Source organism: Pinus tabuliformis, chromosome 7 (genome assembly GCF_031772625.1).
Source record: "Pinus tabuliformis cultivar Carrire ecotype Pingquan chromosome 7, CPIR1, whole genome shotgun sequence".
NCBI classification, from domain to species: Eukaryota; Viridiplantae; Streptophyta; class Pinopsida; order Pinales; family Pinaceae; genus Pinus; species Pinus tabuliformis.
The window spans coordinates 220,123,968-220,196,056 of NC_142293.1; the positions used below are offsets into that span (position 1 = coordinate 220,123,968).

Consider the following 72,089-nt stretch of genomic DNA (forward strand, 5'->3'; position numbering starts at 1 on the left):
TCCAATCGGAAAATCTGATTGGCACTATAATTCCTGACTTGTACAACCTGTTAAATTCCTTCTCAATCAATGGCAGCAACTTAGGATTAATTCTTCTCAACTTATGTCGGAAAGGCTTTTGATTTGGCTTTATGGGAATGGTATGCTGAATGATACTTGTGTCATAAGTTTTCAAATCTGAATAATCCCATGCAAAAACATTAGAAAATGAAGACAACAATCTGATATACTCTTTCTTTACCTTTGGCAACAATGCTTTCGATAGTTTCACCATCTTTGGATTTTCAGCTGTTCCGAGCTTCACTTCTTCGACACCTTCTTCTGTTGGTCTCAAGGTTGGTTTGCGAGCCACATCATCTTGATCGAACAGCTCTTCCAAAGGAATTAATCCTTTAGGAATGTAATTATATTTAAGCTGCAATACATCCATTTGATTTACTTCCTCAGGTTCTGTGTCTATGGAAATGTCTTCGAACTCACCTTCAACTTGCAGAAAATCCTTGATTTCTTCATCATCTTGGAAAACTTGCCAACATCTTTGATTGTCTGGGATTGTAGGACGGTGCTTCACATAAATCTCAAACTTATTGCTGGAATTCATGGGAATTTTTAGATTACTTGCTCCCTTAGCCAATGCATCCGCAACACCATTTTGGATACGGGGCACACATGTCAAAGTATGTTCAGAAAACAACTTCAAGATATCTAGGACAACATTTTGATATGCTCGCATACGAGGATGCTTGGCCTGAAACTCACCTTTCACTTTCTTTATAACCAGTTCAGAGTCGTCATATACTGCTATCTTCTTTGCCTTCAACTTCCGAAGGATTTTCAGGCCAGCAATGAGAGCCTCATATTCCGCCTCATTGTTTGAACAATCAAATGCCAATTTGAAAGAGCATAATCGTACCTTGCTTGAGACTTTGTTTTGGACAGAAAATGGGCTTCGAATCCACACACCTATACCAGCACCATCGCTGCCCACAACACCATCAAAAGCCATGGTCCAAAGACCATCCTCATCATCTTCTAAATGCTGAAATTGTGATGTCTCTGCACTTTCTGGCTGCTGCCTGTTCATTTCAGCTGTTGGCTCCATGACAACGGTTCTTTCTTCACTTTCTTTTCTCAAAATTTCTCTAAAATTTTCTGTAATATCTGGTATATCTTCTGCTTGAACCAACTGGCTATCTATCTCATTAAAATTATCAGCAAACAAAACAAACGATTCCAAATCTGTATGTACATAATTTACATGATGATTAACTGGCTTTTCCTTACTAGTGATCATGTATTTCATATTTTGCTCCCTATATAACTTCCTCATCTGACCAAAGACCAGGATTGTAGCATAAAAAAAATCAAGCTGAAGTGTACCTTTGAGCTTGGCTCCCCAAGATCTCGAAAGCAACATGCCGAACCGCGGAGGAATATCCGCCACCACCACATCCATCAAAACATTCTTTGCTGGGATTTGATCTAGGCTTACCACCAAGTCCTTGATCAAACCAATACATTTTACCCGGCTGGAATCAAATGAATACAAATCATGATATTTCCTTGTGATGTCTAGTCCCAGCTTTTCCATAATTGCTTTCGGCATCAAATTATGCGAAGCTCCCGAGTCAAACATAGCATTATGTAAAACATACTCATGCAATCGAAAACTGATATAGAATGGAGGAACATCACTTTCGGGAGACTCACCATTTAAAGCAGGCCCAAAAATCAATTCCGGCTGATCGTCTTCTACATTCACCGTGTCTAGCATTGGATCAAAATTCAACATCTTGGAGATTTGGCCTCGGTAAGTGTTGTTCTTCATGATTTCCATCAAAGGAATGGACACTTTCAACTTTGAAATTTCATTCTCCAAACTGAAAGCTGAAACCTTCTCACCTTCTTTAACCGGAACTTCTCTTCTTTCAACTTTATCTCTCGATGTGCTTGATGGCTGATCCATCCTGTTTGCTGATGATGATTGACTTGCTGAAGGATCAATTATGTCTTTTCCTTTTGTCTGTGGGGAAGCTGAATCATTCTTTGCTGAAGTATCTTTCTTTTTCTGAATGGGATTTATGGGAACAGCTTGGTTTCTTAATTGCCTCTGCTAAGCGGACAAAGCATTGAGATATCCCCTTTGGTATTCCTCCGATTCTTCCTCAAGTACTGCCTCATTTGATAAGATATAATGCTCATCTTGATGTATAACTGAATTTCTCACAAATTCTTCTTCTTCTGTAATATAGGTAGGCAGATCATCAGGAGTGAAAAAGTGATTTTCCTCCCCCACCGTATCTCCTTCATCCTCTGATTCTTGACTAACAAAATTCTGCTGAAAAGGGGGTTTAATTTGCTGCTGAACTGCTGCCTCTTGTGCTCTTGTTTCACGCTGTTTGATTCTATATTGCGGCTGCTGCGGACCTCGGAAATTAGGATTACGGATCTGCGGTTCCGGCTTGCTGAGATGAGTATGTTCAAGTGCTCTTTCAATCTTTTCAACCTTACGGAGGAGCTGATCTGATGTAGAAGCTTCTTCTTTGATTGTGACTCGCTTTTCCGCCTTCATCCTCGCTCTTTTATCATTCAGATTCGCTTCAACACTAACAACAATTTTCTGCATATCCTCCAACGTAGGCAGATATCTATCTTGCAATGAATAAGCCATCTCCGGATCAAAGCCATCCAGGAATTTAAGAAGTGCTAATTTTTGTGACGGTCTCAAATCATCGGGAATAGCATTGTACACTGTATTAAATCTGATTATGTAATCTTGAACAGACTCACCATGATTACGCTTGAGGTTGTTGTATTCGGCATTAATTTGAAGCGGATCCTTTCTGATTTCCCATCGATCTAAAAACTGCCTTTGAAGTGCTTCTAAAGTAGCGATGCTCCGGGCTGTCAAACCTCTGAACCACTTTCTTACTTCGCCATCAAATGTTTGTACAAACAAACGCATAGTTACATCCTCCTCATCTATCTCATATAGATCAAAGAAAGTCGTCATTTTGTCTATATGTTGCTGAGCAGAGATACTCTGTGGAGTGCCATCAAACATGGGAATTTTACTCTGATAATCGGCTGGCATATCATGCAAATTTTGGGGAAGAGCAAGAGGAGCAAACCGGGCAGCCATTGCTTTAGATAGATTAGGTCTAGGAGTAGCAGGTGGAGTGAGTGTAGCTGTAGTATGAGGAGTATGAGGAGGAGAAGTGGTATGGGATGTAGAGGGCGAACCAACTGTAGATTCCGGATAAGTGATTATAGGAGAAACAGAAATAAAATGAGGATTGGACTGCTCATCCACCGTGATAGTGGATCTGATATGAACAGATATAGTTTCAACGAACTCAGCAAGATTTGTAGCGTGAATATCTGACTGAAGGGATCTTAGGATGAAATTGTCAACCAATCTATTGTGTCTCTCAATTTCAAGGGCGGCTGCAAAATCAGGATTGGGAACTAGGGAATCAAGTGCACTTTCAGATTTAGTTTTGAACAAGGACAACTCGAAACTCTCGTCAAAATCAATGTCTTCAAGATATTCAAAAACAGCTGGACATGAATGAGACTTGAAAATGTGACCAGAATCTGAAGCCAGTTTGGATATCAAGAAGCAAATAGCCAATCAGCCTGTGAAAACTCTTAACCAATCATCCAAAAGTTTAGAGCTTACAAATATACTGGGGTAAAATAAAATCGAGGTGGCTGTATTCACAAGCTCACGGAGATTGACTGAAGCAGCGTTTATCTACTTCCGCTAATGCAAAACAAAGCATTTCGAAGGCTACCTGACATAACTTCAGGCTCCGTCTAAGACTTATGAAATAAACACATCAATCCACAAACAAGTTTGTTCTCCCCAGTATGGTCGCCAATATGTTAGCGCTTGAAATTTCACCTCAGGCTGAAAAAGGTAAAATCCAAGGCAACATCAAACCACTTAGCCTCGTAGCTAGCCCTATGGGCAAGAGAGGGCTCTCTCCGGTCTATCTCGGTAAAGATCTTCAATGGACGAGATAACCAATAAGGAAACATTGATTTTAGGCTAGTAAACTGATAAAAAAGTTTGAATTGAGAAGTTTCAAGATTTTGGTGGAAAATCGGGGAAAGGCAATTTTGGGTGCGGGGACTGGACACAGTTTTTGCAGGGGCTCTTTGGGGCAAGGTAGGAGACTGTATTGATGCCTTTGAATTAAGTGAATGGATAGAAATGACCGGTGAGGAGCTAAAGAGAGCAAGAAACCTTCAAGATTTCTCTTTAGACAGATGAAAACATAAATATTAAGCAAACTTAAAAGCAGAGCATGGCAATCATGAATTCTACTTTAACACTTCATTTGCCTAATTTGCAGAAGGAAAAGTAAGAATATGATTCACATAACAAACTTACAAGTACAAAGAGAAGCACACCATCAATACATGTAACCACAGGAATCCCAAAAAGGACTGTAAAACCCTGGTCTTTCTTCCTTTGCCAAAACTGCAGAGATACAATGAATAATACAATAGTAGCTTCTCCCTCAAGAGTCCAACCATGAAAATGACCAAGAAAGTACATAATATAGAAAATCCAACATCTTTCCTTGCCTCTAGGGGTTGATCTCACTATCCTAGGAGTTGTTTCAACCAATTCTAAACTGAGTACTAAAAACTAGACAGTCAAAACAACTTGCCTCTACAAACTAGGAAACCAATTCATTCATTAAATTTTTACCTATCACATGAATGAATCTTCTAGAATAGGTAAATAAGTGTCATGTCATCATGAAAATACATTAATTACATCAAAAGGGTGAAAAATCCCATCACAAGTCAAAACTGGTCAAAGCTGGGCGAATTCCTGAGCTGTAGATGAATTCTTGTGAAAACTGCCCAACGGGTCGCGCCCTCTTTCTGAAAGGGTCGTGCTACTTTGGAGCTGATTTTGAGGTACTTCTAGGTGTCCAAATGAGGAAAAAGTGGGCTTGTTGGAAAGGTCTAGATGTCTACTTTCCAACCCAAGTGGAATTTCTGAAGTTGGTGGTCATTTGCCCCTCCAAAATTGCAATCTCCCAAGACTGCTTCCTGTGTGTCAAAAAGGTGGCAGAAAGTCATTTTTTGCTTTTTTTTACTTTCTGGAGGCCCAAAACTTGGTGAAATTTCTTGGCAATGGTTGAGCAAGTGTATCTTTGCATGAAAAATCCAAAAATGTTGTGTTTTCCCAAAAAGGATTTTCCCAACGAAAAGGTTGCGCGCGGCGCGCGACCCGTTTTTGGAGAAAACTTGTTTTTTGGCAAAAAATATCACAAATGACCAAAAATGCTCAAAATTTTTAGAATTTTGTGCTGGAAGTGAGTTATTTAACACCATGATCCTTCAAAGAAGCCTCAACCAAGATGTGGAGGGGATCGGGCCTTTTCTTTTCTTTAGTGCTTTGGTTAACCGCCCTTGGATCAGCTTCATTTTCGCCTTGCATACATGCATTTGGGCCTAATAGTGGTTTTTCATGTTCCGGAGCAGGTCCTTATCTTTATTGGCCTTGGCCAGCAGCCTCTCCAAATGAGCATTGACGTGTAGAAGCATAGCCTCACGCTCAACGGGTACCAAGTCACCGGGTCTCTTGCGCGCCAAGTTGCGGTCCTCATGGATCCCCCGCAACTCATCAAGAGTGTGCTCTTCTTCAAGTTGCTTGTTGTGTTGTTCTAAGTAGGTGATTGTCCAATTTTCCATGTCCAATCTTTGCCGTAATGAGTCATTTTCAGCTCTTATGTGCTGAATGATCTCCTTTGACTCTAGGCTAGGAGAAATGATGTCAATATCAACCACCTCTATGCCTGGAACACCTGATGGCCCCTCATCAATCTTGGGCTGTTTGCCTCTCTCTAGTATCTCTGCTGCTGAAGAAGGCGAGGCCCCTTCCACCTGATGTGGAGAAAATACTCGCTGAGCTGCTGCAAATAAGGCCCCGTGGCCTCTCTGATATGTGACCAATGGAGGAGAGCTGACATGTCTGGTCTCAGGAATATCATGCTGCCGTGAAGGCCCTCCCTCCTCATGAACAACCTCAGGGGGTGATGATGCTGATGCTGTGAAAAAATCCCGAGAGATAAAATCCTCCCATGGGATACCCTGCTGAGCCAACTGATGTATGACCACAAGCTGGATCAAACCATAATGATAGATGCTCCTGTGCTGCTGTGCTGGACTCCTTCTCTGCACCAAGGGCACCATCCTCTCAATATTCCGGCATATGAAAACTGGTATGTTCATCATCCGTACCCGTGTGAAATGCATCAACAAGCGAATATGGTACAAATACAAAGATGCAAATCTGCCCTCACAGGTGAAATAGCGCATGATAAGCCTCATCAAGGGAACATACTCATCCCTCAAAATTCTGAAAGGAACTACACCAGTCATGTGTCTCATAAAGGCAGGTTTAATGTAGGGCTCATACTGAAATCTATCCAACAGTTTGCGCTTGTTCCACACTTCTCCAATATTAGGTATCCCTGTTTCTTGGGCAATCATCTCAGGTGTCAATGTAAAATCCACCCCTGCCAGGTTCACATGACCATCATGTAAATGCAAAACAAACAAGCGGGCCAATTCCCTGTGATGTTGGATTTGAGAGATCCTTTCACAAAATTCATAACATGACAGATAGCGGAAACATGTGACTGCAATTGGACAAGCCTGCAAGTCGGTCAAAGAGGTGGGCTCCTATCTCTTATCGTGACCACTCTTACCACCCCTGTGAGGCCTCCTTTGTACCTCAACATCCGGAGTTGACTCACGGTCATCACTTTGCTCATAGTCGGTCTCGATTTCTGACATGGTTCTGAGAGAAAAGTGGCTGGAATGTACTGCTGCTTCTGCTCAAACATATGCTAGCTTAATTGTTGAAATGTTGTTTCAAGGGGACAAATAGCACTAGGGAAATGTTAGGGAAGGGAGACTTTTAAGGGAAATTGGGAAAAATATATGAAATAGGGAGTTTAAGGGAAGGAATCATGATACACCCCATCACACAATTATCATTTGCAAAGTTTTTATGAGAAACAGGGTTTAGGATTAGATTCTTGATTTTTAGGAATAGGGGTAGGGTTTTAGGGCTTTTGGTATTTTTGGTAGAGAGATTGAGTAAAAATGATGAGGGAGGTGGAAATGGGATGTAGGGAAAAAGTGGGGGTGAAGAGGATGACCTTGAAAACAGCAAGACAAACCCTAGCCTTACTAACACTTTGAGTTTCTTAAGAAAATATACATTGGACTCATTATTTCAAAATGATGACTTTAAAATACATCCTCATGCTTTTCAAGCTTTGGCAAACAATGTATTTTAATGATGGGAGGCCTACCTGCAACCTTGAAGCAATCCGGAGTTGTTTTGCAGCTTGCAGGCGAAATTTGGTGGAAGAATTCCCAACAGGTCGCGCGCAAGGCTGGACGGGTCGCGCGCGCCCAACGGGTCGCGCCTGTGCTTTTTTTGAATTGCGATGGGCACCCTGACGGGTCGCGCTCACCCAACAGGTTGCACGCAAGGCTCAATGGGTCGTGCGCGGGTACTCTATGAAATTTCGCCCAATTCCTCTTCAATCACTCTTCACTATTACTTTGAGGCACAATGAAGACTAAAGGGAGGGAGAGAGGAGCTTTATAGGTTTTGATTTAAATTAATTTCCTTTCAAACCCTCTTTCAAATGTTTTTTGTCATGACACCTTTTCAAAATTTGAAAACTGCTGACTTTATGGTTTCCTTTTGTCCCGAAATTGGTTGAACTGATGTTTTTCTTGAAAATTTTTGCAGGGATAGCTTCTGAGGAATCTTGGCAAAGGGGACCAGGGCTGCATGCTGACTTTCAAAAAATTTTGAATTTTTAGAATTTTTACAAAAATTTGAGAAAATGACCTTGGGTTTTAAAAACAGGTTTTTTTAAATCCAAGGTAAAAAGTAGCTGTACAAGATCAAATATTTTTGAAGAAACACTTTGATAGTCATCCCTCTAGCCTGCTGGGCATTTATTGACTTTTAAAGACCTGACCTTAAAGACAAATTGGGCCCAAATCCTAGACCTAGGAATTTTGACCTCAAGACAAGACAAGCAACCTTAAAAGAGTTTATTGACTGAAACAACTTGATCCAGCAGTGCCAAGAGGGGAATAGAGACACCAGCTCCTCCATCAGGGTTATGGCATACCTAATGGAATGCAATGAGATGACATTGATGAGACACCTACTTATGCAAATGCAAATAGCTTTGATCGCTGATGGAGGGCTACTAGACCGACTCTAACAGAACCAAATCGAGTTAACAAAAAGTGTACACCTCAACCATTAGCTACTCAGAAACACCAAGTTGAACCACCCTATCCAGAAAGGTTGGCTATGAGTAAACCAACCCCTCAACCTGAGTTTGACTTGTTAGGGGAGCTACAGAATTTATTTGTCAAGATTCCCCTGCTGCAAGCCATGAAGGACGTACCTATATATGCGAAGACTCTTAGGGAATATTGTGCTAAGAAGCCTAAAAAGAAATCAAGAGATCTACTCACCATTCACGTAATGGGGAAACTATCAGATTTCATGATGGGAAGGTCCATGCCTGTAAAGTATGGGGATCCCGGGAACCCAATTTTGACCGTGCACATTAATGGGGTAGAAATTCCAAATGTATTGGTAGATTTGGGCGCTGCCATAAATGTCATCACTGCTGAAACCATGCATGCATTATGACTTTGTAACTTGAAACATACACCTACGGTGTTAGAACTAGCAGATCGATCTACAGTAAAACCAGTAGGGAAATTAGAAGATATCACAATTTCAGTGGATTCATGGCACTACCTTGTGGACTTCCTAGTACTCCAAACGCAATCTCCAACTGGAGGCCATCCCTTGATTCTGGGAATACTGTGGATGGCAACTGCAGACGCTTATATTGGGTGTCGGTCTGAGCATATGATCATCTCAAATGGAGAAAACGCTAAGAATAGACTAGTGTTATATCCTCCCGCAGAACATAACCCATCAGCAAAATCAGTAGGCCACAAGAAATCTATACACAAGAAAGAGTTCGAAGCAGAAAATGAGGAGTTAAGACCAGTTCTCACTATTGGGCAGGCCCTCTAGTTGAAAGATGAAACAAAAGATGACGCAATTACTACCTTTATCAGTGATCCTTGTTCTGTTTCAGATTTGAATCAGCAAATCTTGGAGTTCGTCTTGAGTTGTGAGACTCAGGAAAGTATTGGAGCAACAGATGGATTCAAGGAGCTACCTACAACTATGCCGCATGATAGTGTTTCCATGGGAATAGAACCAGGAAAAACTCTGAATATCAATCCAGAGTTGTCAGATTCCTAGAAAAAAACAACTCCTGCATGTTCTTCGGAAACACAAAGAAGCCTTCACTTGGGACTACTCAGATATGAAGGGAATTCCTGCTAATCTATGCACTCATCACATATACATTAAGGAGGACTATCGTCCTGTGAGGCAACCCCATAGAAGAATGAACCCTGCCCTAAAAAACATTGTTAAGGAAGAACTCCAAAAGTTGCTGGACGTGGGATTTATCTACCCTATTTTAGACAGCCAATGGGTTTCCCCATTGGTAATGCTCCCTAAGAAAAATAGTAAATGGTGAATATGTGTGGACTACAGAGAATTAAACAAGGCAACTTAGAAAGACCATTTGCCATTACCATTCATTGACCAAGTCTTTGATACATTAGCGAGGAAGAAGTTTTTTTTTCCTTTCTGGATGGATTTAGTGGGTACAAGCAGATCTAGATAGCTCAAGATCAAGATAAGACCACATTTACATGCCCTTGGGGAACATTTGTATACAGAGCCTTACCATTTGGTCTCTGTAATGCACTTGCAATGTTTCAGAGGGCAATTTTGGGGATTTTCTGTGATCTGATGGATGATAGTGTTGAAATCTACATGGACAATTTCACAGCATATGGATATTCATTCGAAAAAGCATTGGGGAACCTAGAAAAATTTCTTGAAAGATGCAAGCAGGCGCATGTCTCCTTAAGTATGGAAAAATGCCATATGATGATGAATGAAGGAATAGTCCTAGGAAACTTGCTTTCGACTGCAGGAATCTAGATGGATCCAACCAAGATAAAGGTAATACATCATTTTCCAATACCCAGAACACCCACTCAGGTACGTAGATTTATCGGTTGTGCTAGTTATTATAGGCGCTTTATAGAAACTTTTGCTAAAACAACACATCTTTTTTTTCAATTTCTGACAAAAGATGCAGAGTTTGTGTGGACAGATGACTGTGATGCAGCCTTTGTGAAGATCAAGGAATTTTTCTATAGTGCTTTGATCCTTAGAGGACTAGACTGGGCATTACCATTCCATATTCATGCTGATGCTTCCCAAACAGCAGTTGGGGTAATTTTGGGGTAGCAGGTGGATAAGGTACCATATGTAGTTTACTATGTTAGCAAGAACTTGGCCTCTACTGAGTTAAACTACACAGTGACTAAAAAATAGTTCCTCGTTGTCATCTACGCCATCAACAAGTTTTGACGCTATATCACTGGTTACCCACCTTTGTACACACGGATCATGCAGCCATCAGGGATCTGATGAAGAAACCCGTTACTCCTGGTCTTATTACAAGATGGCTTTTGCTACTTCAAGAATTTGATATTACCATAGTAGATAAACTAGGAAAGGTTTCTATCTAGATTAGAAAACAATATTGAAGGTACAGCTATCGAAGATAGCTTTCCAGATGAATATCTTTTTGCAATTTCTGCTAACACTTCATGGTATGCAAATATTGCTAACTATCTTGCTACAGGAAAGGTACCTCGTCATTTTTTCATACTGGGACACCAACATTCAAGGTGTACCAGTCATTATTATCATCCTTTCACCTCACGACCGCCATGCTAATAATATTGTCATCGTCAGTTGGGTTGTTGTTACTCTCCCCCTACCAGCCGATTGTACCCATCATGTTGATCCAGTTCTTGTAGCGATTTGTGGGCTAGTTGTGCACCATGAGCCGGAGGGAACGAAAATGTTCATAAACAATTGGGAGGTATGGTGGGTCTTCGAAAATGTGAGTGGAACGTTTATTTTGACAGGTTACAAGGATTTAACGAGGCCATTGTGATTGAATTCACACTCAATTTAGAAGAAGAGAGCTCTCGGGTCCGATGGATAGAAATCCCTGTCATAAAAGAAACCATTGCAAGGGTTAGTAGGCTACCCCAGCATGGGTAGAAATGGTTTTCACGAAGAACCGCCCTTTCAGAGTTCCCCAAAACATTCTTACTGGTTGGAGGAAATGTTCTTCAGAAGGGCCAAGAGTATGACCGAAACTCATTACCACACCCATGGGGTTAGGTAGCAGGTTTTGTAATGAGATACATAACTTGCGAGGGGAGGTATACCACCATGTTTAAATACCATTTCAGAATATTGGCTCACCTTCGGTTCCCACAGGCGGAATCCTTCTCATTGAATATGCCTTTCTTCCTATTAAGAAGTCTCTAGTTGATGGCACACTCTACTCGGCGTTCACGACAAGTGGCAGTAGTCATTACCAACCATGGCCTGGTCTGGCTGGTAGTCATGCATCCAATTAGTTGATTTCAAATACTGTGGGAAACATTCTGGGATTCTACAGAGGAAGAAATAACGACTGTTAGAGCTGCTAGAGAGGAAGAGCCAGAAGTGATGGAGGAAGGAACTGGAGTAGAGGATGAATACATAGATCAAGAGGAACTAGAGGAAATGAAGATGGAACTTGAAGAGCGGGAACAAAATCAGGAGCATGAACTAGGGAGGACAGTCGAGGCTGCTCCACAAGAACCAGCCTTGACCTCGGAACCAATGGAAGAAGAAGTGCCACAACAAGGGGCCAGTATAGAAAGGGCCACTAGCACCACGACCCAGGCTGTCCTTCAAGAATCAACCTCGAATATAGAGCCAGTAGAGAAAATTAATAACACTATAATAAGCGAAGAGGGACCACATTAGGCTGATATGGAAGAATTCATTAATATTGCGGCTAGGGGTGTCCCACAAGAACCACCCTCAACCGTAGAACCAATGGAGGAAGAACCAGAATGAGAAGGGCCCAAAGCTGAAATAACTATGGGGCCAATAGAAGAAGAGGATCGGGGTTTAATGGATGGAATAGATGTGATTATGTAAGAATCCATCTGGATCAATGCCGTGTTGGAAGAAACAATGCCAACATCATTTATTCAAGAAATGTTGGACATGGAAGGTAGTGTCCCACAAGAACCACCATCAACCTGTCCAACTTTGGAGACCACAGAGGAATTAAATGTCGGGATTGATGTTGTTCCACAGGAACCAGCGTCAACCTTAGAACAAGGGACTGCATAGGCAGGGGTTTTAACCTGGAGCGGAGACGTTGCAGACAGAGGGAAAGAGCCCGAGACCACAACTAGGGCCAAGATAGATTAGGTAGGAGAATTCTTTCAATTTTCCTCTTACTTCTCCATTCCGAAAGGGGCAAGGGTGTCTCGCTCTGCCCGACATACAGAAGAGGAGGTGGCCATTCCGCCAATTTTGAAATATGATGGGTCGAAGAAGGGACCAGCTGCCACAGGCTTGTTGGCCACAGATCCCCACAGAGATCTCTCTCAAGAACCGAGAATAGAGGAAGAGGCAGATTTTTTTGAAACGAGGGAACCTGGAAGGGAAAATTTTGCTAAACCACCACTGGATGTTCACTGAGTGAGCCCGCCACCTGTCGAGATAGCTTCAAAACAGGGAAAGGTAGAAGACAGTAAGGAAAATGTTGCTCCCCAGGAAGAGAAACCAAGCAAAAAAGCCCCGTCGAGTAACCCTGTGGATACTCCCTTGGGTAAATCACCACCTGTCGAACCAGCTGCAGTACTAGATGAATTGGTGGTTAAACAAGAATAGGTGGAGTTGTGTGAACAAATAAGGCCGCCTATGAAGCAGAAATATCAACTTCACTTTAAAGAAATGATACAACTCAAAACAGAGGTTAAGAGGCTGAGGAAACAGATGCATCAGTTGAAGAACCAAGTGAAGAAATATAAGCGGTGGGCTAAGAAGCCCAAAACCATGACAACCGAAGCAGGGATGCAGGTAGATGAAGTGGCAACAACTTCTGTTGCCACTCAGACAAACCCGATAGAATATTTGTTTGAAGGCCATGAGTTTTCTTTGTCGGCTGAGGTACAAACCTAGAAATCCACCATGGCGCAATATCGGAATGAAGCTAAGAAAGCCCAAGAGCGAGCATCCATGGCTATATTTGAATATGTAGAGTGCATTGATATAATGCGACTGAGGCATGCAAAGCAGCAATTCAAGGTGGAGCAGCTGGAAAGGCAAGTAGCAGAGTTAAAAACCAATAAAGAGCAGATGCTCCATTTAGCACAGGAAGCGATGGCATGTCACCCTCCTGCTTCCTGTTACTCTTTATTTTTGCATGAGCGCTTTCTTTTCTTTTGTTTGGAAAGCATCCAGAAAGAAATTAGTCATGAGATTGAGGACGGTGTACAGTTCCTCCAGATATTGAGAGCCCATGATGTGCCAACTCAGCACTTGATGTGCGAGCTTTATATGCATGGGTATCTCTTGCGTGTTGAGAGAGAATTTAATTCGGTTCCATATGTGGGGGACATTCATTTAAGGGCCCTCACCTCTTACACTTTTAATCAGATAAGTTGGCAGAAGGCTTTTGACATGTTCGAATCAAATCAAGCCACGAAGCCTTTTATGGTAAGAGGAGAACCCAAGAGATAAGTGACAATGTATAATAAGTACACTACATTTTTGGAAATTATGGGAAACAAGGAACGTATGTTGAGGACACAAAAGTGGTGCATCGATCTCTATGTCAAACAATTGGTCATGTTTTAGGCTGAGGCCCTGGATAGTTGTCAGAAGAGGTGGATGATGTCACCCACATCTGTCTAGAATAGAGAACCGTTTGGAGAACCAAATTTTGCACGGGCACTCAGTAGGGTGCCAAGATATGTGGTGTGCATCCAAACATGTGGGGTCCAATGGATGGGAATTCAATTCCAATACCCTGTTCTATGTTTTCCAGCAAAACACTACACCCCAGCTTATAATGTACCAAATGATTGGTGGAAGGAAGTTCTCCTCTCAGAAGGGTTCAAGGTTCTAGGAACAAAAATGGCCAAAGGATATGATCTCACCCAGCTTCAGGAAGCACACAGCCTATCCAACCCAGACCTGCGAAGACGACGAGCTGCACGAGGGCATGTAGAAGGCTAGTTTGGAGGAGATGTTGGGCACCAAATTGGCCTATCTTTTCCCTGCATTTCCACTCCTCTTTTCATCATTTTTCCATTCATTCACATATATTTACTATGTAACATTATGAGGTAATTCCCCTTTATCGTCTCTTGGGATATTTAATTAATGAAGTAGAGTCATGAAGGTTTCTACCTACACAAACCACTAAAACTTGTGATGACTACAGATTGTGGAGCACAGGCGTTGACCGCGCAGCATATCGAAACAGTTCCGTGATTCACATCAGCTGATCGACCACGAAGAAGTAGGATAACTAACTGCAGCTACTCAACATGTTTTTGACCATTCCCGTTCTTGCTCTCTCAGTGCTAGTGCTACAATACAACTGATGTATATCTTTGGGCATATAGTTGCCAGGTTTTGGGGAGAATTATTCTCCTTTGTATTGTATAAAAGATGGGTCATTCCTGTATCAAGGGGAGACCCCAGTATGGTATTGTAACAGCATTATTCAGATTAATAAGATATAAACCCTTTTGTTGATCTATCGCTCACTGTGAGTAACGCAGCCCTGATCAGAGAGCTGGGCCCGCTCTTCTGATCAGGTGCTATGTGTTTCCTTGTGTTGTGTATATTTTCTATTGCTGTGTTTATTTCTTGTCACTATTACAAATCTCTTAGATAACTGTGAATACCTTTTTACGTTCTGTAGTTGAGTTTTACTTCTGTTTCAGCAATGTTTTGATTTCCAATCACGAACCCTTGGTTGAGGGCAGATCGTAACCTTGCCCCTGCATATACCTTGCGTGTTGCCTTGAAAAGAATACGCACCCGGATTGATACATTAATGTAGGAAAAGGAGTGGAAATTTTTTTCATACCTGGACACCAACAGGCATCTATCAACTTGTTCTGAAACAATACTGTCTAGAAATACAACTCTTCAGAATTGTATAGGTTTAGCAAAATCTGGAATGTGAAAAGATAAATCCGGAATATCCTTGTCGTAACCCAAACCAGTTCTGTGTTTATTTTGTCTAATCTCTTCGCATGGCCTTATAAAATCTTTGGTAATGACAAGCTTCGCATCTGTATGCAAATGACTATCGCATACATTTTCCTGAACATGACTTTGCACTGTGCCCAAATTTCCTCTTGAAATCACTTCATTACTCTAATCATTCTCTGACTGATGATTGGGCTCAAACAAATTATTTTTTTGCACAAGAATGGGTTCAAAATTCTTTTTTGTGATTCATGTAATTCATCTCGCTGAAACTGAGACTTTAACTCCAAGAATTCAATTTTGCTTTTTGCATTTTTCAAACAAGAATGGATGTGAGAAAGCGTGTCCTTGCTGACTTGGATACTGTTATGAATAGTGGACGACATTAAGTTGTTCAATAACTGTAGAAAATCATCAAGTTTGGCCATTTTCTTCAACAATAAATTTAAAAAAAAAAAGTGTTGGCTACCACCGAAAATGCACTCATTACAAACAAAATGACGATGGTTTAATTAGGTGTCGGGTTCAACGTATCATTCACCCATTTACAATATAAAATCAACAATAAAACTATTACAAAAATATGTGCTATTAACAACTTCAAAAAATGTCTCACAAAGATTTGAACTTATGAGCTCACAATCCTCACTATACTAAATTAACTCTTCTAACCACCATGCCCTTTTACTTTCTTGGTTTTATATTTCGTAAATTCTATAATCAATGATCAATAAAATTCAAAAACATGATGTTAATTTTCTTCAAGCGTGGTATTTTGACCGCTGGCATTTAAACTTTCACTATTGAGGGTAACATTTGCAGGAAATGATGTGGAAGAATCCAGTCACCAATACGTTATAGTAAATTGCCACTTCGAACTCCAGCATCAACCGAATCCAAACTTCAATATGTAATTTCAGCTACCTTCCTCTCTTACACAACTTCCACTTTCAATTTAGGTTTAACTACAAACATATGTCAATCAATTAATTTCAAAGTGTTCTGGTGAAATAAAATTCATTCAACCGCTTCTATCAAAGTAGTCTTCCTATTCGACCATGTTCTAACTAATTTTTGAAGGGGAAACGAGACTTTCCACGGCCTGGACGATGCTGCTGTAGACGGTAATCCACACGAAAACAAATTTCAAGTGCACGTTAAATAGAAACTCAGTGCATAGAATTTCCACAAATTCAACTGGATGATGTTTACATTTTGGATGCAAAAATAATCAGTGATGGAAATCCATTCCTTCTTCAAGAGCTCGACAACTTGCGGAAATCATCGAAAACGCAGCTTGTGTAAACCATCGAAAACACACTGAACTTAAAAAAAATCCGTATAGACAGAATCTCCAGATAGTTTAGCTAGAACAAAACCATGCTTGTGAAGATGTGGATCAGTTGTAAAACTCCCGGATGCAAAGATAAAATCAGAGTTTAAAACAGTCACTTTGAAATCACCCCCTCATGAAAGATAAAATCAGAGTTTGAAACTATCACTTTGAAATCACCCCCTCATCGCTCTTTTTCCTTTTTTAAGAGCCACCATAAAAAAATTGAAGCATCTAATTCAAAAATTATGAGAAATATGGGGTGAAGAGGATGGAAATGAGACAATCACAGCGCAACCGACACTGTTGTGTCCTCCAACCTCTGGCACCAGACACCAGTGCTCAAATAATCTCCACACTCCAACAGTGACAGACAAGATTCTAACTTCAAAACTTTGTTCGCCAAAAGTTCAACACAATTCCGAGCAGTGCAGTCTTTGTCTTCCCATGTACCAAGCCTCTCATGTTTACTGGTAATCAAAATGAAAGCAGACAGGTCCTCCTCTGTCACATGTATCCGGGATCAACACAATTCAATCCACAATGGAAATCTTGAATTCTGCACTAATGACTCTGTTCAGATTTCCGGTGAATATAGACTCTTATCGATGGAATAAACAACCACATAAACTTCACAATGAAGCTTGAATACCACGTGGTCGAAAGACTTCAAGTTAATTCAAAGTATATGTTAAACTAAATATTGCACTTCCAAAATTACTATTCTCGTATCTGAAGTCTTTTTGTATTTTATCATTAAGTTAATGAAATGGCACTTTACCAAGATAAAAGTTGGATTAGAATTTGTTGTACAGAAAAAACAGAATGCATGTTTGATCTACTAACCACAATCTTTCCTTCATTGTACAGAGCGGTTAGGTTGACCACGGCCACATCAAAAGAGTGAAGATAAGTCATTGTCTCTCAAATAATATACGCATTTGTACCAGTTAACATTTTCAATTCACCCTACATTCACTAGTCAGAATCGCTGTAAGGTGGCCCGACAATTCCACTGTGATTCCAGAGAGCCTTGTGTGATCGATTGATTGAATTCACCCAATTGATTGATTAATTTCAGTCTCAATTAAGGTGAGAGATTTCTGCTAGATCAAATTAATGGCAAGAAGAAATGATGTTGGTTCTCAAAATCCCTTCGATTTAGACGATGAAGAGGGAAAGAAACCTTGGACTTCGACTTCGAACCCTTTCAAGGATGATGGCCATGGGGTTTCGGGTTTGAGTCCCGTCAAAATGAGTGCAAATCAAACAATTACACAAACCCTCTTGATAACACTAACTACATACCGTGTCTAATGGAGTATATGCAATGCACTTTATGGTTGGAAAAACATTAAACTGATCCGTTAAACCATACCACCTTTAAAACCACTCCAATCTTTGCCATGACAAATATCTTTCATTTTTTTTACCGAGATTAATAGGCAGAGAGATCACCTCGTTCACAAATCCGATTGCAGATGTGGAAGGCTCGTGCATCGGCCTTGGACTCGAATTGGTGATCATCATCCAACATTTCTCCTTCCTCTTGACAATAACAACAAACAACCACACCACTAACCTCTGGTATGTCAAATCGAATGATGATGGTCTCACCATGTTCGCAAGATTCCAGCACTCTCGGCGGATTTCATTTACCTCACTCTTGATGTGTACTAAACCTCATTCTTTGAATACTCTAGTTACCAACAGACACAACACTCACAGATACAAGGAATCAAAGATACACTCATGTTGGTGCAATACATCGGCCGAGAATCTCCTCCAAGATCTCCTGCCCAATGTTTTAGGAGCCACAACACTAGTGCCTTTCTTCAATCAACAGAAGAATGAATTACCGGCTCTGATATCACTGTAAAACCCACTAGAATGGAAACCAAATCAAATGTATATTAATCAATCTCAAATAATTATGCACAAAATGTATATAAAGAAACAGTTGAATTAATTCCCGTGGAGTTCTGGGACTCCAATACCTACACACTAACCTAAGATTAATCCCGAGAATTAGCTATATAACACCACATTCTTTTTTTTATGACATTGTGCAGGTATATATAGGTCCATTCAGAAGTCGTGCACCAGCCCAGAAATATCTGTCAATCATTCAACTTCAAATGATTTAATTATCTATTCAAATAAAATTTCACGTTGCCGATAAAGAAAAAACCTAAAACTAGTTTACCCCAACATGGGAGAAATAGAAGGCAATTGTCCAAATAAAATTTTGTAATATCCTTGGAAGAAAAAAGTGACGCTTCTGCTTATTTGGAGCATTTAACATGCCAGTGATCAATCCTCCAGTACTAGTTCCGACAAATACATCGAAATAATCAGCGATGCGGACTGCTGGACCATCAAGTTTCTGTTGTAAATAAATTCCCACTATTAAACTAATTACTAAAACAAAAAAATTGTGAACAGCTAACGCAACAAGAAAGAGAGAAGCATGTCAGTATAACGAGAGTTGGAGATGACTTAAACTAATTATTAAAACATTTCTTTTACAAACAGTTACACAACCATAAAGAGATAAACACATCTGTCATTGGTGGTTTCGGTTCAGTTTAGTTAGCGGAGTTCTAGATCAGTTCAGTTATTTATTGTTTCTCGTCTCCCAGCTACTACTCAATGATGAAAAGAGCAAGTTTTCACCATTTCTATTTTCAAGTTTATTGCGTGTCCATTTTCCTTCTCAATTATCGTCAAATATAATAAGAACTATCAATTAACCTATGAGGTGTAGGTATATCAATTGTTTGCGTTCTTTTTAGGTCACAGGTTCAAACTTTATGGAGAATAAGTTCAAACTTTATGGAGAGAAGTTGAGGATGGAAGTCATTTTAGGGGAATTAAACTTTCCAATGGGGATCTAGGATCAACTGAGCCATGCACAATCCTAGTGACAATCATCTCATTATGGTTAGATCTATCTTCTTCCATCCAATAAAAGGGTTAGCTTAGGGCTAAATATAATCCTAGTGACAATCATCTGATTATGGTTAGATCTATCTTTTTTCATCCAATAAAAGGGTTAGCTCAGGCCTAAATTTAGCCGAGTCAAAACAAAAAATCCAAAAAGAAAAACAAGACAAGACTAGAACGGAATCCTAGTGACAATCATCTCATTATGGTTAGCCATGCACAATCCTAGTGACAATCATCTCATTATGGTTAGCCATGCACAATCCTAGTGACAATCATCTCATTATGGTTAGATCTATCTTCTTCCATCCAATAAAAAGGTTAGCTTAGGGCTAAATACAATCCTAGTGACAATCATCTCATTATGGTTAGATCTATTTTCTTCCATCCAATAAAAGGGTTAGCTCAAGCCTAAATTTAGCCGAGTCAAAACAAAAAATCCAAAAAGAAAAACAAGACAAGACTAGCACGGAAGGGGTTGAGGATGGAAGCCACTTTAAGAAAATTAAACTTCCGATGGAAGCCACTTTGAGAAAATTAAACTTCCCAAAAAGTTTCGGAGCTCTAATGAACCTCACACCATCTTAGTGATAAAAAAGCTCAAAAATCCAAATGATAAACATCCCATGTGCATAGATCTATCTTCTTCCATTTAATTAAAAAAACAAAAACCCAAAAACATTCCAAAAACAAAAACTATCAATTAACTTATCTTATTATTTTCATTTATCTCCTTGCGCATTAGCTTTAATTATTTTATTTTTATATAAATTACAGAGAGAGTCGACGTAACTGGACTACAAACGTGACATGACATGTAGTCGTTTTTATAATTTATATAAACGAAATGAGTATATCATCTTAGAATCGAATTAATTAATTAATTAAATTATATATTGAAAGTTACTGTCCTATTTATTAGGATAATTATTATCATCGGAAAAATTAAGTTTTTAATTTAGTTTTTAAAATATTATTTTTACATGTATTAAAATTAGTTGTTTTTGTTTGTTTGTTTTTTAATTATGTTTAGAGGTGTTTTCTATCTTAGTAAAGTAGGATGTTGTAATGTAATATAATGTCTCATAAATATTTTGACCACTTCAAATTACATAAAAATAAAATATAATAAAATATTAAATATTAAATATTAAATTAATAATTAATAATTAAACCTTCCAAGGGCAACTTAATTGGTGATTAAAGTAATGTCAGTTTTCAGAATATTGAGAGATCTAATTATCAAATCCCCTAGGTTGTGACTTGGTTTAGAGACAGAAGAAGAGGTCATAGGCTTGTAACCCGTTTATATAAAAGAGGACAGACCCTGACCTAGTTTATAGAAAAGAGGACAAACCGTAGACTGAGAGGTTTATAGTAAATTTGGAATTATTATGGATCTAGGCTATAAGCTATTCTTATTATATAGTGTATTATAATGTTAAGTTACAATGTGTGATTTCAATGAATTTATGCTCGATTCTAAACAAATTAGATGGGAAAATAAGCCAGAAAACATTTAAAAAGTCTCATTTATATTTAATGGGAAAATAAGTTGGAAATATTTTAAAAAGTCTTAGTTATAGACAATGCCCCTTTACACTTATAACATAATATATATTTTAAATATTTTAATAAATATATTTGTTATTATTTTTAAATATTTAAAATAAAGGTAATTTTTTAAATTACAATATTTATGTAGATAATTATTTAATTTTATATTATTACAAAGTATGTACATAACATGTTTTAACTAATTCTTTTATTTATTTTCATGGTAATAAAATTATATTGTTTTAAGATTGTTTTAGGATTAATTACATATCATTTTATTTGGTAGATATTTTGATCCAACTATTACAGTTCATCCTCAAGATCCATAGGTTTAAATAATCAAGATGCATCATCTTCCAAAAATAAAAGCGGAAGAAAATCAAGTAAAAGTAAAAAATTTAATATGAAATTAATATATAAATGTTAGGAAATAAAGTATTAAGTATAAAATTAGAAACAAACAATTGTGAAAAAATAATAATTTAAAAAAATAAGACAAAAATAAACTAAATAATAAATAAATTTAAAAAGAAAAATGATTTGAAAATAAATATCTATAATAACCATTATTCTCCTTTATTAATAAATTGTAGAAATAAAATATAATCCAAATTAATTAAACTATCAAAATGTTATTATATATTTATATAACTAAAAAGTATATAATATATATTATAACCAAAAATTATTTTCAAATTAAAAAAAAATATATAATATTAAAAAATAATATTTATATAATAATTAAAAAAAAGAAAAGTAAGAGGGAACTTAAAATGTTTATGAAGAAAAAGTAGAAATCTAACTTTTACTTGATTTCCAACTATCGTTTTTGTTTAGTTGTCTTAACATGTTAGGCTATAATTGAGCAACGATATATATATAGTTTTTAAATTTTTGAAATAAAATTATATTTTGAAAATTACAAGTGGTTAAATAATTAAATATTTTACCATATAAATATTAATGGATGTTTCCTTGAGCTTGACCTTTAGGAAAAAATAGTATTTGAAATACACTAATATGTGTGAGGAGTGGAAAATTTATTTATATATAAATATATAACTTTTAAATTTTTGAAATAAAATTGTATTTTGAAAATTACATATGGTTAAATAATCAAATATTTTAACATATAAATATTAATAGATGTGTCCTTGAACTTATCTTTTAAGGATATATATATAATTTTTTAATTTTTGAAATAAAATTATATTTTGAAAATTACAAGTGGTTAAATAATTAAATATTTTAACATATAAATATTAATGGATGTTTCCTTGAGCTTGACCTTTAGGAAAAAATAGTATTTGAAATACACTAATATGTGTGAGGAGTGGAAAATTTATTTATATATAAATATATAACTTTTAAATTTTTGAAATAAAATTGTATTTTGAAAATTACATATGGTTAAATAATCAAATATTTTAACATATAAATATTAATAGATGTGTCCTTGAACTTATCTTTTAAGGAAAAATTAGTATTTGAAATGCATAGTATATATTTGGTTGTTTAAAATCAATTTGCAGTAATCTCACCGGTATTTTAAATAGCTAAACCTAAGTCAATGAAAACCCTAACTAGATCTATAACTCTATGACATCCAGCATAGTGAGTAGGGGTGGCTTTCTCATCACTCTCAACAACACCTACACTGCTATTGGTCAAACCTATTATCCCCCTGTTTTTAAAAGATACAATGGATTCCTATTGTGGGCTTTATCCTTTGCTTGAGAATACATTATAAGATCTCTATCTCTATGATCATGGTTTTTTTTGTTATTTGAATATCAGTAATCACGATTTGTCAATATCGTTTAATGGATACTTTGTTTTGGAAACGTAAGATAGCTTATTTTTAGTTTATCATTTTCTTTGAATACACGATGTAAAATAACTCTGATCGCGATTTCGTGGATCCATATGCAGCATTGGCAATCTTATCTTCATATCATGGCACGCAAGTCGCTAATATTTTAGTGCCTTGCAACCGCACCTTCTACGCGTTAAATTAATATATGTTAACATATATTAATGGGATAAATTTGATAGGTGTCTATTTGTATTTAATCGTTAAATATTGATCATGTTGATATATATATATATATATATATATATATATATATATATATATATATATATATATATATATATATATATATATATATATATATATATATATATATTATTTATTTATTTATTTATTTGATTTTTTAAAAATTAAATAAATAGGATAAATATCATTATTAGTTAAATAGAAATTAAAAAAATAATGATTTTTTTGTTAAGAGCCGCTCTAATATTAAAGAAAGAGATGATATAATGCTTGGTCCTATTATGAAAAGGTCACAGAGAGAGAAGCGGAGAGGAAGAGGGACCTTCACCGATGGCAAGCAACGGCTTCGAACCCTCGCCGATCACGCGCATTCACAGGGTTTTTTCGAGCTTCAGATCCACGCAATGGGGCCAGATCTGGAGGGTCTGCGGGTCGGAGCAAGTGTTGGGAGCGTGGGAAATGAAGCAGGGACAGCAAAAAACGTCCTGGATTCAGGCTGCGGAGCTTCATTTCTGGCATGCAACCTTCCCCGTGCCGTATGATCCCTCAAGACATTACAGGCTTTCTCTCGTCGGCGACCAGCAAGTTCTCAGGTCGGATCCAGGCGAAAACTTTTCCCTCGCGCTCCCTCAAAGACTCCAGGACGAAGCCTCCGTCGAAAGGTACGATTTCAGGCGGGTTAAAGAAAATGTAAAGGCCCAGAGTGTGGACGGGTTGGGATCTACGGCTTTTCCAACTGTTTCGATCGCTGCAGGGGGACTGCACGATGCAGATCTGCCCCCTCTCTCAACAAATTGGCTCAAATAGTATAGATCTGGGCCGGATCTATTGGACCTGGCCAATCCTTGAGAACAGTTAGAACCCAGGCAGCAGATAGGGGGCAAGATTCATAGATTGAGCAGAGGTTTTATAGACATCGACATGCAAATGTAAGAACGACCCACAAAGAGGTCAGATCTGGAAGATTACTCACAAACAGAGCACTGGCAGATCCACAGCGACAATGGATCAGGCGGATCAGGAACCCAACCGAAACCCAGGTCACAGGTAACAATAACACACTTTCAGATTTTCATTAAAACCCCAGAGGGGAAATCTAGATTAGTGTGGGTTCATGCAGATAGCACCATCATGCAGCTGAAACAGCAAATCTGGGCATTGACGGGATGTCCTGTCCAGCTACAACATCTGGTCAGTGGTAGGTGGTCCCTCCAGGATAATAGAACCCTGGAAAGTTATGAGATCGGTCCAGAAACAACCATTGTCCTAAACCTCAGGCTGAGAGGAGGGGCTTTGGCCCAGGGACAGCAAAGCTCCCCAGGAGGGGACAAGGGGAAAAAGACAGCTCCTCAGCAACAACCCAAGGGAGGCTCCTCCTACAAAAACATTCTTCAGGGCAACAAAGATTCAGGGTCCTCTCCAGATCAAGGCAGATATATACCTAGACCATACATAGTAGATTAGCTAGGGCAAACCCCAGCCCTTAACTTTGATTCGTTAGGACTTGATGATTTCATTAAGTCCTATGAAACGCAGGCCCTAATCTACCGTTTTAACAACTTCTGGCCAAAACCAACAGATCTATTTCATTGGATTTTCACCACTTGGACCATGGAATGTGATATACATTTATGCTCCAAGGGGTTTTTCATAGTCAGATTTGCATCCTCGGAAGTCAGAGACACAATCATTAGAGATGGGCCTTGGTTCTGGGGAACATCAGGGCTGTTCATGACCCCATGGTTCCCAGATTTCGATCCAAACAACATGACTGTATCCAAAGTGCCGGTTTGGGTCCATCTCTATAACCTTCCCCTTCACTTTTGGAGTGAGCGAGTACTGGAAGGAATTGGGAACAACATAGGGAGATATATCAAAACAGATCTGGAGAGGATTGATGAAAGGGTATACACTTTCGCACGCATTTGTGTGGAAGTAGATCTAAGCAAAGGGCTGCCAGACAACATAAGGCTGATCTACAAACAACAAAATTGGCTGCAAGCACTAGACTATGAAAATACCGCCTTCAGATGCAGGCTATGCAGGCAGACAGGGCATCTACAAAGCACATGTCCAGAAGCCAAGAAAGCAAATAGTAAAAAGAAGCAGAAAGGGAAGCAGAGGAAAGGATGGCAATTTCCTCCCCCTAACTCAGATGATGAAGAATCAGAAGCAGAAGAGGAAGACACCCCCGCAGAGAATGCAGAAGTACCCCAAGAAATGGAGACTCAGAAGGAAACTACATCAGATAACAAGACTTCACGGCTCCACCCAAATCAGGCAGAGAAGGCAATTGAGGAACAAAGCATGGGAGGGATCAAACGGCATCACCACTCAGATACTTCAGACTCAGACAAGGAAACAGCCTCACAGAAAGCAGAAACACAGTTAGTCTTAGCTTCGATCGAGCCCACTCAAGGAGAGTGGCGCAAGGTCGAAAAGAAAAAGGGGAGAAAAACTTGAAGCGTGAGTTTTTTACTCACTGTCGGAATCATTTTTTTGCCTCTTTTCTCCTTTCTCTTTTCTCCTCTCTCATTCTTTTTCTTTGTGCACGTTAGCTTGTTAACGTTGCATGAGGTGCGTAAGCACTCGAGCCCAAATGGGCAGCTCATGGAAATGCTTCAATGCATCTGCTAGTGTAACTTTTCATTTTTTAAATAAAAGGTTACCGTTTTTTCCACTGGAAAAAAAAAATGCTTGGTCCTATTATAAAAATAATAAATAATAAAATTAAAAATAATTATATATCAATTTAAAAATAATACATTGAATTATTATAATTGTGTGGAATATAGTTTAATTTAAATTCTATTATGTAAATAAAAATAAAATAAAAAATTATATATAAAAAAAATATTGAATTATTATAATTGTGTGGAATATAGTTTAATTTAAATTTAAAGAAGGAAGAGTAGTTTAGATCTATTTTAACTCTAGATCTATCAAGTATAGGGATTGGATATCCTTTCACTCTAAAAACAATTTAGGTCTTAAGAGATTTGATCTCTCTCAGTACTTGGTAGATCCATGGATTTAGGTTGATAACTAAGATTTTAAAGTAAGTATGAGACTAGCGCTCCTATACAAATTAAATGGTTGGTAAATTTCAATAGCCATTAATACATCATAACCATTGTAACTTTTATTTCATAACACATCTCACATTTCTTAAAAAAAAAAATCAATAAAACTAACTAAATTAAAGTTGCATTATTAATATTATTATTAATAATTATAAAAAGAATTAATTGCACCAAGAGACAATCTCTAAAAGAAATGTTACAACTTACAATGTCTTATCCTATTGGTAGACCCAGAGTTAAGATAAATGTAGGATGGTATATAAGTAAAAGATATATACATTTAAAATAAAACATGTAATTCTTAACAATGAAGATTTACTCTCACTTCACTATGGATATTTTTTGTTACAATACCATGCCTTATAAACACCACATGCCTAAAAAACCATAACCCAATTCATATGATACTTTTTTAATTAATTAAGTTAATTAGAAAGGTGAAAAAGACATAACTACTTTGAAGATAAATCTCAACCTTTGATTCATGAATACTACTAAGAATATTGTACAAAAATTCTTGGCCGTTAAACGTTTACCATCCACCTAATAATTATTGATAATCAAATTAAAATTATGGAAATCCTATTCCAAAATAAACAAGTCTATTGGCATAATTAATACTAACTAAACTAATCTTGTGTAACATAATTATAGAATTTTAAATAGCTATATAATTTTAGTTAATTAGTGTTGTACTAAAAGAACAATCAAGAAAAACATTGTTGGAATTATTTTTATAAACATGATTAGTTAGTTTTCATTCCATAGATTAGAAAAAGCCTTTTTTTATTTGTTCCCCACTAGAAGAAACTTTTTAGTCAGTAATCAACGAGGGAAGCTCAAACTCTAAAAATGGATATATAATGCACATATTTTTCAAAATTACTGAGGGAAGCTCAAACTCTAAAAATGGTTATATAATGCACATATTTTTCAAAATTTATACATTCTCAGATTGGTAAATAAGTAGGTCTTATTAGGTTTTATTGATGAATATAGTGTTTCATTTCATATATTATCTAATCCTAAAACCAAGGTCTTTTGAGAGTGAAAAAAAATACCATAATATAAGATATCAGTGGGAAAAAAAACTTATAATGTTTAACTGTAACCTTTATGACCACTATCTAAATTTGAGCTAAGACTATTACCATGGACACAATGCATGATACCTTTTAGAATTTAAACAATATAAAACTAAAAATCTATAGAAGAAGGGTTATGCTCCCAAAGAGATCCTGGAGTTGCCTACTCTTTGTAGTAACCAAGCTTTTAGGAGTACTAGATAGGTTGGATAAAAGAAAGAGTAGATCACATGGAATTAGAATTGGATTTTTTAAGGAAGCCTTTGATGCCCTCAATCCTTGGTGATCATATACCTTTTTATATCCCTTTGTAGCTTGTTTAACTGAAATTTGAATACCAAATATCCTCCTCACGAAAGAATCAAAATTTCCCTTGAAAATCAAGGGTTATTGTTATAGATCTACAATTGTAGATTGTTAGATTTTAGACTTTTCTAGTTTTCTTTTGTAGATAAAGAGTTTGGATTTTCCACAATAGTATTTGAAAGTTGTTGACATTTTGAATCCCAAAGAGGAACCATCATCAAGATAATTATTAAAGAAAGATGAGAAAAAATGGAGGAATAAATAAAAGTTATAAAAAGAAATCTGAAAACTATAAAAGGCGAGCTAAGAAAACCCTAGAAATGAAAAATATTTATGTATAATATTCTAATAATTAATGTATATAAATTAATAAAGTGCATATTTTGTAAATGATTATTAAATGATAATGTGTATTAATAAATCTAATACTACATTATATTTATTATAATAAATCCTACTAAATAAAAATTATATTATATAATGGAATTTCAGAGATGCAACCACCCTTCAAAATACCTTGGAGTCCCTCTTTCTGACAAGCGCTTGACTCGTTCAACTTGGGAATGTCTTATCACCAAAATGGAAAAAGTACTTGCTAATTGGACATTCAGATCTCTCAATCTGGTAGGTCGTTTTCTTCAAGTCAAGTCTATGTTGCAGGCCATACCCTAATATTTGTATTTTGCCCTTGCGGCCCCCAAATCCATCTCCAACACTCTCAGAAACCTCCAGAGAAATTTCCTGTGGAGAGGCTCATAAAAGAAGCAGAAGTGGTTGTTGGTGGCTTGGGACAAGTTGTGTAAACCCAAAAGAGCAAGCAGTCTCGATTTGAGGGACCCTGAACTCTTAGTGAAATCCCTGGGAGACAAAACATTGTGGCGATTGATTGCAAACCCAAACTCCCCCTAGGGAATTGTTTGTAAAGCAAAATATGTTCCTACCCATTTGCATGAACATCTCATCAGGCTCAATGGGACCATTAAGGGCTCTGCCATATGGAACGAGGCTTGGGACAACAGAGCATTCATACATAATCACATTTTTTGGGAGGTGGGAAATGGGGACAAAGCACTATTTTTGGAAGATGCATGGCAACAAAGGTTGGGTCTTATCCATGATCAATTCAGACAGATTCGGATAGGTATGCAAAACAAGGGCAAGAAAAGGGTCAACCAATACTGGAAATCAAGTAATGGCAATGAAAACTGGAGGGAATGGTTAGACGAAAAATATTGGGAACCCCCACCTAACCCTCTGGAGTGGCAGGAGCTCTCGAGTGAACTCCAGAAAAGACAAATTCAAGTTGAAACCATTGAGGAAAAGATCATATGGGGGAAGAATGTGGTCGGACACTTCAACTTAAAGGAAAATTACAACTACATTACGCTCCATGACCAACATCAAATGGAGTGAAAATGGAAGACTCTTTGGGAGAGGAAATACTAGCCTAAAATAACCCTTTTTTATGGCTCATCATGCAAAAAAAAATTCTAACCTGGGACAACTTAAGGAAGAAAGGGTAAATTTTCCACTCTAGATGCAATCTTTGTGAGCAAAAGGAAGAAACAACTACACATTTTCTGAACAAGTGCCCCTTCACAAACAAGTTATGGAATTGGGTCTATTTAGTTTTCAAGGTTTTGGATGTTAGGGCCTAAATCTGCCTCAGGCTGAGAAAGGCATGATCTAGGGTAACATCAAACCACACTTAACCTGGTAGCTAGCCCTACCAGGTCGGGAGAGGGCTCTCTCCTTGTCAATCTAAGAAAAATATGATCAATGAGGCTTGAGATGACTGACGTGATGACTGATTTTAGGCTAGGTATGTGTACCGATGTGTTTGATTGAATTTAAAATGGGTTTACTGGCTCAATTGTGAAAGGCAGATTTGGGTCCAGGTAATGGACACAGTCTTGCAGATACCTCTATGGGGCGAGGTAGGCAAATGGTTTAGTACTTCAAATTGAGTGAGATGGAGAGCTTTTAGACTGGTCAGGAGTTGGAGAGGGCATGAAAGTCTCAGGGATCCTCTTCAAACATATGAAAACATAAATAACTAAACGAAACCCTAGGTAGAGCACTGCAAATCAATGAATTCTACCTTTATCCTTGCTTCATTTAGTTAAGATGAACAAAGAGAGATAATGGCATACATAAAAAAAATGTAAACTTGCGATTACAGAAGGAAACACAATACCAAATCAAGTTGCCACAAGAATCTCATAAAGTGTTGTAAACCCTGGTCTCTTCCTTTGCCAAACTACTGAAAAATGAGTGTACAATAATGCTCAGAGCATTCAAAAAAGTTCAACCTTCTCCAATGACTGAAAAATTACAAGATATAGGCAACCAACATTTTATCCTAGCCTCTAGGGGTCGAGCTCATAAGTTTAGGAGCTGTTCCAAAAAATTCTAAATTGAGAACTAAAAAGTAGGTAGTGGAACAACTTGCCTCTAAAAACTAGGGAACTGATTCATTCAGTTGCAAACTACCTTTTCATGGATGAATCTACCTCTATGAGTGAAAATTTAGCATAATTACATCAAAATCCATCAAGTCACATTAAATTACATCATAAGTTTGACTACTGGAAAGTGAAAAGTCAAACTGTGAAGAAACAAGGTGAAAAACAAAGTTTTTTGGCTAAAATGAGCAAATTTCATCCCATGCATTGCACTGATTTCCCTATGCATAACGCCTTTTTGTAGCTAATTTTAGAGGCCTTCCTATGCACCAAATTTTCTCCAAGTGGTCTTGTTGGAAATTTATGTCTGTCTACTTTCCAGAACAAGTGGAATTTCTAAATTTGGCCTCCATGTACCCCTCCAAAACTGAGTTCTCCCAACAATACTCCTTGTATGTCCAAAAAGGGGCAGAAAGGTCATTTTTGAGGTGTTTTTAACCTTTTTGGAAGCTCAAAACCTGTCAAATTTTCTTGGCCACGTGAGGGCGTTCATATTTTTCCATGAAAAATCCAAAAATGTTGAGTTTTCCTCAAAATGAGGTGTCTAACAAAAGCGTGCGCCAAGTGGTATGGCGCATCAGGCAGAAAAACCTGTTTTTTAGGCCAAAAATTTCAAAATTGCAAAAAGTTTCCAAAATTTCTTGAAATTTGGGCTGAGTGTTCCTCATCAAGTGTTGTGTTGGGCTAAGGAAGCCTCAGCCAAGATCTGGAGTCTATCTTGCTCTTTTCGCTTCCTCGATGCTTTCTTCAACTTGGCCTTCAAAATCCTAATTCTTGCTTTGCACACCTTGTTTCTCGCCAAGTAGTGGTAGGCCATGTGCCTCAACATCTTTTTCTCCCTGTTGGCCTTCTCTAGCATCTTTTCCAAGTGCATATTTTCCCTCTCAAGCCAAGATTCATGATCAGCATCAATTTCTTGTTCAAGTGGTGTCAACTTGATTTTCCTCCTCTTGGCAGCTTGCCAGTTTTCTCGTATGTTTTGTAGCTCCATGATGGTTTGTTGATCCTCTAGCTGTTTGTTTCTTTGCTCCAGATATTTGATTATCCATTTGGCTCTTTCTAGGTTGAGAGACAAATCATGAATGTCAACTTGTTGTTCCTGAATGATCTCCTTGAGCTTTGAGCTTTGGGAGCCCAAATCGGTGTCATCATCCTGAATAAGAATGAAATCTGTCTCTTGACCTCCTGAAGGTCCCTCATCATGTAAGGGCTACTTGCCCTTGTCCTGTACCTACTCTGTTGATGGAGGAAATGAGACCCCTTCCACCCCGGGTGGAGATAGTACTCGTTTTGCTGCTGCAAACAACCTTCTAGTGCCCTTTTGGTATGTGACAAACACTGGCACACTAGTGGTTTGTGTCTCATGAATCTCCTGTTGATGTGAAGGCCCTCATGCCTCATGAAAAACTGCCAGGGGTACTTGAGGACCTGTAAAGACCTCATGTGCAATGAAATTCTCCCATGAAATTTTCAATAAACCAAGATGATGCAAGACCACAATTTTGATTAGTGCAAAATGATATATACTGTTATACTATTGTTGAGGAGGTTTCCTTTACACTAAGGTGGTCATCTTCTCAATGTTATGGAAAATGAAATAAGGGAGGTTCATCATCCTCACCCTAGTAAAGTGCATCAACAATCTGATATGATAGGCGTACAGACGAGAAAATTTTCCCTCATAGCTGAAATATCTAATTATGAGTTTCATCAAGGGAGCATAAGTGTCCTGCAAATACTGGAAATGAAAAACTCTACTGATATGTCTCTGAAAGCCAGCCTTGATGTAAGGCTCATAATTCTCTCTGTCTATCAACTGCCTCTTATTCCACTACTCACCTACATTTGGAATGCCGGTTGCCTGAGCAATAGTCTCAGGTGTCAAGGTGAATGTCACACCTGCCAAAGTGAGTTGAGCATTATGAAGATGGAGCACAAACAATCTGGCCAACTCATGGTGGTACTTGACTCTCTCCACCATCTCACAGAAATGATAACAAGATTGGTGTTGAAAGCATGTAACAACAAGAGGACAAGCCAACAGCTCAGCAAGTGAAATAGGCTCCTCCCGGTTGTGTTTTCCACCCTTGTGAGGCCTCCTTGGTGCATGCATTTCTCTAGAAGAATCACTGACTGTCTCCTCATCTCTGTCATAGGAAGAATATGACTCCATGTTTGCCAATGTTTGAATTTTCTTAGATGAGTATGAAGAGATTTTATGGTGTCTTTAGGTTTTTGCTGCCAAAGATATGAATGTATGAGGGACTATGGAGGGAATGTGTATGAGGGGTTTGGGAATTTTACTGACAAGTTTTGGGGGAATAAAAGGGTTTAGGGAATAATATTTAGGCTTTGGGACAACAATTAGGGTTTGGGGATATTTAGACTAGGGTTTGGGATAGTGGGACTAGGGATTTAGGATTAGTAGTTTTGAGGATATGGGGATTATGGAATAGGAAAAAGGGAGAGAGAAAATGAAGTGAGGGAGTGAAGGAGTAAGGGAGTGAAACTGAGAGGAGTAGGTTTAGTAGCAAAAAATACAATTTGTAAACCCTATGCAATGGTTTTTAATAAAACTGTAAGGATATAGGGTTTCAGTATTTCCCTATTAAATCACCAAGAAGACTAAGAAAAACTCATTCATTGGTCATGAGGGAGCATCAACTTACTTGAACAATGGAGAATTTAGCAATTTTGAGAGTTTGGAGGAAGTTGTGAGCGTTTTCGGGCCTTGTAGACCTGTGCGCCACGCCACCTCACAGGTGCACCATGCCTGCTCTGTGCACCGTGCCCCTTGTAAAATTACACTGCTGAATGCTGCCCAATGTGCCGTGCCGGATGAGTGCACCGCGCCCACGCCCCAGTGCGCCGCGCCTAGGTTTTCCCATGTTTTGGCACAAAAATCACTCTCTTGGCTTTTGGAAGACCAATACACTTTCTCTCTTTCTCTTGAGGACACAAATGAAACTTATTGATATGAATACACTTTATATACACATGGTTTTGATTTTTCACTTACAAAAACCCACTTTTCTAATGTTTGATTTTGACTTGCTTTTAAAACTCTGTTTTTGGGCAGTTTACCTTATTTTTGCCTTTAATGAACTGAATGCTTTGACTTTTTTGTTTCTTTTGCAGGTGGTGAAGTTGCATAGGCTTGGCAAGGTGACCACGGCTGCCTCTGAAGTTATTACATAAGGAAAAAATGAAATTACATCAAATTTGTACATGAAAACATAAAAACTCTGTTTTTCCTCAAAACATGGTTTTGAGGAAAAATCAATCATTGAGCATGTGATTATGGAAATTATTGTTACTGAAACTTTATTTGACCTCCTCACGCGCCTACAGACCTTTTATTGAGCGTTTACAAGACTTTATTGACGAAACCCTAGACCTAATGAGACTTAAAACCCTAAAAATGACTTTTGCAAATTTAAAGACAAAAAATGACTGCAGATGATCTAGATGTATGAAAATGGGCTAGTAGGTAAAGAACATGAGGGAAAATGTATAAAAAGCCACTACCATCAGATGATACATGATCCTAATGGAATGCAGCTGATCAGATGAGACACCTAACATGCAATGCAACAAGAGAATTTGATCACTGATGGAGGGATGAAGATACCAACACTAACATTAGAAAGGGATATCTCCTCCCTCCTCAATACCATTGATAATTAGAGATCCTCCCTATCCCCTAATCCTCTAGTGAATAAAGCGTCGAACCTTCTATCAGGTATCATTTGTTGGGCTCTGTGGAAGGAGAGGAATGCAAGAATTTTCAAAGGAATCCACAACCAGGAAGAGGTTGTTTTGTCCATAGTCATGCAACCCATTAGAGAAACGGTGGCTTATTCCACTCTTCAGTTCCCCAATGACCCTCCTAGTAGTTTGGAACTGCGTATTCTTACCCTCCTAGATCTTCATCTCACCTAGTACTCCAAGGCCTCAAGAATTTTGGGAAATCGGGGAAATGCAGACCACTGGTCTCCCCCGGAGATAGGCACTCTCAAACTAAACTATGATAGGGTAGCGAAAGGTAACCCGGGAAGAGAAGGCTTCGGGGGTGTCTTCCAGAACTCGCATGGGTAAATCTTATGGATCTATGTGAGAAATATTGGAAACACTACCAATAACATAACAGAATTATAGGCCCTAGAACATGGGTTGGCCATTGCCAAACTCCACAACTTTGGACCCCTGATCACCGAAGGGGACTCGATGCTGACAACTCAGGCTAGCCGTGAATTATAGCAGGGCATGGAAGCTGCTAGGGTGTCAGAGAACTAGTGCCTAAATAGAATCCTCCAAAAAATAAAAGGCCACATAGAGAGGGTGAGAAGGCTTCATTTCCAAGCTATCGGGCACAATGGGAATGGCCTGACTGATAGACTAGCGAATGAAGGTACAGTGGGAAACTATCGTCTATGAACAATGGCATGGATTGACCCAAAGCACAACAAGTTGCGTCAGCAATGTGAAACCATCAATGGAAAGGACAATAAGAATAACGTGCACTAATTTCTTTGAGATCTCAAGTCTCAATTATTATGATAGCAGTTGCTTGGCCAAAGGCAATACTAAAGGAAATCTGCCCGATGCCGCAATCCCAATGACTGCCATGCCAAAGGAGCTATCAGAAGCTTTGTATCCCCTCTAGGGCATCGTCCATCCATCCTATCATTCTCTTTTGGTACAACCTCCCTCACCTACCTCTGGTACCTCCCATGACTCGCATTGATTCCCTGCCTCTGATCCCCTCACCCCTCGATTCTCTCCAGCCCCTATGTATACCCCCTTACACCTGCTCCTCCCTGTCACCTTGCCTGTTGTTGCCTCTTGTTTCTGTAGGATCCCTTTCACTGTTATCTTGTTGATATACCCTCCCCCTTTCATGGCACCCAAACGTGGTTCAAGGCCGACTCCTAGTCGTGGTTGTGGTCGTGGTCATGACCCTTCCCGTTGGAACAACCGGGGTTCTCCACCAACCACCAGAACCAAATCTTCTGCTAGGAGAGCTACCCTGAATTATTCCATAGCTGTTAACCATGAGACACAGGAACAGATTGCTAACCTTGAAGCTCAGGCAAGGGTCCTTAGATGAGGGGTGTCCTCAGAAGAGGTGGCGAAGGAATTTGCGTGGATCCTTGATCCAAGTCTCACTACGGCCAAGGAGAAACTGTACACTGGTGCAATCGACCTCTCATGGTAGATGAAAATGCTCCTCAGTCTATCAATGTTGGAGTAGGCTAAAATATCCAAGGCAGTGGAAGAGAAAATTGGCAAGCTTACGAACAAGATGGAATCATTCCACCATTATCGCTTCGTCGCTATGGATTCTCCACATTACACTATGCTGAAGAATCAGGTTACCATGGGGGTTTGCTTGCCATTTGAAGGATCCCCTAGTGTCAAAAAGGAGGCAACTAATGCTTCCTCCAGTAGTCCAATGGCCACAATCATGTAGGAAGGCAATAGTCAAGAGTTGCTTGTTAGCCTGGATGATGACCCTGCTGAAGGAAATATTTATTTCCCTTGTGCTGGAGAGTTTTTCTCGCACAATCCAACCTTTTATAAATACAGTTTTCATGCAGTAATATATTTTATCTTATTCACAAAAAAAATTATATTAAATAATGTAATTAATGTTACGTATAATAATTATAATTAAAGTATATTAAATGAAGATGTTATAATTAAATTAAATTAAAATTTATATGTTAAATTTTTATAATGTAATTTATTATTATAAGTTAAAATATTATATGAATTCAAGCTAGGGAGAGAGATTCATATATGAGAGGTTACATTTGAGAAGAGTTGGCTGAACCAATTTGTTTGATTAAAGGAAACCAATTGCCATTAATCCCAATACCACCATCTCTCTTGAGATTATGTGGATGTTTCATTATCTCAAGGACTTCCTTGATCTTTCTCTTCTAATAGTGGTCCTCCTTAGTGATGATCCTAGCATTTTCTAACAAAACATTATGCTTAACTTTCAAGGGGTGTTAAAAAAGGGATGAAGTATGCGATCTTCCATTATTTAATATTTGCTCCATGCTCCTTTAGTGTTCTTCGCAAGGAACACCCTAATCTCCAATATAAATTTTAGCACAAGAGCAATCAATTTTCTAGATTCCTTTAAGCTGATGTTGATCAATATTGTATTTCATAGCTCTCATTCTTTGCTTGATTGTTCATGTTGTCTTGAAACGAGTGGATATATCCTTAACCAAAATCCTTGCAATCTTGTTAGTAACTCCTTGATTGTAAGGAAGGTACACCTTAAAAAAAATGTGTTTGAGGGAATTGGGAGCTAACCTTTCCTTCAACTATTCTTATAACCTTCCTAATGTCCTTGTCCTTGTATCCTATATTTTTAAAGATTGTAGTCAAGTGCTTCTTCTCTTCATCTAAGTACTCGACATTCAATATTCTAAGGGCCTTGATAGAAAGAGTATTGAGGAAACCAAATTTTTTATTAGGATGATGATAGGAATCATCATGGAGGTAACTCTCTGTGTGAGTTCTTTCTGAAGACTCAATGTCTCAATGTACCATCTTATTTTCTGGTAACAAAAACATCTAGGAATTATATGCTTTTGTTTTCCTGCATCTCCATAGTAAACTTAATTTCAGAAGACATAGAACTAAGGTGATTGAAAAAATTATCAAGTTTTGTTTTACCATGTGTCCATTTTACGTTTGTGTCATCAAAAAATCTCTTCCACCAAGATGGTTTTAAAGGGTATGATTCAAAGGCTTTGTTCACAAGGTACCCCATGTATAAGTTTGCAACAATTGGTCAGAGAGGAAATCCCATTGCAAATCTAAATATTTTTTCATAATAATTTCTTTGGAAATCGAAAAATGTGGAGTGAAGACATATCATAACAAGATTCATTGTTTCATGATCCACAACTTCCTTACTAACTTAAATGGCTTCGCCTATAGGAATTTTGGTAAACAAGGACACCATGTAAATACTTGTTAGGATGTCATTTGGATCCACTTTCTCATTTTTGATAATTTTAACAAAATCATTGGAATACTCAATAAACTAATTAATATTTACAACAAGGGGCGTAAGGATCTTGGCAACATATTTTGCTAATTCATAACTCGAGGAGCCAATAGTATTGATTTTGGCATTAGAGGAGCCCCTTCCTTGTGAATCTTTTGCAGTCCATACATTTTGAGGATAATTTTACAAGAAAGTGTTATCCTGTTCCTTAATCTCTCATGAAGGTTAGACACCTTGAGCTACCATATCTTTCATTGTCCAATACATTTCAACCAATATAAAATACCTCATCTCATAAATCCTAGTGTTGCTTAGGTCGAGGACCTAACCTTAAGTCTCTATTAGAATCATAGTTGCATCAGTGGTCTCACACAATTTCTAAACCTACATATCAACATCCTTAATGGCAATACCTTTCGCTTTGTTGAACATTGGTATAAGAACTGGCTTTGTGTACAAGCCATGTCTTGCTCCACATGGGTCACATAACACTACCTAGAACTCGTAGTTTGAATTGTGCTCCAAGGGAAAGGACCAATCATTTTCCTTTGCTATTATGTCTGCATGTGGGTTCCATTAATGACAAAACCATAGAAAGAAGACAATCAAATTACTAGTCCACCACCATCGCAAATTCCCAATAATTGAGACCCAACCCCTACAACCTCTAAGAACAAGGTGATGAGTCCAAAACTAGATAAACCACAATAAAAGTAAATTCAAAAGAGTATTCAAATAATAGATATGTGAAGTCATACTTTGAAATAGGTTAGCTAGCAACCAAAAGATAAACCCAAAGACTGCATCCTCTAAAAATGATGGTGGGTGTCTTCTCATAATGCCAAATCCATAACAATAATTAATTAGGGATCCTTTCCTACTGTCCCCACCTATGACATCAACTGTGTTGGCTTTCTCCCTTACACAAAATGTTAATTAATTGTTGTTACCCATTTGCTCACAACTATAGGCAAGGTTGTACTACAGGCGCACCAAACGTGACTTTTAAGGAATCCTATATTGTTTGATCCCATAAATGCCTCGATGTCCGTGACCCGCTTCCATCCACAAAATTAGCTCTACATCACATTCATGGCCTAACACGCCATCCAAGGCATTAAAATGGAAAGTTATTTACATAATCTTGCAAATTAATTCGAAATTAAAATATAATTAAAATCATTAATTTTAATTAAAATTATATATATATATATATATATATATATATATATATGACAAAAAAGAATAGATGACTAAATTTAACTAATTAATATTCTATTTTGACACATTATAATTTTCAACTAATTTTAAAAATTTAATTAATTTATACCAAGAAAATCAATATACGTTTAACATGTTCATCATTATATTCATATATTTATATTGTAAAATATGATTAATAATAATGATTAGTTTTAAATGATTTTATTGTATATGGTGATTTAGGTTTGAAATTTTATAATAATTTTAAAAAAATATCTAAAATTTAACCATATTTAGGGTTAATGTGACCTCATTTAAATGCTATCCCTCAATAATTTTAATGGCTTTAATAATCTTAAATAATAATTTCATAAAATAAATACTAATACCACAAATCACAAAGATATTAAAATAGTTTAAATATTTTGCATAATAATTTTTTTAAGTTGAGTAAAATGATATATATATATATATATATATATATATATATATATATATATATATATTCAACCTCTTTTTCTTTTTTCTAGGACCAATCCATAATTAAAAAGAAGAATAAAGTAATGCATTTATCAAAGATGGATACACAAAATAGTAGTTTGCTTAATTTTTTTTAAACACTATTATTTATACATGCATGAACCAAAGGATCAAGAGTGATCTCCGCTGACTTAATATTATTTCTTACTAATTCCTGTTGACTATTGATTATGAATCATCTACCGCCGACTACGGAACAATGATCGACGCCGTCGTGATTAATATTCTGACACCTCCCCTTAATCATGACCTATATGTTAACTTGCCCGCTGGTCTAAGGCTCAACTAGGCTTACAACATAAATTGGATTTTATACAACACACAACTTACTTCTACAAATTTCAAATTTAGCCTTTCCAAGAGGCTTGGTGAATATGTGAGCCACATTTTCATTTGTGTTACAATATGATAAGTAAATTTCTTTTGATTGTACTTTTTCTCTTTCAAAATGATGTTGTGTGTCCATATGCTTTTTCCTTGCATGATATATAGGATTGTTTGTCAATTTGATAGTGCTTTGATTGTCACATCTGATTATTGTAGGTGCTTGTTGTATTTCTCCAACATCTTCAATTATCCTTCTAAGCCATATTGCTTTGTAAGTAACACTTCTTAATACTTTATTCTCAGCTTCAATGGATGACAAGAAAACAATTGATTGTTTCTTACTGCTCCATGATATTTCTCCTGAACCGATATTGAACACATATACAATAGTAGATTTCATGCCATCTAGATTTCCATCTCAGTCATAATCAGAATAACCTGTCAACTCAACATCGAATTCATCACTGTACATAATACCAAAATTAAGTGTTCCATTCAGATATTTAGGACTTTCTTTGCTATTTTCCAATGGATTTCACAAGGCTTAGCCATGAACTGATGAAGTATGCTAACAGAATATGCTATATCTAGCCTGGTAGTGGTGAGATAGTTTAGACTTCCAACCATTCGATGATACAAGGTTCCATCATCACTGTAGAATTTGACATTATGTTCTAAAGGAGTAAATATCGCCTTGCATTCAATCATTGTGAACCTTTGAAGGATTTTCCTTGTATATTTGCTTTGTGCAATTAATGTCTTGTGAGGTTCTCTTCAAACTTCAAGACCTAAACAATAATGCAATTCACCAAGGTCCTTCATCTCAAATACATATGACAACTGATTTTTAATTTCTTCAATTAACTTTGATGCATTTCCTGTTATGATAAGATCATGAACATATATAGATATTAAAGCATGCAAAGTGATTTTTGTTCTCCAGTGATTGTTTTATCTATTCCGTTTTTTCTAACTAAGTAATCTTGTTGTTTCTCCATTTGTCTGTCTCTAAAATCATTTTTGTTATTGCCGTCTAAGCCTCTGAGTATAAATCTGTTGTGTGTTATGTATTCTCTGATCTAACATGATTGAGATGGAGATCTGGAATGATCTAGAAACTAATGGCAGTGTAGAAAAATCTAGAAACTAATGGCGGTGTGGAGATCTAGAAAGATCTGATCTAGAAGGATCTAGAATCTTGCATGAATTTGGCTTCCCACTTATCAAAAGCAACATCCCTATCTTCATCTTTCTTGAAGTATAAGTTAGGATCATTTTTTCTTCTCATAAAACCTTTCTCATAAAAGAAAGAATCAATTTTCACTTACCAAGATCTTGGCGCTTGTTTTAAACCATATAAAATTTTCTTTAACGTGCAAATCAGATGCTCCTGTCATTGTTTTACAAACCCTTCAAGCTGAACCAAATAAACTTCTTCTTTTAACTCACCGTTCCAAAATCCAGATTTGACATCTAACTGATACATTTTTCAATTATGTTTTGTAGCAAATGCAATCATGATTGTGTTCAACTTAACTACAAGTGAAAAAGTATTCATAATCAATTCCTTCATTTTGTGAATATCTTTTTGCAACCAATCTAGTTTTATACTTATCAATACTTCCATGAACATTAAACTTTGGACTTCCATGAACATTAAACTTTGGATTTATACAACAATTTGCATCATATTCTCAAGCTCATGCATGTATAAATAATACTGTTTGAAAATGAAATAAGAACGCTATTGTTTTGTGCCTCCATTCCTAATATGGTATTAGATTCAGCTCAACATCAATAATAATCTCGGGTGATAGAATATTATTTCTTACCGATTCTTGCCGATTAATAATTACTAATCATCTGCCACCAACTAGGGACTAGTGATAGGCACCATCATAATTAATATCATGAAAGCGTAATCAATTGTTTACAAATATTTGAATAAATACACTCTTTCTTCCCAAGATAACATAGAGCTGCTCTTTCCTATCTTATTCTTTGCTTTGCTGCTTGCACGATGTTCCTATTTTATTCTTTGCTTTGCTGGTTGCACATTGTAAACTGGTTATAAACTAAATCGCTATTTTCTACATTATTTTTTTTTGATTACACAATGTAAACTAGTTATAAAACTAGATTCGCTGGCTTAAGGAGCTTGTTATAAGACTTGGATCTAATCTCACAAGCAAGTTGTTGTTAATATTCTATTCCGTGTCTTGCCATCGCATCAAACAGCGTTAAGAACGCAGAATATTTTACGTACAGCGACAACATTGGAAGCATGTGTTGAGAAACCTCCAATGGCGCTGACTCCCGCATGTGTTCATTACGATGGTCTAAATCTAATACACAGTCTCACTATAATAGAATACAGTTGTATTTACTTCTGATTCAAACCTATCTGCATCGCTAAACAACACTCCGATTATTTTAAAATTATATAAATTATTCCACGTTCCCACAAATATGCAACCCTCCAATTATTTTAAAATTATATAAATTATTCCATGTTCCCAGAACCCATATTCCCTGGATTATTGGAATCCTTCAGCCTTGTCCTGCTGGACAGCCTTGCAAAGACAGACAGTATCTGAATCCTGCTATTTTTCCGCCGCCAAATCACCGTATCTTTACTGGCAATCTAATTTATGACCACGTTTTTGATGACCACAAATTTTTGGATTGATACGAGGGAAGTAGCCATCTTGCTAGCCACAAAGATGCATGCCTCATCTGGTGCAATTAGGTCGGCTGTGGGGATTTATAAATACCATCTCTCCCGCTCAAATACTCCCCATATCAACTGTATTCAAATTCTTTAGTTCTTTCCGTTGTTTTTAGAAATATAATTCTGACCAGTAGACTTTTTTAGGCGACGGGGCTTATAATAGTAGATCGAGAATCGAACATGGATGATAATTCCAAGAATCAGCCACCAAAGTTTGGAGATAGGATAACAATTCTCAGTATTGACGGAGGGGGCGTGCGTGGGATTATTCCAGCGACTATCCTCGAGTTTCTGGAGGAAAAGCTACAGGTTTAGATCTGATCCATCGCAGTTTTATCGTGCATTTTATTGTTGACACTACTTTGTCGTGCTACATTGTGTTATCTTTGGAATTGGGAAGATTTTGAGTTATTTTTATATATCGTGGCAATCTAGTTTTAGTATATTCTTCATTTGTATGTCTGTAACTCCCTTAACTTTGATACAGAATGGAATTTGATGAATGTAACTACATGGAACCTTTGCTTATAAATTTCAATATGGATATTTAATTATATGAGCATGTAGGCAGTATTTTAATTTAAAAACAGTTGAATATTGTGTTACATTCAAATTTCTTAGTTAAGGGACAGTTTACCCTTTGAGATCCTAGGTAGTAAAACAGCTATAGTGATCATATAGCTATAGTAAAACAGCTATAGTGATCAAACCAAAATGGAAAATGAAGACGGCCTTGAAATGCAGGGTTTATGTAATAATTGTCACAAACTTTATGTAAAATAGTCTTGCTATATTCTGCCAAATAGGGGATAGAGCAGAGTATTTTATTATATTTTGATGGGAATTAGATACATATCAATTTAGTTTACAAATAAAATACAATTATATTTATAAAATATAACTATATTTATAAAATATAACTATAAGTTTTGAAAATATTAATTTAATTATATATATATATATATATATATATATATATATAAACGAAGTTGTTTTTAGTGCGATTTTTTGGAAGTTTTTAGTGTGGGTTTTTCAGGTCAAATTTTTCTAAAGTCATGCAGGAATTTATTGAAATCACAAGCTTGATGGGTAATCATGTGCAATCAAAGTGCCCTAGGGGTTTTTACTTTTTTCCAGTCAATTTTCTCTAAAGTTTTGCAGGAATTTATTGAAATCACAGGCTTGATGGGTAATCCTGTGCAATCAAAGTGCCAAAGTACCCTAAGGGTTTTCCAAGGGTGCTGAATCCATATATACAGTCAAAAAACTAGTTTAAATAACATAAATCAAGATTTCACCTCAATTTTTTCTACGACACCAAAAAATTCACAAAAATCACACTAAAAACAACTCTTAAACTTTTTAATAAATCATTAACACTATAAGGAAAATTAATTAAAGATATCAATATTGTCACTGTATAGTGTTAAAATTCTCTCTATATCAATAATTATGGAGTAATAAATTACAAGGTTGAGAGGTATATCTTAGAATTATATATATGATTTATATATGACAATATGATTGGTTTGACACAAGGTGTATTTTGATCGGCTCTTTGTTGGCCTTAGCGCAAGGTCATATATTAAAGTAGTCATATGTTAACTTTAAGCGAATTTGAACATAGAACTGTGTATTTATATTTGTGGATTAAAAAAATAAATAAAAAGTACTATTTAATTAAGAAATAAAAAATATATATGTTTTATAAAAATTAAAAAAAATTAAAAATTAAAAAAAATAATATATTAAAGTTTTAATTATTTAGAAGTATTTATGTGGATAATTAATTATAACATAATTTGATAAAACAATAAATAATAAAAAATATATTTTAATATAATATATAATAAAAAATTATGAATATAATTATGATTTTGAAAATTAAATTTATTTATTTAGATTTATGAATAATAAAATATTTTAAATTTTAATTAATTATTATTATTGTTATTATTTAATTTTAAAGTTATAGCTAAACTAGACATCATATTGGTGTATAAGATTCTTTTGTTTATGGAATAAGGGACCTATTTCCAGGAATACTAAGTTTACAAAGGGGTATGTTGTTAACTATTAAACCTACTCAATAATTTTTTTTATATAATTTATATTAATTTATTTAAATTTATTAAAATATTAATTATTAAAAAATAAATTAATGAATACTGAAGTATTAAAATGAATTAGATGATGGAGAAAACTGAAGTATTAAAATGAATCATGACAGTGACCATGCGTTGACGATATTACTCCTATGTGATTTTTTCTGAAATATTTTGTTATTATAAGTACATGATATTTAGTTTCTTAAAATGTTATATATTTTAAAATTGAGAAGAAATAAGGCATGTATAAACGCATTAAAAGATATGTATAAACATTTGAAAATTTAGACCGAATGAGGTATAAACAAAGTAGGTACATTTGAATAAAAATATATATAACTTTATTATAAAATTATTACTTTTCACATAAATTTATTTATAAATGTTTAAGTTTATATTATTATTTTAAAATATTAAATTTTTAATAAAAAATATATTTTTAATTAATAATTAGTTATTTAATTTGTTCGAACAAATTTTTCACGTATTCTATGTTGCTTACACCTGAATGTGTGTCTACATGGACATCAGACTCCCTACCAGAAGCTACTGCTCTAGAATCCAAATACAAGGATTGGTTTCAAATGTTAGACTATGAACATGTGTCGTTCATATGCAGAAAATTCCATAAACATGGCCACCTCTTCAGAGATTTCCCCTGAATGACTCCAAGCCTAAGACCAAAACCTCAAGTCCTACTAGCGGATAGGGATTCATCAATGTCCAAAAAAAGTGTTGTCACATGAAGAAGAAAGGTCAAGCAACTCAAACTAGCCACCTCTAGCAACAACTTCAAGGTTCTCGAGAACGTCGATGAAGACAACAATGATATCACTAATACTCATATAGTAGAGGAAATTGGCAAAGAGAGAGCTTAACAAGGGGCCCAAGACAAAGGAAAGAGACGAGAGCCCATGGATAATGTAGATCCAAAAGAACCACAACCTCAGGATCCCAACGCCCCTATGACAGAAGAATAGGACTTCACAGATCTATGAGGCCTTGATCTGATGGCTACTGAAGACTCCTGCAAAAGAAATGCATCCAGCTCAATTCCTGACGACTAGATACACCTCCTTGTAGAGGTCCTCCAGCAAGTTAAGGAAAAACTACAACTCAAAATGCAAGCTATCGCTAAAAAGGATGGTAAGAAGAGCGATAAAGATTTCAAGAAGCATGGGAGAAAATCCATGCTACAAAGACTAGATGATCTAAAGAAAATATCATAAATCTACTCCTCTTAACCAGAACTTTCCTCATGAAGATCATCGCTTGGAATATAAGGGGCTTGAAAAACCCCTCGAAGCATCATCTTCTTCGTAGGAATATCCAACAAGACCTTCCTATAATATTTCTCATTCAAGAAATAAAGTTTTCCAGGACAGAGTTTTCTGCCATACTCTCCAAGATTTGGAAGCAACTTGAAAGCCTTGCAGTGGATGTGAAGGGAGCTTGGGGTGGACTTGGCATTGCCTGGAGCCTTCCCATTATAGTTATGGAAACCCTCTCTTCTCACCCTGTTTTTCTTATCTTATCTTCCCTCCTCCTATGCACCAACCTTCGAGGCATGGTCTCTAATGTTTATGCACCTCAAGCACAATCTAAAAACATTAGATGTTGGAATACCTATCCACCCTGAAAACCTAGCTTGCCCCCACCAACTGGATCCTTAGGAGAGACTTTAACAGCATCAGCTCTCTGCAAGAGAAGAAAGGTGGGCGAAGACAACTTGACACAAAATCTGACCTATTTGCTGCCTTATTGGGGACTCCAACCTTGTTGATGTTAAAACCACCAATGGTTTATACACTTGGAACAACAAGCAAGGAGTTCCTACCCAAATTTCCACTCGTCATGATAGGTTCGTGGTCTCTAAAGACCTCATGGTAACAGGTCATAATCTCTTTGTTGTCATCGTCCCTTATGTAGGCACGAACCATTGGCCAATAGTCTTCTCGTAGAGAACCTACATCAAACCCATGAAGAAATCCTTCAGATTCAAACAGTTTTGGCTCTCTAAACCTAACCTCATCCCCAAAATTGAAGGTTGGTGGAAAGGTATGAGCCACTTCCAAGGCTCCAAAATGTTTGTCTTCCAACAAAAACTCAAGCAAATCAAGCTTCAAATCAGGAAGTGGAACAAAGAGGAATTATGGCACATATTTCAGGAAAAGGAAGCCATCGAGAAAGAAATGGCACTTCTATAATAGGATATAATCCTCCATGATAGATTTGAAACTACTAATGCACAAGATCAAGCCCGCCTCTCCCAACAATTTGAGGAATGATATAAGGAGGAAGAGATTTACTGAAAGCATAAATCTAGAGTCCTCTGACTCAAAGAAGGAGAAAAAACACCTCCTTTTTCCACAGATATACCATCCAACACAGAGTTAACAATAAGATATCCCTGCTTTGAAATGAATCAGGAACTATAGTGGAAACGAAAAAGGCAATTCAGCAGGAGCTAGTCAACTACCTTTCCAGTGTCAAAGAGAAGCCATTTCTAAAACTATAGCCAACATCCCCAAGCTTCTAACTGAGGATCATAATGCAACCTTTATGAGGCTAATTTCTGAATCTCAGGCCCATGATGCCCTTTTCTAAATGGCGGATAATAAGGCCCTCAGACTGGATGGATTTACAGTATCTTTTTTAAAAATATGTTAGCACTTTCTTGGTAATGAGATCCATGACATAGTGGAAGAGTCCAGAACCACCAAATCCATTCCCCAAGCCATAAATGCTAGTTTCCTCACCCTTATCCCTAATCAGGACAATGCTGCCACGCCTGATAAATATAGACCCATAGCCTTTTGCAATTTTATCTATAAAATTACTTCCAAAATCATCGCCAACATGCCCAAACGACTCCTCCCCCTCATAATCTCCCATAAGAAATCTGTCTATGTTGAAGGAAAACAAATCCTTAATGGCATCATTTTAGCCCATGAGATCATTCACCCTCTCAAGTCCCTTAAAAAATCGGGCATGTTAGAGTTGGAAATTTCCAAAGCTTTTGAAAAATGAAATTGGAATTACATTGAAAGCACCCTCATGGACTTTAGTTTATGCACTCAATGGACCCAGTGGGTAATTTCCCTCTTAACCTCACCCTTCTTCTCCATTATTTTCAATGGAACCCCCTCCAACACCTTCCTCCCCTCTAAAGGCATCAAACAAGGCAATCCCCTCTCCCCTTTTCTTTTCTTCATCATGGTTGAAGGTCTAGGTTGCACCATTCATGCTGCTAAGGCCGCTGGATGCCTTTGAGGCCTCACGTTTCACATTGAATCCACTCACATGCATCATCATTTTGTAGATGACACGCTTCTCATGAACCATCCCTTAGTGCAAGAAGCAAGAGCGCTAAATTCCATTCTCACCCTTTTCTCCCAGGACTCGGGTACAAACATTAACCTTAACAAATCAGAAATCTTCTTCTTCAACACCCCTCCCATCACACAAAGAAACATCCAGCACATCCTCAGTTTCTCCATTGGCTACCTCCCAACCAAATATCTTGGTGCCCCCCTCAATTTCTTTGTAGTCAAGCACTCCTCTTGGTGGGACCTTCTAGACAAGCTTGCCTCCAAACTTAATTGCTGGACACACAAAGCTCTCAACTTTCCCAACATGCTCATTCTCCTCAAATCGGTTCTTCAAGCCATGCCTCTCTATCTCTTCTCCATTCTAGCCACTCCTAAATGGGTCCTCAAAGAAATCAAAATAATTCAAAGATCCTTCTTATGGGGAGGGGCAGACCTCAAGCACAAATGGGCACTTGTCAAATGGGACACCATATGCATTGTGAAAGATTTTGGCGGGTTGGGAATCCACAATCCAGAAAAGGTTAACAAAATCATGGTTGCCAAAATTTGGTAGCAACGGATAAAGTATAAATAGGAGACTTTGGCCAAGCTGTGGCACTACAAATATGTAGGTGACCTCCCTCAGAATGACCTGATTCATTCATCTGTCTCATTGGTAGGCTCTCTGATCTGACAGCTGGAAAATCAAAATAGGCATATAATTTAGGCTCGTGACTTTTGGGAAGTTCAGGATGGACGATGGGCTAGCTTCTAGAATGATTCCTAGCAACAACACCTAGTTTTGGCCTCGATCCTTCTTACTCCTCTCAGACTCTCCTCTGCCCTCAATGTTAAATGGTTCTCCATTTCCCAATTATGTACCAACCCTGATAGCCCAAAAAAGCGCACCTAGGCCCGAGACATTCTTTGTCAAGAGGAAGAATATGGCCTAAATCACCCACTTTTGCAACAAGAATTGGCTAAGAGATCCATTGAGCCAAAATATGGCAGACATGTTCTCCGATGGGGATACTAAAACACAGGAAACTTTTCAGTCAAGCAAGCCTACAATGTCCTCATTCAACAAGATATTCTAGAGATAAAACCATTTTGGAACAAGCTTTGGAGACTCAATACCTTGCCTAAGATAAAAACCTTCCTCTTGATCCTTTCCAAATGCAAAGTCCTCACATGGGATAATATGACCTAGAAAGGACTCCATGGGCCATCCTAGTGTGTGTTATGTGGAGTAAGAAACTATGGACCACCATTTCCCCAACTACCCTTTCCGCAAGTCCCTATGGCACAATTTAGAACACAGTCTCTTGACATCAATATAAAAAATTGATGGCATTGCCAATACTTTGAGAAAATGGTCAACCTAGCTTTCCCTAAACTCCATTTTATCTTACATCTGGATCATGGCTCCTCTCTTCTTGGTTTGGGAAATCTAGAAAGAGTGCAACCAAAGGGTCTTCACCAACTCTCACAAAACACTAGAGGAGGTTTGGCTTCTCATGCGCAAGCACCTGGAGGAATCGACAACCCTTAATAATAGACCACCTAGGACTTCGAGGTCCTTCAGACTAAGAAAGACATTATCAACTAGTGGAATCTCAAACACCCCCTCTTGCTTCCTCAAGAATTCCCTCCCAATTCCTACACGCACCCTCCTCTTGGTCTCTCTCCCCTCCCCTCCACTTCAAACTGAACTTCGATGGTGCCTCTCAGCGTAATCTCGAGGAGGCTAGCTTCTGCGGAGTCGTCAAAGACCACATGGGCTAGGTTATACATATTTACATAAGTCACATTGACCATGAAAGCAAGAATGTAGCTAAGATCAAGGCGCTCATAGGAATAATCCAAATTGCTTATAATAATCACCTTCTGCCATTGATCGATGAAGGAGACTCTCATATCATCATCAACATTGCCAACAAAATTATGAATGGCTAACCACCTACGACACATGCTATAGGCTAACATATCTATTACTACATTCAACATCTAGCACATATTTTGAATCACCATGAAGCCATCGTCTTCTCACATGTCAAACACAAATCTAATGCCCTCACTGACTTTCTTGCCAACAAAGGCATCAAAGAACAACAATAACTGAAATTTTGGTCACTTGTTGCAGAGAACCTCCGAGACAGGTTTCCCCAATGATCAAAGTTGGCTCAGCAAGATCTCCACTTGATGCAGGAGCATCTAACACTCCTTAATTAAAGGAGGAATCCAAAGCAGAGAAGGAGGAGATGTGGACCATCAAGCAAAACAGGGGACAATTCTGTTTAAAATAGAGAAAAATGATGGAGCGGATAAAGTCCCTCGAAGAGTTAATTCAATGTAATTTTCCACATATGCATGTATGCGTATATGGAGAATTAAGTGTAGTTGAGTAATTGTGGGGATAAATCATGCATCTTAAATGATGCACGACTCTTGTAATCTCTTATAAAAAGAGAAGTTTGTGTGTGTGATAGGGATAGAGAGTAATAGATAGAAACCCGTGAAAATAGAGTATTCACAATGTAGCCAAGAGGAGAACTGTTACTAAGGCTGTAATGCCTTAGGTTGTAACTAAATTTTGTGTATAATATAATACATGTGTGTTTGTGGGTTTCCGCGTGCCTGTATATTTCAGTTATGCTATATATATCCGTGAATGGTTTAAATCCGTTTACAAGTGTGTTGATTGACCATCAACCACTGAAAGGATCGATGGAAATCCAAATTATCATAGTTAATTGTTGCCTGAGTGTTGTGCGCGTCGTAACAGAGAATGGCAGAGACTGTGGCAGATCTGTGTTTAACACAGAAATCCATCAAAACTTCGAGATCAAGCTAAGGAAGAATAATGAAGAGATGAAGTATCGACAAACCAGGGCCATTGGATCTTATAGATCAATGGCCAGGATTTTATCGCATTGGCGGAACCCTTTTGGGTGTTGTTGGACCCTGACCATTGAGAAGAGCGATTGTGATAATGCGATGGATCATGGACCGTCAGATCGAGAGTCTAGATCGACGGTCCAGATCTAATCGCTAATCGCATATTGGAGCAGTCAAGGGACAGTGCGATAGCACTGATGTGGTGGAACGCTGATACGCCGATAGCGATAAGTTGGTGATCGGAGGTCGGGTGATCAGAGTAGCGGAAAGGGTAGGAGCGAATAGAGGACCTGATGGATATATAGATCTAGGTGAATTGTTTTTGAAGTCCGAACAAAGGGTTCGGAGCAGGTTTTTCATGGTTTTCCCGTGTATTTCCTGTGTTCTGATAGTTGTATGGCTGCAGGTTTTTAAGGCTTGAACGAATAATTTAAAGCTTCCGATAGTGTAATGGCTCTGATAAAGTGTAAGTCCACGGTTTAAAGGCTTAAAGCCTCAATGAACACTTCCGATAGACTTGTGGGCCCATAAACCACAGGTCCAGGATTGAATATTTATAAAGAAAGGGGATTTTCACTAAACCCCAAAATCTCTTTTCATCAAGTGGTAAGCAGAAGAAGATTCTGTGTGCAAAAGCAGGTTAAGGGAAAGGATTTCCTACAAGAAGGAAGAAAGAGTGCAAGCAGAAGGAGAAGGAGGTACAGTTGTTTAAATCTGGAGAGTTTGTGGTCTTACTGTCATGTAGAGAATGACAGTGGAAGGTGAGAAGACTTGCAGCAGCCTAGAGCAAGGTGTGCTCAATTGGTTCTAGAGAAGAGAACCAGAAGGATGCCAAAAGACCAAGTGAGGAGGACTTGGTGAGGTATCGTGTAGTAGAGGAAGACTGTTACTGCAGAGGTTGGTTGCAGCTCACAGAAGATCATGAAAGCAGTTCCACTGAGAAGTGGGTAGAATTTCTAAGAACAAGGAGAAGCATATGACCAGGAGGTCATAAATTTTTGTGCCTCAGGAGTCTGATGCAGGAGCATTCGACACTCCTTAATTAAAGGAGGAATCCAAAGCGAAGAAGGAGGAGATGTGGACCATCAAGCAAAACAGGGGACAATTCTGTTTAAAACAGAGAAAATGATGGAGCGGATAAAGTCTCTCGAAGACTTAATTCAATGTAATTTGCCACATATGCATGTATGCGTACAAGGAGAATTAAGGGTAGTTGAGTAATTGTGGGGAGAAATCATGCATCTTAAATGATCCACGACTGTTGTAATCTCTTATAAAAAGAGAAGTCTGTGTGTGTGATAGAGATAGAGAGTAATAGACAAAAACCTATGAAAATAGAGTATTCACAATGTAGTCGAGAGGAGAACTGTTACTAAGGCTGAAATGCCTTAGCTTGTAACTAAATTCTGTGTATAATATAATACATGTGTGTTTGTGGGTTTCCACGTGCCTGTATATTTCAGTTATGCTGTATATATCCGTGAATGGTTTAAATCCATTTACAAGTGTGTTGATTGACCATCGACCACTGAAAGGATCGATGGCAATCCAAATTATCATAGTTAATTGTTGCCTGAGTGTTGTGCGTGTCATAACAGAGAATGGCAGAGACTGTGGCAAATCTGTGTTTAACATAGAAATCCATCAAAACGGTAAGATCAAGCCAAGGAAGAATAACGAAGAGATGAAGTATCAGAAAACCAGGGCCGTTGGATCTTATAGATCAACAGCCAGAATTTTATCGCATCGGCGAAACCCTTTTGGGTGTTGTTAGACCCTGACCATTGAGAAGAGCGATTGCGATAGTGCGATGGATCATGGACTGTCAGATCGAGAGTCCAGATCTAATCGCTAATCACATATCGGAGTAGTCAAGGGACAGTGTGATAACGCCAATGTGGTGGAACACTGATACACCGATAGCGATAAGTTGGTGATCGGAGGTCGGGCGATCGGAGTAGATAAAAGTGTCAGAGCGAAGAGCGGACCCGATGGATATATATATCCGGGTGAATTGTTTTTGAAGTCCGAACAAAGGGTTCAGAGTGGGTTTTTCATTGTTTTCCTGTGTATTTCCTGTGTTCCGATAGTTGTATGGCTGTGAGATTTTAGGGCTTGAATGAATAATTTAAAGCTTTCGATAGTGTAATGGCTCCAATAAAGTATAAGTCCACGGTTTAAAGGATTAAAGCCTCAATGAACACTTCCGATAGACTTGTGGGCCCATAAACCACAGGTCGAGGATCGAATATTTATAAAGAAAGGGGATTTTGACTAATCCCCAAAATCTCTTTTCATCACCACTCCCTGGATTTGGGTTACCAAGTGGCGATCGCCCCATCCGACTGACAAATTGTGATATGTGGAGAGAATTTGGCTTCACATGGATCTATCCCAACACATTAACTCCACACATGCCTCTGCCTCGATTTGTGAGGACCACATTGCATCTTCTCCAGTCTATTTCACTCGTTGCGACCTGAACTCCATGACATTCCTCCTCTGGCTACTTGCCCTTTTTCCCAACACCACTTTGCCTAGTCTCGCTACTTCGCCCACCAATTCTTGTTCCCCAACCATGAGCAAGAATAAAGAACAGGGCCATCGCCATGCTCGAGGCTGGGGCAGAGGGAGACCCCCTGCCACCTTGGATGATCATTCAATCACAACCATGTTCGATCATTCCATCCCTGAGAGCATTTGAAGGAACGTTGTGGCCTTGGAGGAAGAGTTAATGCACCATGGACACTCATCCCTCTATGATTTGTGCAACCTTCCGACTCGACAGCTAAAACCAAGGATAAAGCTACCCATCAAATTGTAGAGATGTCAACGCTCCTTAGCTACTCTTCCACCACCTTGAAGCGGCTCCCCAGTAGGGACCTTCGCATTGATTACCCCCCCCCCCCTCGCCCCGCCCCCAAAATTTCCTTCACTGGTCGGGTCTCCTGTGCACTCACTCCCCTCCTGGTAGCTCTTCCCCCCTTCCACTTCTCAGAGATACCCTACCTCCTTCCATGCCCATTGTTCCATCTTCTTCCCCACAAAGGACTTTCCCTTACAGTGGTTACATTCTGGAGGAGATCCCGGAGGAGGGTGGCGCATGGTAGGCTTGTGGCACTTCTCAAGTGCAAGGTGGCTCCAACTTGGCCTCGTTGTAGCTTCACAATAGTTCTAGTCACCTGTCGGCTTCTTGAGTAGACCCAAGTTGGTTTTTTCTTCTCTTTTGATCTATGGATTTTGGAAGACCTTTTTGCTTCAGAAATTTCCAACTCAATACCACAGTTGTTTCTTGGCCAAAGAGTGCCAATTTAGAGACTAAAGACCTTTTGGCTCCACTTCATTATGACGCCATCACTCTGTATCATTCCACTATCCAGGCACCACTAGGCCTCGCTCTCTATGGTTTTATCTTTTTGAAAAACAATGTTAAGTCTAGTTTCCCCTTCTCTCTGGTTTCCTTGTTCCGAGGTAGAGAAGAAACTCATGGTTGTTTTACATACTGCAAATCTGGCTGAGTTAATATAATTTATACTTAAAAAATATTTAGCCATTTAAATGTATTTAAAAATTAGAAATTAAGTCAAAGAACAACATGATATCGGGATGGATGCAAAGTAGATACTGTCCATTGTAGCTGAGTAAACTGTTAAGAGATAAATATTAAATAAGACGAATTTTATGCAAGAATATAGTCGTCTACTAAAGAAACAGGGCATAAATCTGTCCATTTTCATTATTATTTTATTTCAAAGACAGATAGAAGATAGCAGACAATATTTACCGAGGGATTCTTTTAGAAAATATTTATATGATTCATGATTATATTTAGATATTCCTTATGACTGATTGATTGATTCCGTGTACTTTCATGAATGTAATTCATTTATTGTAGTTCTACGTAACCTGTAATTTCTGTACAAAAGGAGATCAAACCAGGTAATCAAATGGGTACTTAATTCAGAACGTTTCTCATTCTTCCATGTTTTTTTGTATTTTCACTGTTTCTCCTCTTTTTAGTTGCATTAACCGTGGCAAAGTTTCTGTTATATAAAGTAGTTTAACAGGTTATAGGCTATTTATAACAGGAAATTGATGGTCCAGATGTCCGAATTGCTGATTATTTCGATGTAATTGCGGGAACTAGTACTGGAGGACTGGTCACTGCAATGTTAACTGCTCCAAATAGGCAGAATCGTCCACTGTTTGCTGCCAAGGACATTACGAAATTTTATCTGGAGAACTGCCCTTCTATTTTTCCCACGTTAGTGCAAAACAGTTTTATTTTCCTGTGTTACAGAGGTGAATATTTATTTGAATAGATAGCTGAATCAGTTGAAGTTGAATGATTGACAGAGGTTTCTTGGCGGATGCACGGCTTGTAAAGGGACCCAAATATACTGGGGTTTACCTGCACAACGTCATCAAAGAGAATCTGGGAGATATACGATTACACCAGACGTTAACCAACGTTGTTATTCCAACCTATGACATCAAATCACAGGAACCTGCAATATTCTCAACTTTTGCGGTAATCTTTTTCTGACCTAAATAATGTAAACTGGGCACTATAAATAAAATAAATGATTTTAGTGTGGTCAGTTAAAGCAATATAATCTACAAAATCTCTTTACAGGCCAAACAAGATCAATTGAAAGATGCATTTTTATCTGATGTCTGCGTTGGAAGTTCGGCAGCTCCGATATATCTTCCTGCTCACCATTTCGAAACATGTGATTCTTTGGGCAATATCAGAAGCTACAACCTCATAGACGGGGGAGTTGCGGCGAACAATCCGGTATGGCTTACACAGATTTTGTACATTTTACATTAAATTATAGGTTCCACTATACAGTGTATAGTGATGTGTGGTGAGATGGTTGGGTGTGGGGTGAAATCCACCAGGTCAAAATTCAAAGGGTTTAAATCAGATTGGGTATATTGTTTTGCTATTGTATGTGGCCCAAAGAATGGACTCAACTAGTATAAGTGTGTAAATTATTTGTATTATTTTATACCTTACCTCTTCTACCTTTCCAACCCACTAGTATCTAAAAAATAGAATAACAATCAACGAAAGTTTTATCTTTATCTAAATTCACCAAGCTTTTCGAAACTCAACCATCTTCAAAACCCTATTACATCTCACAATTACAGAGATGAATTCAGCAACTTCATATCTCAACACTCTTCGAAACCCTATTACATCTGATTATGCAATCTTACATCGATATACAATCTCACAATTATATAGATGAATTCAGCGCTCTCAAAATCTCAACCCTCTTCGAAACCCGATTACATCTCATTAAGAAATCTTACATCAAGATACAATTTCAACAACCAATTTTTTATAATGTTTATTAAATTGGATGTAGGCACAAATATCATTGTTTGGTGGCTTCTTTTCTCTTGGCGTTTGTCCATTTCTGTGGAATTATTGTTTGCCTCCAGGAATCATGTCGGATTCTGCAAAGTGATTAACTATGAGCAGGATTCGACTCCTAAACTAGGGTTTTAAGTCAGTTTAAATTTTCTGATTGAAAACATTTCAATAGATTACCTTCGAAAATCGATTATGTGCTTGCTCCGGGCGCGTATTTTCTTCACGCTTCTCTCTGCAAATAAGCACTCTAGGACACGAATTCCATCAGTTGGTGGCTTTGGCTTCTTTTCTGTCGGCGTTTGTCCTTTTCTATGAAATTATTGTTTGGCTGCATAAAATGAGGTCGGGTTCTGTATGCAAAAATTCGAATCTTCTCCCTTAAAAACTACTGCTCGGGCTTTGTTTCCTAAAAATCAACTACTCGGGCTTTTCAATAAAATCCCAATCTCTTCTATTTTATTTCTCCCCATTTGAGTGGAGGGAGGTAATGTGGTGAAAATAGGATTAAAGTGAGGTTGTTAATGTTCTCACAAGTTTAAACTTAACTGTGATAATCCAGAAAGAAAACCACTTAAAAAACACTTATCGAAATTTGCTTAAAAGTTAACCTCAATTTTGGATTACTGGCTCAAATATTAACTTATCTAAATTTTCTTAAAAGTTACCCTCAATTTTGGATTACTGGGTCAAATATTATGGAAATAGTTGAAAGGAGAAACTACAAGGAAAATGGAAATAAAAACAGAATTACTGAGGAATCAAATCATTAAACATTAAAACTTTTCCATCGAACATAATAACACTAACCAAATCTCAGACAAGGCTCAACCTGATTCACCAAACTACACTCTACCAACATTACCCTGGTCGAGATCACTAGATATTTTCCGTTCAAGAAAATCCTCGACCACTTGTTTTCAGTTGAGTCTCTTATTATATCGTTCGCACTTTTTACCTCCAATCCCAGCCTAAGCTGAACCAAATTCCCCCACACTCTACCCACATTACCTACATTATGCTGGATCAGATCACTAAATGTTCTGATCAGCTCAACAAAATCCTTGTTATCAGTTCAGTCAATTCTAACAGTGATTCGCATTTTATACCTCCTTTATCCTTTTTCCTTTATGGGCAGACTTAAAATTGTTTCGGCCGAGAAACACCCCTTGGGTTTACATTTATCACATTATTTTGACATGGCCTTCTGTTAGGTTGATGCGACGCTTGTCTGAGACGTTATGTAATTGAGTGCTTTCTGAAATGATCTTGCAGACGCTACTTGCGCTAAATCAGGTGACTAAAGAAGCTCTCCTATGCAATCCAGATTTCTTATTGCCACCGTCCAAAACTCAGGTGAACTATAAACAGATATACATATGTTTATAAGTTGGATTCTTGCAGTTATGTTAGGTTGGTAAAGATTCACTAAAATACACTGGCCTTTATGAAAGAACTAATGATACTGCACGTTTTAAACAGGACACTAGCAAGTTTCTGGTGCTTTCTCTTGGAACTGGACAGAAACCAGGAAGTTATAACGCCATTGATGTTGCAAAATGGGACTTATTTGAATGGTTATCCAAGGACGGTCAGGTGCCCATAATTGACATGTTTTCGCAATCCAGTGCAGATATGGTTGACATTCATGCAGCTCTCGTGTTCCAAGCTTTTAAATCAGGGAACAATTACTTAAGAGTCCAGGTGCATTCCTTATTCCTGTTCTAGATAATTCTGTATGTATATAGTGTTGGGCATCTTTATGTTGATTGCTGATTTTAGATAATTTTGTATGTATATAGGGTTGGGCATTTTTATGTTGATAGAGGATTTTAGAAATATTTAGAGTGTGTAGCCCATGTCCCTCTGATCATAAATATTCTGGAAATTAGGGTAGGGTTGATGACTGGTTTTTGTTTACATGTACTCCATGCTGAAAGCGAAAGATTATATATCTGGAATCAGGTCAAATTATCACCGGATACAAGCTCAACCGTTCTCTCAACAAAAGAGAATCTCCGTAACCTGGTCAATATAGGCAAACATGTTTTGGACGATCCCGTTTCAAGAGTGAATATAGAGACCGGTGTGTTTGAGAAAGTGACAGACGAAGGCACCAACAAGGATGCATTGAAAAGGTAGATATATCGTTTTCATTTAATCGAAATATACCGAACTTAGAACAATGATATTTTTTTTTAAATATGTTTTACTTTCACATTAATGGATTTGAAACATGTTTGCGTTATTGAATTGATTTGGCAGGTTTGCCAAGGCAGTTTCCAATGAAAGAAAGTTGCGATTATCATCTTCATAGTCGTTTTACAGACTTCACTTTTATTGAATTCACTCTGCATGAAAGCAAGTTATGATTATTATCTCCATAACCATCCGGAGCTTGGCCTCTATAAGCCGCATCCGAATAAAATTCAATTTTAGTTTGAGCTTTTCTTAAAACCTATTCAATTGATAATTTTTTCAGTTTACTTGGGAGTTGGTCTCTTCAATCTTTTAGTTGATTTGGTGTGTTTGGAGGGGCTGGAAGGAGTGGTTTTAGTTTACCATGAAATTAGTGTGTTTAATTTTGTAAATTGTTTATATGTATATATACAATTTTGTATTCCAGTTTATGTTTTAATAAATTTATTTTAATTCGAAATTTATTAAATATTAAAATTATATTTATTATAAAGACAAAATTATAGTTTTTATATTTAATAAATTTAAATTTTAAATAATAAATTTTGTTTGAAAGATGAACACAAAATTTTGATAATTTCATTGTATAGAATATCAAAATTACATTTATATATGTTTTTGTGGAATTGTGGTTAGTAACTCAATTTTTCTTTTTGATAGAATAAATGATCTAAATTTATTGTGAAAAATAATAATACATCTTTAGAATTGATAAATCATTCATAGTTACTAGGACTTGAGAAAGAAGGAAAAAAAAATTGAACCCAACCTCCGAGACTTTTTCGGTGACGAAATTTATCCAAAAGTTTAGGAAAATGAACCTATTTTCTTCGGAGTTAGACTAGATAAACCTAAAAGAGAGTTGTATTATTTTTTTCAAGGCACGTAAAAGAGAGTTGTATTATTTTATCTTAGAAGGGTGAATGTTTTTGAATGTTACAATTTCAAATTGAAAAATCAAATGAATGACAAAAACCTCGTTGTATAAGGAGAAGTCTAACGCACAACTAATTGACCCTATAAATGTTTTTGAGAAATCTACCTTTAAGGTGACTATTTTTTTCTTACTTGTGCTAATATAGTGAAATGCTTAATAAGGGAGTCCAATTGCTTCATGAATTTGTCTCATTTTGTAGAAATCCAAATCTTTCTAGTGAGACGTTGTTTGAGATAAAACCCTTCAAAGTGTTAGGTGATTAACTCTGTAATAATTTTATAGGTATCATTATAGAGATAGAGAGGCCTAAACATGTCAAAAGAGTAAGGATTTTTCACTTAGGAATCAAGGTAACAAAGGTCAACTTGAAATGTGAGAGAATTTTACCCAAGGATCTAGAGTAATCCACTACCCTTAAGAGATCATTCCCAAAATGTCAAAGCATTCAAGGTAAAATTCCATTGGAAGTATATCTAGCCTAGGGATCTTGTCCTTTTAAAATTTATGAAAAGCTCTTAAGAGTCTCTGATTGTAGGTTTCTGTGATTCATAATTTTTTAGAATAGTCTCTTTCGGATTGCTCACATCACTATTTTTTGGGGTCTACGTTTCAAACCAACCACTGTGGTTCATCATCAAGAAATAGATGGAGGACCTAGTATAGCTAGAGAAATAAATAATGTGAAGATTCTCCAAGAAATTCTATGGAAAAAAATCAGAATCACTGAAGCATCTCTACATCTTTTTAGAAAATCTATATCGGTCCTCTTCTTTGAAACCTACAAACAAAGGTGTTTAAAATGTCGAAATTTATCAACAAATTCCCTTCCGTGGAGGGCTAATATCTATAACTATAGGCTTCTCTCATTCAAAATGTTTTAGAATAGTCTCTTCCAGATTAATCACATCAGCGTTTTTTAGGGTCAATATTTCAAACCAACCACCCTGGTTGATCAATAGGACATAGGTGAAGGACCTGGTTTAGCTAGAGAAATAAATAATGTGGAGATTCTCCAAGAGATTCAATGAAAAAAATTATCGGAATCAGTGAAGCATATCAACGTCTTTTTAGAAACGAGTTCTTATTTCGAGACTTCCACCATTAATTGGTCATTTCCTTCTTGGTCAGTGTTCATAGGGAAAATATAGGTATCCTATATTATAACATCAATTAGGGGCATGAGATTCTTATTTATAGAGATTTTGGAAGTGGTTATCTCCAATTGAGGAAATTTCCTCAACGAATGCCACACATGAAGTGGTCATCCCATCTATGACCCAAATGGTGTTTATAATATTTCTTATATTAGAAAAAATTATGAAAAAAATTGTGTTTTCATCCTCTTCTTAGAGCCATAAAGCATGACTCTTTAATTTGTATTCTTTCTCTCAATCCAAAAGGATATTTCTGTAGGCATCTTCCATAGATTTTAACTCTTCTTTTCTGATATATAGGTGGAATTATTATTTATTCTTCTAATTAGAGCTTGAATTTGGCATCCAAGTCCCTAAGAGTTTCATCATATATTTTTTTTTTCTTTACCCCATGAGAGGGCTAAATTCTTTACTCTTTTTAGATTCTCTAGATATTGTAGGGGAGAGTGGAGGGAATTTTAGGAGGACCAACTATATCATACCCAACAATATTTTATGGATTTTATAAAACAAGGGTCCTTAATTTCGGAGGAGTTGAATTTGAAGGGGCTAGGTGGGTTTTGTAAATGGAAAGTTATCTCTAAAATAATTAGATTTTGATCAAAATCCCCACCAACAAAGGCCCATTATCGAAATCTTAAATTTGATTAGAAAATTTAAGTCACCCCATCAAGACATGACATGATCTTATCGAGGAAGATTGCAAAGTATACTCTCAAAATTACCTTCGTTCCAAATATGGGCCATAGATATTTAGGCATAGGAATTGTAGATTTAGATCAATAAAGAGGACACACCAATACTTGTATGCATCATCCAATAGTTTTGTAGATGTAGAGTGTCCTTCTGCTAGCCCATAACTAAATATATCGATCAACCCTGGAAATTATTGGCTAGAAAAACATTTCCAAGGAGAACTTAATAAAGTGATCTAATGGCCCTTCCTCAATCCATAATTGGTTCCTAAATATATAAAATTGATGATTTTTGGGTTACCATCAAATTGGAGATCATTAATTGAAGGAAAATGGTGTTGAGAGGGAGGAGATGAAGAATTACTTGTTAAAGAACTAGATACCACCACTTTGGGGAAGTATTAAACCTTTTGTCTAGCTATGGATTGGAAATTAATAGGATGAGATTCCATCTAAATGGATTAAGGGATATGCATGCTCTAGGTAGATGTTTAGGTAGTTGGGCTTACTTGACTTCATTCATTGTCTTCTTTCCAAAACTTTGTGGTGAGATGATCGGCTAGAACCCTTCACTACGTTTCCATACAAGTGACATCTCCCTCATTGCAAATGAATTCCTTCATAGTATAGCTATTTTCTAATCAGAATTTTTCCCATGTTGAATAGATATTGCATCTATTAAACCTTTAAAAAAATGCATCTTAATAAATATCCTTGCCATGCCCGTCCCTTGATATTTTATATGGGGCGTCTACTTCAAAGAAAAACCAAGGGAAATTATTATTTCTTTAAACGCTTCTTTATAATAAAAAAATTAGGGGTAGCCCTAGAAGGCATACCTAGATTGAGGTTATATTAAGGTATTCTAAGCTAGTGACAAAATTGACTAACCACTTCTTAAAAAAAAGACTTGGGATCCCTGAGCCAAGTTTATGAGTAGGATCCTTTCTGAAAATTCTACATCAGGTGCATGATCAAAGTCATCCATATTTTTCAATGATTATACATATATGCTCATAACCCTACTACCCTTAAATACTACCTAATTTCCTTCCTAATTTCTACTCTCCCTTGGAATACTCCCTAGTTTCCTTCCTACTGCTAGGCTCATAATCTTATTCCATTGGTTTTTATGGTTTTGTTTCCTCACTTTATTTTCAATCGTTAGCTATTAAAAGTGGATTATTTCCATTATTCCTACATCCCATCTTCATTTGGTTGGTTTAATTATCCCCTGTTGCTTTAGGGCTTGAACCAAAGTACTAAATCCATCTTTTTTCTAGGGTTAGGTGTCTAGGCTTATAATCAATGAAACATGTGAAATTTTATTTTGTTCATATCCTAAGGTAATATCATAACATTTCTTGTTACCAAAATGCCTAAACAAATCCAGATTCTCCATAAGAAAAACCTCTTTAAGCTTTAAACCTTTGTCAAAAACCAGATTGATATCCTTTTCCATTCTTTTGACACATTTTTAGATGGTCACATTAGGGGAATTTTGAGGTAAAATATGAGCCTTAAAACAAAAAACATACTAAAAAAATTAACTTTAAAAGAACCAATAGGATTCAATATGATGATGTCATCCCCAGAGGAGAATATTTTGGAGGGAAAACAAGAAATATACTTTTTTAATTGTATTTTTAGTTTATCTCTTGTAGGTTTCATCAAATGTCAAGTGTAGACACTTGTTGGATATAGAATCAAATTCTACATCTAATGAGTACCCATTGCATACATTTGTGTAAACCCACATTAAAAAAAATCGAGAAAATGAAAAAGCATGTTTCAACATGTGTTTTTCATGTATTTTCATTTTTTCCGATGTGGGTCTACTCAAAATTATGCAGAGTGGGTACTCATTAGATGTGGAATTTAATTCGGCATCCAACAAATGTCTACACTTAATATTTGAGTAAACCTGAAGGAGATACGCGAAAAATACAATTGAGAAAAGTAGTTTTCTTTCTCTTTATTTAAAATTCGTATCTTATTTTATTATCTTCCGTAGTTGACCAATTTTTGACCTCAAAATTCCCCTAATGTCTATTCCTCCATGGGTCTAGATTTAGGGTTCATATTAAAATGTGATAGAGTTAGATTTTATTCATAGCTACTCATGAATTCATTTGCAAGATATTTCCTTGTGAAACCCTCTCATGTGAAACTCTATGAGTTGTCTTCCAATTTGAGAAAGTTGGATTATCAATAACTTTCAGAGGTGATGTCTTTAAGAACCTGATTATGAGATGTAGTGTCTTGGAGCTTCCATAGGTTATCATCATTTTTTGGTGTTGTAGTCCCCTACAAGAAAGATAATAAGAACTTGTACAATTAAACGGTTGTGTGGAATAAATGTCTCTCATAACAAAAAATTTCCAAGAGATTCACGCCTCATCCTTAGGGAGGTCCTTTCCTTAAGCCACATAGAATAAGGTATCATTGAGCACACCTATGTTTTCATTTGTGATTTTAGAGTATCATCTTCTAGGGTATTGATGGGAATACAATGAAACCCTTGTACCCTTGCCCCACACCCTTATTTGTGGAAATATCTAGATCTTCCAACCTTCCATGGCATTGGTGTAATAATTGAAAATGTGTACGATCATTCAAATCATATATACATGGCTAGAACCAAGAAAAGTTGAGTGGGACAATTTTCAAGGGATAGTTTTCTCGAAGCATGTGTTAATGAGAGATCTAAAAACTCCTATTTCAAATAATTGATGATTAAGAAGGGTGAACCTGAGCAAACACTAGATATAAAGCCATCCCTCTCCTTGTGATATCATCATAATATTTCTACTATTTATAATTTTAAATTAAAATATATTTATATTAATATATTTTAATATTTTATATTATATATAAAAAAAACTTTTTGTTACATAAATTTTATCGATATTATATAGATATCTCACATCGATATTATATAGATATCTCACAACTTTTCATATTTATCTTAAATGAAAATTTATTCCTTTCAATCTAATAAGATGATGGAAGGACAAAGTCTAAATATTCTATTTGTTAACCTTTTTAACTAGAATTTAATAAAGTAATTCTTAGATATTGTAATTTTTCTTTATTCAAATTACCTTTTTGAATGTATAAATCTTATTAACATCTTAAAAAAATCTCTTATACAAACTAAATAATTATAAATTATAATTTTAACAAAATTCTGATCAAATTTTAAATAAAATTGACTAAAAAAATATACTTACAAAAATTTAAAACATAAAATGTTTTAAACTGTATTAAAATAGTTTTAAATAATATTTTGATTAAAAATTAAAGAAATAATTTTACAAATATTTTATATATGTAAATAAAAAATTGATCCCTATGTAAAATGGTTTTTTATTATTATTAATACTCATTAATTAATTGGCAAACAATCATAATTTAAATTTAAATTATTAATATTAAAGAGGCATTGTCAATAAGCTAACGTGTTCAAAATTTTTTTTTTTTTTGTTTGCAAATTAGTTTCTTGAGAATTTTACCTTTAGTTTCTTGAGAATTTTACCTTAATTTACTTGGGAACCTAAATTTTTAAGAACTAGAATTTTTGATAAGTGAACTTGGAACGTGATTTGTAATCCAAGTGAATTATATGAGGTGAGCGTTTTTCAGTATGGGATTGGAAAATGATGTTAATTTATCATGTAGCATGTGATAAGTGATTTTATGGCATATGAGCAAAGTGGAATCCTCTAATTTATGTTTTCATAGATTTTCCTAATGTGTCTTTTTAATCAATATTTTAATGTATATGTGATTTATTCTTCGGGTTTAGAATGCTGACCCTAACACCAAGAGGTTCGGGTTTATGACGCTGATCCTAACACCAAGTAGATGATTAGGCTTAAGGAATACACATGTAACATGAAGCATATCAATTTTAACCTTGTTTCGGTTTTAGCATCAAAATCCATAAACCTTGCATGATCATAATTTTTCTATATATATTTATATATACTCTTGTGGTTTTTAAATGAATCTTTTGAAAGTTTTAGAATCATGAACCATGTTTTAAATTAGGATGCACGGAGGAAAGGATTGTTTTTGAAAAAAAAATTAAGGAGGATTTTATGGATGTATAAATTTTTTAAATTTAAAGATCATGAATAAGGTTTCAAAATACTAGGTGGGAATTTATTTAGTGTTAAAATTTATTCACACAATGAACCAAAATTAGGATGCTGATAAGTGATAAATCAAAGGCTTGAGACCTTTAATGATATTACTCGAGTTTGAAGGTCATGGATTATGGATTAAGTCACCAAAAAATTAATCATTATAATGAATTTTTGAATTTGCATTAAGGTTTCAAAATACTAGGTGGGAATTTATTTACTGTTAAAATTTATTCACACAATGAACCAAAATTAGGATGCTGATAAGTGATAAATCAAAGGCTTGAGACCTTTAATGATATTACTCGAGTTTGAAGGTCATGGATTATGGATTAAGTCACCAAAAAATTAATCATTATAATGAATTTTTGAATTTGCATTATGAATATCACTATTTTAAGGAAGTATTATGCACTAGGTACTTATCTTAAGGCTTCATGACTATGAATAGGGACTTAAATCACCAAACACAACATATGTATGGCATGTTCTTCTTATAATTGAAAAAGAGGAGGAAAAATAGGTGATATTTCTCACTATATATAGGCATCAACACATTCACAGTGGTTGTGGGATGAAATTAACAACATTGAGCCTTGAATGATACTTCTGAATCTTGGTGGCAATGAATAGGCATGCATCCACCACCCATGACTTACTTAGTGAACTTTAAAACTTTAAATAAGGTTATTAATATGGTTAGGATGTAATTCACACCATATATTTACTTAAGAGACTTCATGATGAAATTAGAATCAAATTAATTAACAAAAAAACTAAATTAGTCTTCTTATGCTTGACACACATTAACAACACATCAAAAAATATTTTTTCTTTAATATCTCTCATCAACCCTATCCTCATTAAGTTTTATCCACTATCCCCCACAACTATTCATAACCATTTTTAAAGAACATTTCACCTTTACAAGGGAATATAATTCTTGGGGAATTTTAGTTGCCAAATTTCACCCATGAACTAAATTTCCATTTTTTTTGAAAAAAGGATTAATTAATTTCCATTTTTTTACTAAAGTGATTCACCTAAATTATATTGAATATAAATTAATCTACTCTAAAATTACCAAAAACTTCTAAAGCTATATTAGATCCTTCATGATTTGAAATGTTTTATATAAAAAATATCACCAAAAGCTTTATGGTTGGCATTTTAGGATTAGTAGAATTTTCCAAGGTTTCCACACTTTAGGATAACTATAGATCCTTAAACTTTTTCTTTGTAAGTGTTATAAATCTATTAGGAAAGTGGAGGTGGGGGAATAATAGAAAAGCCATTTTTTTTTAATGTTTTCTCTATACTTTCTCCCCAACAACATCCTTATATTCCCACCATCTTTTTAATGTCTTGTCTAGTATTTACCTCCACTCCTAAAATCATATTCCTACGCTTCTTGGGTGGGAATAGGGAGAAGTGATAAAGAAAACATAAAGATTATTTTTAGTTCTTTCTAAGTTATTTCCCCTCATTAACATCTAAAGGAAAATAATTTATAAAACAATAAAAAACATTTATTCTCATATATGAGGAGGGCGCTAGAAGGAATAAATAATAATGAAAACATTAAAAAAACTCCTCGTGTATGGGAGGGGAATAATATAGAAAATGTTAAAAACATTTTTAACGTTTATCTATTATTTCACCTCACCCCGCCCTCATATACGAGGAGGGTTGGTAGAGAAAACATTAAAAATATTTTAATATTTTCTCTTTTATTCTTCCTCACCCCTCTCGCATACCTCAAAAAATAAAAGATAAAAACCAATACTCTCTCTCTCTCTCTCTCTCTCTCTCTATATATATATATATATATATATATATATATATATATCCCATTATTCCCACACACTAGAGAATAATGGGGTGTGTGTGTGAGAGAGGGGGGGAGGGCACGAGGGGAGAGGATTGTAACACCCTTTTTTATCCCCAAATTTTATAATATCTAATTAAGACTAAGCTATAGGGCCACCTAGAATTACTAAAATATCTTGAGGAATATATGTCCAAATAGAACTAAAAATGGAACCACTGAGGGACTTAAAACTTATTAAAATACTAATTTTATGATATGCCTACCTAGAGTGGCCATAGTTATAAAATTAAGAGGCCTTTACTCAGTGGCTTAAAGGAAATATACTAAATTCTTTTGTATGAAATATACTAGCCTTCATGATCCTCACCTTAAATTTATTTTTGTTGGACCCTGAGTGAGACTTTATCTCAAGGCATCATATTTTTCTCGGGGGCAACTAGTTACAAGAAAGACTACAATATATATGTGTTTATGGTTGGGTGGAGAATGATTCTCTCTTATTTAGTTTACGGGAAAACTTAAAACATATCTACGTGTATTTATCCCTATTTGAGGAAATGGATTCATTATTCTAAAGCTTCAAGAATATTGTGTCAATTGGGTAATGAGTATGTATCCGTGATGAATTGAAAGTATCTATTTGAATGTGCTTAATTACTATCTATGAATACTTACAACAAGGCATTATGTATGTAGAACTATTTTGTAAATTATATTTATATTTAGTGGTTCTGATATATATTGTGCTGTGAAATGAATCCAAAAGTTGATTTGAGCCTAACGATCTTCTTGTTTTGTGTTTGTACATACAAAAATTTACTAGGCGAGTTGGAAGATTGAATAAATATGTTATATCCCTATTGGAAATGTGAATACTTGGATTTTATCTTGGATTAGAGACCTTGAGATGGGTGTGCTAAATCCTTAGTTGAGATAACACTGAAGTTAATTCTTAAATTTATTGTAAAGTTTATAGAATCCCTAGGTTGTCTTAATTATGTTATACAAATTTGGGATTAGAGGCTTTAGCCCCATCCTCTAGTTATATGGTCATATAATCTGATAGGGTATAATAGAGAAAAAATTTAAAACATTTTTATTTATTATTCCTCCCCCATCATATAGGTAAAGGAGTTTTATAACAACAAAATTTCTAGTTTAGATGGATTCATAATAGATTTTTTAAGGATATTTTGCAACTTTATTAGCATGGAGGTGATGGAGGAATATCATGGGAATGACAATAACCTATAGATTTTGGGTTTAATATTCATAGTGACAATTCCAAAAGTAACAAATATAACAATTTTTGTATTGTTTAGGCCCATCTTACTATGCAACTGTATGATTGCAAAGTCCACGACCCCTTATTGATCACTCAAGTGTATATGGGAATATAAGAGCTTGTGACATTTAAGATGTAGTAGGATCATGTGAAGAAATAATGCATGTAGTATACCTAGGGGGGATAATATGGGGTACAAAGGGAGGTACCCAAGGGAATAATGTAATAATGGGATGGGCCATAGTAATAAATAAGGTGGCTAACCCGTATCATGTAAGGGACCATAAGTAGTTAGTAATAATGTAATGGGCCCATGGTATTAGATAGATGGTATTGAGGGAACCATGGTAATGACCCATGGTATTGTATGTATGAAGCCTATATAGAGGCTAAAGACTCCCCATTTAGAGATGTCAATAATTATTGTATGAACAGGCATATGGCTTGTGGAGTGTTCTCATTCCTTAAGGAGTGAATATATGGTGTTGCCTTGCCTTAAGGGTTTTGATCAATAAAGAAGCATTTATATCTATATTCAGATATTGTTATTTTTTGTGATTATTTGTAGTTATTGGGTATATTGGTATCATTTCATATATTTTTAGGTAAGATCTATAACAAGTGGTATCGGAGCACTTTCTTGGGCAAAAGTGGAGATTTTTTTTTTAATATTTTGCAGGAACTTTCTAGGGCGACGAGTTTTCAGATCAGATATGTACATTTTGGGGGAAAATATGAAAACTATAATTGTATATCTAGATTCTTTGTGAAAAAATACCCAAGTTCAAAAAAAAAATGGTCGAATCGGAGTCCGGATGAGGGAAATATTGATGATTTAAAAATCAGTTGGGCTGTAGACATTTTTTCGGGTCAGTGAGTTTGCAGCGTAGATTTGCATGTTTTAGTGCATAATATGAAGAATATAATTGCATATCTAGATTTTTTGTGAAAAAATACCCAAATTCAAAAAACAACTTCAGTCGAATTGAAGTCCGGATGAGGGATATATTGCTCATTTAAAATCAACTCTTTTTTCAGAATTTTTTGTTGACATTGGAAGAGTTGCGACGCGGATTTGAAATTCCAGTGCCTAAATCAGGATTTCTATCACATGGAAAGATACAGAATGGTTGTTCCATTTCTGAAAACAGGTCATAATAGGGATTCTAAGTAATATTGATGGAATTATGGCCATTTCAAATTTTCGCCAAGTAAGTGAATTTTTTCAAACCCTCTTCATGGTAGTTGTAAGTTTTAGAGGAAAAGATAATGGTCCTACTATTGAAGAATACATAAAATCAAAAACGTCATTATTTGAACATCATTGGAGATTTTTTGTAGTGGGTAATTTTGAAGATGAGGTGGCCATATGGTGGAGATTACTTAACCAAAAGAAGTGTTCCAACCTGCCCAATGAAGAATTTGAAAAATTACTTTTAGACAGATGGTCTCATGCCAGAAAACAAGATAAGGAGAAACATGTGGGGTTATTTCCTATTGGTATATCCTTATTGCAGGTTCATGGATTGATTTAGAAGGAGAAGATCATTGTGTCTATAAATCCTAGTTGCAAGCAAAATCTCATAAATGTCAATTTGGCAAAAAAATTGCAAGTGCTAGCAAAACACATGGAGCACACACAGGTTAATGAGCACGTGCAAGTTTATAAAGATTTGAAGATTTATATGGATAAGTATGTATTGCATTCTGATTTTTATGCTTCAGATATGTCAAATGAGGATGTTGTTTTGGGATACCTTTAGATGGAATCAGTGGGTACTATAAATATTAATATGCAGAAGAAATTCCTGAAGCTCTGGTATAAAAAAAGAAAATTACATTACAGGATATTTCCATCAATAAACAGGTAGAGTCCAAGGAGGCTGAAGCATAAGATGTTCCAGGGGATGACATATTAGATGATGAGCCATTGATGGTCGATAACCAAACACAAACATCAAACCAGGTACCAAAAAAACATGTAGTGTCCAAGGAGGCTGAAGCAGAAAAGATTACAGGTACTGATACATCAGATGAGGACTCAGTGGTTGAAGTAATATTGGAAGATAAGAAACAACAACAGGCACCACAACATGTACCACATACCAATCAAGCTCCATTAAGTGCTGAATTAAAGAAAGATACACTGTTGGTTAAAACTTCAACATATCACCATCCACATCATCCTGCAAGAAAACAACCAACAAGATGGTAGCGAATTAGCCACAAGGACAACAACCCCCACATGACAGATAGAGTGGAGCGAAGATCCACCTACTACACATCAACACAGAAGAGCTGCCAAGGTTAACTTCCATCTCAAGCAAGCGAGGCACCAGCTAGATCGAGGGTTCACCTTTCTCTTGGATGGCTAGGTGCACGTGCATGGTACCAGTGGACTACTCTTTTGAGCAGATCTTATTATTTGTGTTCTTCCCATGTTTCGGGGACAAAACATGTTAAGGGGGGTGGAATGTAGTATACCTAGGGGGGATAATATGGGGTACAAAGGGAGGTACCCAAGGGAATAATGTAATAATGGAATGGGCCATAGTAATAAATAAGGTGGTTAACCCGTATCATGTAAGGGACCACAAATAGTTAGTAATAATGTAATGGGACCATGGTATTAGATAAATGGTATTGAGGGAACCATGGTAATGACCCATGGTATTATATGTATGAGGCCTATATAGAGGCTAGAGACTCCCCATTGAGAAATGTCAAGGATTATTGTATGAACAGGCATATGGCTTGTGGAGTGTTCTCTTTCCTTAAGGAGTGAATGTATGGTGTTGCCCTACCTTAAGGGTTTTGATCAATAAAGAAGAATTTCTATCTATATTCAGATCTTGTTATTTTTGGTGATTATTTGTAGTTATTGGGTATATTGGTATCATTTCATATATTTGTAGGTAAGATCTATAACAATGCACCTAATTAAAAATAAAATAGAAGAAAGCATTTGTAGTAAAGGGTGACTTTCCCAAGATATTTGATTGTATAATTTGGATGTAAGTGTTTTTTCATATAAGTATTTTTATTTGACCTTTTCGGCATTCTAGTATGGATCATGGGTTGAAATTGAATGATAGATAATGATGCTCTGGATGTATGTTTGTTTCCTTATTTCAACGTGGTGGATATCATTTTCTTCAAGTCTATTGTGATCTTCCTTAGCAGATTTTCTTTCATTAGGAGGAGCACAATTATGAGACTTCGATTGTTATGAAACCAACTCACAAAAAGATAGAAAAGATAGATCAATGACTTAAAAATTAGCCTCTTCGAGGGGGAAAGCCCCTTTACATTACACAAATGAACAAATCTTGGATGATACACATGAAAAGACCTCCTTTCTATATATAAGATTCTAAGGCATTCCAATACAATCAGAGCCTACGTAACAATAATATTGTAGGGGCACAACAATAACAATAGTGGGCTTCTATGGGGCATAATAATAGCAACATGGGGACTATATGGGCACAATAATACATTAAGGCGGTTGCACTAATAACAATAAGGGGTTACACTAGTAGTATAGGGACCTACCATGTCCCTCTCCTTCAAAAAGTGTTGTGCTTAACATTTGAGTAGTTCTGGATTCTTTTGTATAAAATTATCATCCTCCCATGTGGTTCAGTGGGTAAGTTCTTCCACTCGATGAGATACTCTAAAATTGACTGATTCCGTAGTTGTTGATTTCTTGCTTTTGTGACTACTTCCAGTTCGACTATGATTTTTCCTTCCTCGTCAAGTTCTGGCAATATTGTTTGAACTAGGATCTTCTCACCTATAACATTATTTAAGCATGAAACATGGAAAACTAGGTGCACTTGGGAAGATGCAAAAAGCTCCAATTTGTATGTTATGAAACCAGCTCACAAAAAGATAGAAAAGAGAGATCCACGCCTTAGAATTTAGCCTCTTCGAGGGGGCAACCTCCTTTACATTACATAAATGAACAATTCTTGGATGATACAAATGACAAAACCTCCTTTCTATATATAGGAGTCTAAGGAGTCACAATATAATCTAGCCGACCTAACAATAATAATATAAAGCCACAAAAATAACAATAGAGGGATTCTATGGGGCACAAAAGTAACAATATGGGGGTAATAGAGGCACAACAATATAAATAAGGGGTATAACTACAATAGTAATGGGGTAATCACTAGTAGTATAGGGGCCTAACATG

The 72,089-nt window shown here is 36.5% G+C and overlaps 1 protein-coding gene across 1 annotated transcript; it reads left to right on the forward strand.

Moving 5' to 3' along the window:
- The first annotated feature begins 24,166 nt into the window (after nt 1-24,166).
- LOC149246648 (patatin-like protein 2) lies at nt 24,167-57,953 on the forward strand. The gene is made up of 10 exons (XM_089442100.1): nt 24,167-24,210; nt 34,960-35,194; nt 42,081-42,245; nt 54,342-54,517; nt 54,610-54,784; nt 54,890-55,051; nt 56,912-56,992; nt 57,119-57,340; nt 57,602-57,774; nt 57,902-57,953. Exons 1-10 carry the CDS (start codon nt 24,167-24,169, stop codon nt 57,951-57,953), a joined length of 1,485 nt encoding a protein of 494 aa, XP_089298226.1.
- The last annotated feature ends 14,136 nt before the right edge of the window (nt 57,954-72,089 follow it).

Bases quoted from the DNA above. Each gene is read 5' to 3' on its own strand.
- LOC149246648 (XM_089442100.1), top strand. From the start codon at position 24,167: ATGGATCAGGCGGATCAGGAACCCAACCGAAACCCAGGTCACAG. The intron at 54,518-54,609 runs GTTAGTGCAAAA...AATGATTGACAG, and splicing joins TGCCCTTCTATTTTTCCCAC to AGGTTTCTTGGCGGATGCAC. The intron at 57,341-57,601 runs GTGCATTCCTTA...ATCTGGAATCAG, and splicing joins ACAATTACTTAAGAGTCCAG to GTCAAATTATCACCGGATAC.